The following is a 60,948-nucleotide window of genomic DNA, read 5'->3' on the forward strand; positions in this document are numbered from 1 at the left end:
TCGATAACGCGCTGGACTTCAGGCTAGAAGGTTGAGGGTTCGAGACCTGCTCCCTGCCTGTTTTATTACAGTATCCATTTCACTAAGGTATGTTGTGAAATGTGACGATTTTGTATTTTATGTTTAATGTGCGTAGTTAGCTTTCGTTCATTTTGTTACCTGTCCGTTCATGTCAAAAATGGCGTTGTTGCTTCATTAGAATGCCTCAGGTACAATAGTACACTCTCTAAGAAATATTTAGCACTTATTAGCAAATTATTAGTGTATTGGTGTACAACATTTATAAAAAGAAATGTGAGTCTTTTGAAAATATGAACATGTACATTTTGTACAATGTATTTTTTTGTTGATGCTTTTACTACTCAGTTTGCTCAGAGTGTGATGAGGAGAGGCAAATGTACTTGTATGTGTCCAGAACAGCAGCATGAACTTTTGCCTTGTATTTGTATCCATTCCATTCAGTCATTAAAAGAGAGACAACTGGCAGAACTGTGTCCAGAGCCTTGTCTTCCACCTACACCTTACCAGAACATAAAGCAGAGAGGTACCGGTACAGAGCCTTGTCTTCCACCTACACCTTACCATAACATAACGCAGAGAGGTACCAGTACAGAGCCTTGTCTTCCACCTACACCTTACCAGAACATAACGCAGAGAGATACCGGTACAGAGCCTTGTCTTCCACCTACACCTTACCAGAACATAACGCAGAGAGGTACCGGTACAGAGCCTTGTCTTCCACCTACACCTTACCAGAACATAACGCAGAGAGGTACCAGTACAGAGCCTTGTCTTCCACCTACACCTTACCATAACATAACGCAGAGAGGTACCAGTACAGAGCCTTGTCTTCCACCTACACCTCACCAGAACATAACGCAGAAAGGTACCGGTACAGAGCCTTGTCTTCCACCTACACCTTACCAGAACATAACGCAGAGAGGTACCGGTACAGAGCCTTGTCTTCCACCTACACCTTACCATAACATAACGCAGAGAGGTACCAGTACAGAGCCTTGTCTTCCACCTACACCTCACCAGAACATAACGCAGAGAGGTACCGGTACAGAGCCTTGTCTTCCACCTACACCTCACCAGAACATAACGCAGAGAGGTACCAGTACAGAGCCTTGTCTTCCACCTACACCTCACCAGAACATAACGCAGAGAGATACCGGTACAGAGCCTTGTCTTCCACCTACACCTTACCAGAACATAACGCAGAAAGGTACCGGTACAGAGCCTTGTCTTCCACCTACACCTTACCAGAACATAACGCAGAGAGGTACCAGTACAGAGCCTTGTCTTCCACCTACACCTCACCAGAACATAACGCAGAAAGGTACCGGTACAGAGCCTTGTCTTCCACCTACACCTCACCAGAACATAACGCAGAGAGGTACCGGTACAGAGCCTTGTCTTCCACCTACACCTCACCAGAACATAACGCAGAGAGATACCGGTACAGAGCCTTGTCTTCCACCTACACCTTACCAGAACATAACGCAGAGAGGTACCGGTACAGAGCCTTGTCTTCCACCTACACCTCACCAGAACATAACGCAGAGAGGTACCGGTACAGAGCCAGTTACACTAACACAAGGCCATTGTGTTCTGGAACTCTTACTGGTATATAGAACTGTTGTGTAATAATATGATTGTATTCTCACCTCTCACGATATAAGGGACATGGAACCATTTACTCTTTGAGTTCTTCCCTGTGAAATCAGAGATAGATATCCCCAGCAGCTGCTTGATTAAAGATGTTTCTATTATATCATTAAATAGTGTCTGCGTTAATCTTTTGATCTAGTTTTCCACAAGAGTAGGCTCAGTATTGGATGTGGTTAGGCTTAGTATTGTATGTGGGTAGGCTATGTAATCTTTTCCTATACTGAATCGTAGAAAACAGTTTGGTCCCACTGGAGGATGATGTTATTTTTAAGAATCACCACCAAAACATCTTAAAACCATATCCCCTACAACCAGGGTCTATCCACATTTGTAATTTCTGTAATTTAGCGCCAGAGCTTATCTATGTCAGTAATGGGGATTTGTGTCATGCTAGAAATTGCTGCTCAGGAGATTAAAGTGTCAGACTATGGAACATTGGCTCTTTCTCCTCCGACTCAACTTAAAGAGGTTTCAAATCCTGACACATACTGTAACGCGTCCACAAACTGTAGGCTTTCTAAGGGGAGAAAGTTCAGCACTGTTGAAAGGATTCCCAGGTCAAATATGCAGGACAAGACTGTTCATTATTTGTGAACCAAATACACCACCTTGGCACTTTTGGTCCTATAAAACTCATACTAACATTTTCCAACAAGACCAAAGAAAGCTGACTTGAATGTAAATACCGTTTGTAATCACAAACTGTATTTTGTATCACCCAAAACCTTATTTCCACCATATTTCCCAACCTTTGTTTATCGTCTGTATTTGACCAGGTAAGGTCAAACATAATCACCATGTCGCCCGAGAGTGTGATTACAGGGACTGGACAAATTGAGAACCAGGCTTGTTTAAACTCAGCTTGTCCTTTAAAGCCCTTCAATCCAACCGTTCCACTCCAGGAATGGTCATTGGTGTGCCGAGCACATGTTCCAGGTCTCAGGAGGACGCGGTGCACATAGCATGAAATCCGAAGGGTCGTCTTTGTGGCCCCAACCTTTTTGGGATTCCACATCAGCACTGGCTCTCATGGTGTAGTGGCAACATGAACAGCAGAGTAGGCAGCAGGCCAATGTCCTCTCAGCAGCAGCCGGTACAGGAGAGCCACGGGAGGGCTTGGGTGGAATTCTAAAACAAGCACTGTGCTCTTTCACCCACGAGGAGTGGACAGATAGCATGCTGAGGATCCTTTACTATGAATCAACCTGCAGGGTTGGGATCGAATAGTATGCTCTCAACACTTTGATCGGCTCATTTCTACCATCCATTAACTATTAATGCTCTGTACTGTTAATATGCCTTTGGCTTTTTGTTTTAAAGTTTGGCTTTAGAAACACGACGACTCATTGCTTAGAGTACTGCCATGCTGGTCTACTTGGCCCTTCTCTCAAGCCTCCATCTGCTTCAGAAGCCCCAGCAATTGTGTAGCCTCTTGCAATGCCTTAGACAAGGATATACTACAAATGTATGCATTCAATACAGTAACCTTCATATTTGTACAATACAAAAAGTGCCTTTAGGTTTTAATTGTGACATCCAATTCCAAAAGACGTTGAAAACCAAAGAAAAAGTATGTTCAAACTGTGCAGCCATAGAACAGATAACATTTCCATATGAATAAATGTTATCCTTACGTACAGTACATTTTAGTCGTTGGGTAATATACAGTAACAACATGCTATTTTTGAAACATCCAATGAATGGTTCTGGTATGAAACATCACACAAATTGTCAACCTAGTACTAACACATTCTCGAGACACTTCCTTATGGGTATACACTGCCATAAATCAAGTCAAGTTCAAATAAAAGTATATTGGTCACACACACATACTTAGCAGATGTTATTGCGGGTTTAGATAAATGTTTGTAAAACAAATACAGTAGAATAGAATACAGCAGTATGTAAACATTATTAAAGTGACCAGTGATTCCATGTCTATGTATATCGAGGTGCAGGGTTGAAGGTGCAGGGTTGAGTAACTGGGTGGTAGCCGGCTGGTGATGGCTATTTAACAGTCTGATGGCCTTGAGATAGAAGCTGTTTTTCAGTCTCTCGGCCCCAGCTTTGATGCACCTGTACTGATCTAGCATTCTGGATGATCGGGGGATGAACAGGCCGTGGCTCGGGTGGTTGATGTCCTTAATGATCTTTTTGGCCTTCCTGTGACATTGGTGCTGTAGGTTTCCTGGAGGGCAGGCAGTGTGCCCCCGGTGATGCGTTGTGCAGACCGCACCACCCTGCGGTTTAGGTTGGTGCAGTTGCCATACCAGGCGGTGATACAGCCAGACAAGATTCTCTCAATTGTGCATCTGTAAAAGTTTGTGAGGGTGTTAGGGGCCAAGCCAAATTTCTTCAGCCTCCTGAGGTTAAAGAGGCGCTGTTGGTAATCAGGCCTACTATGGTTGTGTCGTCTGAAAACTTGATGATTGAGTTAGAGACGTGTGCAACCACGCAGTCATGGTTGAACAGGGAGTACAGGAGGGGCTGAGTACGCACCCTTGTGGGGCCCCAGTGTTGAGGATCAGTGAAGTGGAGGTGTTGTTTCCTACCTTCACCACCTGGGGGAGGCCTGTCAGGAAGTCCAGGACCCAGTTGCACAGGGGGTTCAGACCCAGGTCCCAAGCTTGATGAGCTTGGGGGTACTATGGTGTTGAAGGCTGAGCAATAGACAATGAACAGCATTCTTACACAGGTACTCCTCTTGTTCAGGTGGGATAGGGAAGTGTGCAGTGCAATGGCTATGCGATCATCTGTGGATCTATTGGGGCGGCAAGCCAATTGAAGTGGATCTAGGGTGTCAGGTAAGGTAGAGGTTATATGATCCTTAACTAGCCTCTCAAAGCACTTCATGATGACAGAAGTGAGTGCTATGAGGCGATAGTCATTTAGTTCAGTTACCTTTGCTTTCTTGGGTACAGGAACAATGGTGGACATCTTGAGCAAGTAGGGACAACAGACTGGGATAGGGAGAGATTGAATATGTCCGTAAACACTCCATCCAGCTGGTCTGTGCATGCTCTGAGGACGTGGCTAGGGTTAACACTCTTAAATGTCTTATTCATGCCGGCCACGGAGAATGAGAACCCACAGTCCTTGGGAGCGGGACACGTCGATGGCACTGTGTTATTCGCATAGCAGGCGAAGAAGGTGTTTATCTTGTCTTGAAGAAAGACATCGGTGTCCGCGATGTGACTGGTTGTAATTCCCTTTGTAATCCGTGATTGCCTTGAGATCCTGCCACATACGTCTCATGTCTGTTCCATTGAATTACGACTCCACTTTGTCTATGTACCTATGTTTTGCTTGTTTGATTGCCTTACGGAGGGACTAACTACACTGTTTGTATTCGACCATATTCCCAGTCACCTTCCCATGGTTAAATGCGGTGGTTCATGCTTTCAGTTTAGCACGAATGCTACCATCTATCCACGATTTTTGGTTTGACTAGGTTTTAATAGTCACAGTGGGAACAACATCCCCTATGCCCTACCTGATGAACTCAGTCACCGTGTCCGTGCATACATCAATGATATTACCAGAGGCTACCCGGAACATATCCCAGTCTGCGTGATCAAAACAACCTTGAAGCATGGATTCTGATTGGTCAGTCCAGGGTTGAAAGGACATGAGCATGGGTACCTCCTGTTTGAGTTTCTGCCTATAGGAAGGGAGCAGCAAAATGGAGTCATGATCTAATTTGCCAAAGGAAGAGCGGGGGAGGGCCTTGTAGGCATCCCGGAAGAGAAAATAGCAGTGGTTGAGTGTTTTCCCAGAGCGAGCACTACAGTCAATGTGTTGATAGAACTACAGTAGCGTTTTCCTGAAATGTGCTTTGTTAAAATCCCCAGCTACAATAAATGCAGCCTCAGGATATGTGGTTTCGAGTTTGCATGAAGTCCAGTGTAGTTCCTTGAGGGCCGTTGTAGTATCGGCTTGAGGGGGAATATACACGGCTGTGACTATAACCGAAGAGAATCCTCTTGGGAGGTAATATGGTCGGCATTTGATTGTGAGGTATCCTAGGTCAGGTGAACAAAAGGACTTGAGTTTCTGTATGTTATCACAATCACACAATGAGTAGTTAATCATGAAACATACTCCACTGCCCTTCTTCTTCCCAGAGAGTTCTTTATTTCTGTCTGCGCAATGTACTGAGAACCGAGCTGGGTCTATGGACGGGGACAGTATATCCAGAGAGAGACACGATTCCGTATAACAGAGTATGTTACAGTCTCAGATGTCTCTCTTTAAGGAGATCCTTGCCCTGATCTGGTCTACTTTATTGTCCAGAGACTGAACATAAGCAAGTAATATACTCAGAAGAAGTGGATGGTGTGCCCGCCTCCTGAGTCGGACTAGAAATCCACTCCGAATACGTCTTCTCCACCGGTGGCGTCTTGGTGCAGCCTCTGGGATATGTTAAATTGTAGTGGGAGGGTGCAAACAAAGGATTACATTTGGGAAAGTCGTATTCCTGGTCGTATTGCTGGTGAGTTACCGCCGCTCTAATATCCAAAAGTTATTTCCGGCTGTATGTAATAACACAAAAAACATTCTGGGCTAATAGTGTAAGAAATAACACACAAAAAAACGAAATACTGCAAAGTTGCTTAGGAGCCAGAAGCAGAGCTGCCATGTCTGTTGGCTTCATCTTACTTGCAGCTACCCACTTCTTAAGAAAGCAGCTACCCACTTCCTTGAAGTCTACTTATCCAGCAGCAGCTTGTACCATTCCACTTCTTCCAGAGTCTCCCATATGGAACACAGGGAGAGGATGGGGAAAATCAGAGTGTTAGAGTCCAAACACACAGCCATGTCTTCCCCAGTGCCTGGGCAGTGTCGATTTTAGCATGTACATCTTGGTTGGGCAAACGTTTTTGATGCATGCTAGCAAAGCCACAACACAACACTAAACAATGCATTAATTGCAATATAATGGTTACAAACGGTGCCCACAAACTGTTTGGGCCTACATAAAGCTGTCCCAACAGCAGAGTCCCAACACCTTACCACTGCTACACCTGGCTATCAACAGAGCCTTGTTTGGCAGCAAAATAGTTAATTCAGCTTCATTTACTGCCTTTTAAAAAAACATAGCAGATATGGCTGATTTGCTTAAACAAATGTGGTTTCTACTGACAATTGAGATGTACAAACTATGGCATAAGGGGACAACAAGCGGATAAGAGGCAATCCGTAATTTAGGTTAAGACATTAATGAGGGAGCTAGGATGGACGTAGTCAATATAACTATTTGTTCAGCACTTTGAAATGAACAGCGACAAAATTTAGAACATGGGCCGTTCTTACAATATTCTGCCTGTACTCCAAGTCAGAACCATAGGATAAATAAAGGGGGCATATAAGCAGGCAATGAAAGCTTTTACAATATTCAATGATTACATTTCTCTAAAACAGGCTATAGGCTACATGTGCACCACCAAGTCAGAACAGAAGGCTAAATATGGGGGGAAAAGTGACCAAATTATTAGGTTGAGGCACATGGATTACTAACAGTTTATTACACAACATACACTTAGTATTACTTTCTTAGCTACAGTATACATATCTCCCTGGCATATTACATAATTTACGCAGCAGCATACAATACATTTTTGGACTCACCTTGTTGTGCTATGCTCACTTGGGCAAATTTGGCCATCAAACTTTGTCATCAAAGTCTGGCATTCTCTGGATTTATGGTGCTTTCAAGACAACTGGGAAATCTGAAGAAAAAAAACAAGGTTGAATCATGATGACGTCAGTGATCTTCAGGTCAGAGCTCTAGAAAGTTCCAAGTCGGATGACCGTTCAAAACTGGAGCTTGTTTTTTCCCCGAGTTCCCAGTTGTCTTGAACTCACTGAAGTCTGAGATTTCCCAGTTCTGAGTTTCCAGCTGTTTTAATCATGGCAGAAGTCATGCTGGATTGACAGGATAGCCAATGTTGAATGTTTATAATTTTAAGCTTGGAAAAGAGACCCTTAAACCCAGACTTGGACCACACACCCACTCCACGGAATAGCAGGCTAGTGATTACTTTGCAATGCTTGCAGTTAGCCACAGATTCCTTCCAAACAACTCATTGTTGAATTTGCAATTTCCAACGTGTGTATAATGTTTATGGCCAATGAGCACAGATACATTGTATCTATAATTTCTCTTCATTATTTCTCTTCAATAGACAAGGATAGAAAAGGATTTGCCAGTAGATTGTCGACTTGATTCATGATGATGACTGCTAGCTTGCTAGCTAAGATTTTGAAAGTATGATGTAGACATGATCAGTCTAATCAAAGCTACTGTAGATGTAACATGATTTGACGTCATTTTTTCTGTGACCAATGACTTTGAGCCTTCTTAGATGGGCACTTCTAATGTAACTCTATGGCAGCACCCAAGGGGCTTGAATTCTTTAGCTCTACCTGTAGATGATTTTGTGGTGACGTAGTGTCCCCATGAGTGACAGAACACTGAGCCAATCACGGTGCAACTAGAGAACATTACCAACCCCTATGCTCTGTATTTTCCACTGGCTGCCCCACCACCAGAGAAAGCACAAAGCTAGTCTGAAACACCTGAATTTTGGATCTACCTTACTCAAGAAAGCAAAAAAGAGAGTTTGTATGCAGCTTTATTAACTCAACGATTTTTTTATATATTTTTTTACATTGTTTACAAACTGATTGATGTGTGACACGTATTAATGCCAAAATAACATGCAAAACAGGGAAAACTATTTTTTTAAATCCTTTTTTTGCTAAACAGGTGGGGCTCAAAACAGGTGGGGCTCTTCCCCACCTGCCCTGAATGACGGGTCGCCACGGGTCCTGTGGACCTTTCTGTCTGTCAGTCTGACTGTCTGGTATCAGGAGACAGCTGGAGCAGGTGTGTGTGAGCTGCTTCTATTGAGAGTGGAGGATGGGCTCCAGTCTGGCTGGTAGAAGTGGATGTCATACTTCTGGGCCCAGTTGGCGAACACTGTTTTCTCCGTGATGAAGCGGTGGTGGCCGCCGCTCTGGTTGTGCTCGTGGGAGAGATACAGGGAGCATTCGTCTGGGCCAGAGGGCTCATAGTAATGATACGGCACTGAGAGATGAGAGGGAGTACTGTGAAAAGAGGATGAGAAGAGAGAAGGAGAAAGGGGAATACGAAGGGAGAAAACAGAAGAGGTTGTAGACAGAGAGTGAGAATGGAAAGGGAGTGATGGAGAGATAGATTAACAGAGAGAAAAAGGGAAAGCTAGTCCCATGATCCCTGTGATGATCCTGAAAGTACTACACTCAGTAGACTCGGGCCTCGAGGGGCGTTTGAGCCAGCAGACAGAGGGGCGTTTGAGCCAGCATGAATCATTCAAACAGCAAAGGCATTTGATATGGTCCCATGGACCTGCCTATGGGTATCAGCTTAATGTCTGAAGCTACTGTAGTCCTTCATCAATCTACAGGCGGCAGACAGCCTAGCAGCATTGGGCCAGTAACCAAAGGTCACTGGTTCGAATCCCCAAGCCGATAAGGTGATAAATCTGTCTGTACCCTTGAGCAAGGCACTTAAACCTAATTTGCTCCAGGGGTGCGGTACTACTACAGCTGACCCTGTAAAACAACACATTTCTAGTCAGGATATTCAGGACACAAGCAGGTACATTGTACTTGCCAGAACATAAACATTTATAAAAAATAGTAATAGTAGTAAAAGTTACCTATGGAATGTTCCATAACTTTTGTAATTAATGCTCAAATAACAAAAAATTATAATAATTAATATACAATACCAGTCAAAATTTGGAGACACCTACTCATTCAAGGGTTTTCCTTTATTTTTACTGTTTTCTACATTGTAGAATAATAGTGAAGACAGCAAAACTATGAAATAACACATATGGAATCACGAAGTAACCAAAAAAGTGTTAAACTATTCTAAATATATTTTATATTTGAGATTCTTCAAAGTAGCCACACGTTGCCTTGATGACAGCTTTGCACACTCTTGGAATTCTAACAACAAGCTTCATGAGGTAGTCACCTGGAATGCTTGTCCAACAGTCTTGAAGGAGTACCCACATATGCTGAGCACTTGTTGGCTGCGTTTCCTTCACTCTGTGGTCCCACTCATCCCAAACCATCTCAATTTGGTAGAGTTCGGGTGATTGTGGAGGCCAGGTCATCTGATGCAGCAATCCATCACTCTCCTTCTTGGTCAAACAGCCCCTACACAGCCTGAAGGTGTGTTTTGGGTCATTGTCCCATTGAAAAACAAATGATAGTCCCACTAAGCGCAAACCAGCTGTGATGGCGTATCGCTGTAGAATGCTGTGGTAGCCATGCTGGTTAAGTGTGCCTTGAATTCTAAATAAATCACTGACAGTGTCACCAGCAAAGAACCCCCACACCATCACACGTCCTCCTCCATGCTTCACGGTGGGAACAACACACGTGGAGATAATCCGTTCATCTACTCGGTGTCTCACAAAGACACGGCAGTTGGAAATGAAAATCAGAAATTTGGACTCATCAGACCAAAGGACAGATTTCCACCAGTCTAATGTCCATTGCTCGTGTTTCTTGGCCCCATCAAGTATTTTCTTATTATTGGTGTCCTTCGATAGTGGTTTCCTTGCAGCAATTCACCATGAAGGCTTGATTTACACAGTCTCCTTTGAACAGTTGATGTTGAGATGTATCTGTTACTTGAACTCCGTGAAGCATTCATTTGTCCTGCAATCTGAGGTGCAGTTAACTCTAATGAACTTATCCTCTGCAAAAGAGGTAACTCTGGGTCTTCCTTTCCTGTGTCGGTCCTCATGAGAGCCAGTTTCATCATAGCGCTTGATGGTTTTTGCTACTGCGGTTGAAGGAACTTCTTGAAAAGTTCTTGAAATGTTCCGTATAGACTGACCTTCATGTCTTAAAGTGATGATGGACTGTCATTTCTCTTTTCTTATTTGAGCTGTTCTTGCCATAATATGAACTTTGTATTTGACCAAATCTTCTGTATACCTTGTCACAACACAACCGATTGGCTCAAACGCATTAAGAAGGAAAGAAGTTCCACAAATTTACTTTTAACAAGGCACACCTGTTAATTGAAATGCATTCCAGGTGACTACCTCATGAAGCTGGTTGAGAGAATGCCAAAAGTGTGCAAAGCTGTCATCAAGGCAAAGGGTGGCTACTTTGAATGTAGAAAATTGTTAAAAAATATATAGAAAAACCCTTGAATGTGTAGGTGTGTCCAAACCATTGACTGATACTGTATATAGTATTCATTTTTTATATCTGTGTCCATATTGTCCATGAGTTTCTAGTGGATAGACCATATTGTTCAAGAGAAAATAGCCTAATTAATGAAAAAAGTACTCTATCTAATCAACAATGTCATTATTTTCAATAAACTCTGCAACTCTTCCAATTAATTACTTTATTTCACAACTGCTAGCAGTTTGGAACCAAAACATTAATACCAAAGACATATTTACATAGAAAAATAAGTAACCCAAATATTAAGGATATTTAATGCTGAAACGCTTATATTAAACATCAATGGTATTTAATTAGTTAAAATTATATTTTTTATTTCACCTTTATTTAACCAGGTAGACTAGTTGAGAACAAGTTCTCATTTACAACTGCGACCTGGCCAAGATAAAGCAAAGCAGTGTGACACAGACAACAACACAGAGTTACACATGGAATAACATGGAATAAACAATAAACAAGCCAATAACACAATAAACAAGTCAATGACACAGTAGAAAAAAAGTCTATATATAGTGTGTGCAAAAGGCATGAGGATGTAGGCAATAAATAGGCCATAGTAGAGAAGAATTACAATTTAGCAGATTAACAATGGAGTGATAAATGAGCAGATGATGATGTGCAAGTAAAGATACTGGTGTGCAAAAGAGCAGAGAAGTAAATAAAAACAGTATGGGGATGAGGCAGGTAGATTGGGTGGGCAATTTACAGATGGACTATGTACAGCTGCAGCAATCGGTTAGCTGCTCAGATAGCTGATGTTTAAAGTTGATGAGGGAAATATAAGTCTCCAGCTTCAGCGATTTTTGTAATTCGTTGCAGTCACTGGCAGCAGAGAACTGGAAGGAAAGGCGGCAAATCAGGTGTTGGCTTTGGGGATGATCAGTGAGATATACCTGCTGGAACGTGTGCTACGGGTGGGTGTTGTTATCGTGACCAGTGAACTGAGAAAAGGGCGGAGCTTTACCTAGCATAGATTTATAGATGACCTGGAGCCAGTGGGTCTGGCGACAAATATGTAGCGAGGGCCAGCCGACTAGAGCATACAGGTCACAGTGGCGGGTGGTATAAGGTGATTTGGTAACAAAACAGATAGCACTGTGATAGACTGCATCCAATTTGCTGAGTAGAGTGTTGGAGGCTATTTTGTAGATGACATCGCCGAAGTCGAGGATCGGTAGGGTAGTCAGTTTTACTCGGGTAAGTTTTGCGGCGTGAGTGAAGGAGGCTTTTTTGCAAAAATGAAGGCCAATTCTAGATTTGATTTTGGATTGGAGATGTTTAATATCAGTCTGGAAGGAGTTTACAGTCTAGCCAGACACCTAGGTATTTATAGTTGTCCACATATTCTAGGTCAGAACCGTCTGGGGTGGTGATGCTAGTCGGGCGGGCGGGTGTGGGCAGCGAACGGTTGAAAAGCATGCAAGTTGATGGTTTATTTTTAGGATAAGGCCACACAGAGGGCCAAAGATAATAACAGACACCTGTGATAGTCTTAAGTACCCAAAAAGAGCAATAGAAAATGTTAAGTTTCCAAAAGTCTGGTAGTTTGCTGGTAAACTTAGAAAGTTTCCAGTAATATACCCCACCTTTGCAAATTTATATGCCAATTAATAATCTATTAGTACAATTGGAGTAATAATCTCTGTCGGACAGCACTTCACAGAACCCAACCCACCTGCAGAAGTCCGGAGCCACCATGCCATAGACATTGACCCTGTCACAGAGTTCCAGGGCAATGGCCATGGTGAACCAGCCAGTGGTCAGCCACGAGTTCGAGGTCTTCCTGGATGAGAAGGTGCATGGAGAAAAGACATGTTCAACAAAATGTGCAAAAACTGCATGATTCAATAGAATTTAATGTTAATCATGACAAAACCTCCCTATGTAGTGCTCGCAGTGACATCCGTTCTGGCCAAGACCTCAATTTATTTGGTCATTTTTAATACCATACGTTTTGACACTGCCATATTCCTAATTTACATGATTTGACATGAAATGACGGTTTCAAGGCCGATAAACAGCCATCAAACCGGTGCCCCCTGTAATATGGAGCCCTCTCATCTACTGAGCCATCAAGGCTAGTTTGTCGGGGTTGGACCTGCCACACCTGCCAGCCATACCAGCCCCTCGCTGGGGGATATCCCAGATGACAGCGGAGCCAATCCTGTCTGGGCTCATCCTGTGTGCTGTTGGCAACGTCTGCCAGTTAGAGTGCCAGGGAGAGTGCAAGCCAGTGAGAGTCTGGTAGGACCTGTAATCGGTTTCTGCTTCCAACTCTGACTCAGTGACATCATATTGTGAGGCAGTATAGTGCTTCTGTAACTTCCTGTCAACAGTTAATGAAGACACCAATTATCTTGTAGCATCGTAGCATATGTATCTGTCATGTAGCTGCTGGAGCTAATTTGGATTGCTAGAGCTAATCTGTCAGCATTTATTAATGACTAGTACGTTGGGTTGGCTCCCCATGACATAAATGTTTAAGCGCGTCACTTACTGTAAGCTAGCTACCAAGCTTATGATGCTGTATCTGACTGACTGACTGACTGAGCTAACTACAGTTTGCAAGAGGAGAGTTGAGCAGACATTGAAATAGCACATGCCCAACATACATAGAAACATTGTGTATTCATACCAATTGGATGTACAGTTGAAGTCAGAAGTTTGCATACACTAAGGTTGGAGTCATTAAAACTAGTTTTTCAACCACTCCACAAATTTCTTGTTAACAAACTATAGTTTTGGCAAGTCGGTTAGGACATCTACTTTGTGCATGACACAAGTCATTTTTCCAACAATTGTTTACACACAGATTATTTCACTTATAATTCACTATACCACAGTTCCAGTGGGTCAGAAGTTTACATACACTAAGTTGACTGTGCCTTTAAACAGCTTGGAAAAGTCCAGAAAAATATGTCTTGGCTTTAGAAGCTTCTGATAGGCTAATTGACATAATTTGAGTCAATTGGAGGTGCACCTGTGGATGTAGTTCAAGGCCTACCTTCAAACTCAGTGACTCCTTGCTTGGCATCATGGGAAAATCTAAAGAAATCAGCCAAGACCTCAGAAAATAAAGTGTAGACCTCCAAAAGTCTGGTTCATCCATGGGAGCAATTTCCAAATGCCTGAAGGTACCACATTCATCTGTACAAATAATAGTATGCAAGTATAAACACCATGGGACCACGCAGCCATCATACCGCTCAGGAAGGAGACACGTTCTGTCTCCTAGAGATTAAAGTCCTTTGTGCGAAAAGTGCAGATCAATCCTAGAACAAAAGCAAAGGAGATGCTGTAGGAAACAGGTACAAAAGTATCTATATCCTGTAAAGGCAGTCAATGTTGTTCTCCCCCTTTAACGAGGAGGAGCATGGATAGGACCAAGATGCGGATTGAGGGAAATAAGCCATCTTTTAATGAACAAACAGCAAACAAGACACTACAAACTACAAAACAACAAACGTGACTAACCTTCAACTGTCCTGTGAGGACACAGGAACAAACACCCACAAAACACCAGTGAAACCCTGGCTGCCTTTGTATGACTCTCAATTAGAGACAAACAATACACACCTGTCTCTAATTGAGAATCATACCAGGCCGAACACAAAACCCCACATAGAAATACAAACATAGACAAACCCACCCAACTCACGCCCTGACCAACTAAAATGAATACAAAACAAAGGAAAACAGGTCAGGAACGTGACAGAACCCCCCCCTTAAGGTGCGAACTCCGGGCGCACCAGCACAAAGTCTAGGGGAGGGTCTGGGTGGGCGTCTGTCCACGGTGGCGGCTCTGGCGGTGGACGAGGTCCCCACCCCACCATAATCAATCCCCGCTTCTTTATCCCCCTCCCAATGACCACCCTCCCACTAACCCCACCTAAATGAAGGGGCAGCACCGGGATAAGGGGCAGCACCGGGATAAGGGGCAGCACCGGGATAAGGGGCAGCACCGGGATAAGGGGCAGCACCGGGACAAGGGGCAGCACCGGGACAAGGGGCAGCACCGGGACAAGGGGCAGCACCGGGACAAGGGGCGGCACCGGGATAAGGGGCGGCAGGTCCTGGCTGAGGGACTCCAGGTCCTGGCTGAGGGACTCCGGCAGGTCCTGGCTGAGGGACTCCGGCAGGTCCGGGCTGAGGGACTCCGGCAGGTCCGGGCTGAGGGACTCCGGCAGGTCCGGGCTGAGGGACTCCGGCAGGTCCGGGCTGAGGGACTCCGGCAGGTCCGGGCTGAGGGACTCCGGCAGGTCCGGGCTGAGTGGCAGCTCCGGACTATAGGGCAGCTCCGGACTGTAGGGCAGCTCCGGACTGTAGGGCAGCTCCGGACTGTAGGGCAGCTCCGGACTGTAGGGCAGCTCCTGACTGGCGGGCAGCTCCTGACTGGCGGGCGTCTCTGGCAGCTCCTGACTGGCGGGCGTCTCTGGCAGCTCCTGACTGGCGGGCGTCTCTGGCAGCTCCTGACTGGCGGGCGTCTCTGGCAGCTCCTGACTGGCGGGCGTCTCTGGCAGCTCCTGACTGGCGGGCGTCTCTGGCAGCTCCTGACTGGCGGGCGTCTCTGGCAGCTCCTGACTGGCGGGCGTCTCTGGCAGCTCCTGACTGGCGGGCGTCTCTGGCAGCTCCTGACTGGCGGGCGTCTCTGGCAGCTCCTGACTGACGGACGGCTCTAGCGGCTCGGGACAGACGGGCGGCTCTAATGGCTCGTGGCAGACGGCTGACTCAGATGGCGCTGGGCAGACAGATGGCTCAGACGGCGCTGGGCAGACAGATGGCTCAGACGGCGCTGGGCAGACAGATGGCTCAGACGGCGCTGGGCAGACAGATGGCTCAGACGGCGCTGGGCAGACAGATGGCTCAGACGGCGCTGGGCAGACAGATGGCTCAGACGGCGCTGGGCAGACAGATGGCTCAGACGGCGCTGGGCAGACAGATGGCTCAGACGGAGCTGGGCAGACGGGCCGTTCAGGCACCGCTGGGCAGACGGCAGACTCTGGCCGGCTGAGACGCACTGTAGGCCTGGTGCGTGGTACCGGAACTGGAGGTACCGGGCTGAGGGCACGCACCTCAGGGCGAGTGCGGGGAACAGGAACAGGGCACACTGGACTCTCGTGGCGCACTCTAGGCCTGGTGCGTGGTACCGGAACTGGAGGTACCGGGCTGAGGGCACGCACCTCAGGGCGAGTGCGGGGAGAAGGAACAGTGCGTCCAGGGCTCTGGAGGCGCACAGGAGGCTTGGTGCGTGGTGCCGGAACTGGAGGCACTGGGCTGGAGACACGCACCATAGGGAGAGTACGTGGAGGAGGAACAGGGCTCTGGAGATGGACTGGAAGCCTGGTGCGTGGTGTAGGCACTGGTGGTATTGAGCTGGGGTGGGAAGGTGGCGCCGGATATACCGGACCGTGAAGGAGGACACGTGCTCTTGAGCACCGAGCCTCCCCAAACCTACCAGGTTGAATGATCCCCGTAGCCCTGCCAGTGCGGCGAGGTGGAATAGCCCGCACTGGGCTATGCAGGCGAACTGGGGACACCACCTGTAAGGCTGGTGCCATGTACGCCGGCCCGAGGAGACGTACTGGAGGCCAGATACGTTGGGCCGGCTTCATGGCATCCGGCTCGATGCCCAACCTAGCCCTCCCAGTGCGGCAAGGTGGAATAGCCCGCACTGGGCTAAGCACGCGTACTGGGGACACCGTGCGCTTCACCGCATAACACGGTGTCTGACCAGTACGACGCCCTCTTACTCCACGGCAAGCCCGGGGAGTTGGCTCAGGTATCCAACCCGGCTTCGCCACACTGCCCTTTAGCCCCCCCCCAAGAAATTTTTGGGTGAGCCTCTCGGGCTTCCGTGCTAGCCGCGTACCCTCATACCTTCGGCTCCTCTCTCCGGTTGCCTCTGCTCTCCTCGCTGCCTCCAGCTGTTCCCATGGGAGGCGATCCTTTCCAGCCAGGATCTCCTCCCATGTGTAGCAACCCTTGCCGTTCAAGACGTCTTCCCATGTCCATTCCTCTGTCTGTCTCTGCTGCTGTCGCTGCCCTTCTCCACTCCGCTTGGTCCTCTTGTGGTGGGTGTTTCTGTAAAGGCAGTCAATGTTGTTCTCCCCCTTTAACGAGGAGGAGCATGGATAGGACCAAGATGCGGATTGAGGGAAATAAGCCATCTTTTAATGAACAAACAGCAAACAAGACACTACAAACTACAAAACAACAAACGTGACTAACCTTCAACTGTCCTGTGAGGACACAGGAACAAACACCCACAAAACACCAGTGAAACCCTGGCTGCCTTTGTATGACTCTCAATTAGAGACAAACAATACACACCTGTCTCTAATTGAGAATCATACCAGGCCGAACACAAAAGCCCACATAGAAATACAAACATAGACAAACCCACCCAACTCACGCCCTGACCAACTAAAATGAATACAAAACAAAGGAAAACAGGTCAGGAACGTGACATATCCACAGTAAAACGAGTCCTATATCAACATAACCTGAAAGGCCGCTCAGCAAGGATGAAGCCACTTCTCCAAAACCGCCGTAAAAAAAACAGACTATGGTTTGCAACTGCACATGGGGACAAAGATCGTACTTTTGGAGAAGTGTCCTCTGGTCTGATGAAACAAAAATAGAACTGTTTGGCCATAATGACCATCGTTATGTTTGGAGGAAAAAGGGGGCGGCTTGCAAGCCGAAGAACACCATCCCAACTGTGAAGCACGGGGGTGGCAGCATCATGTTGTGGGGGTGCTTTGCTGCAGGAGGGACTGGTGCACTTCACAAAATAGACGGCATCATGAGGGAGGAAAATGATGTGTATATATTGAAGCAACATCTCAAGACATCCGTCAGGAAGTTAAAGCTTGGTCGCAAATGGGTCTTCCAAATGGACAATGACCCCAAGCATACTTCCAAAGTTGTGGCAAAATACCTTAAGGACAACAAAGTCAAAGTATTGGAGTGGCCATCACAAAGCCCTGACCTCAAGCCTATAGGAAATTTGTGGGCAGAACTGAAAAAGCTTGTGCGAGCAAGGAGGCCTACAAACCTGACTCAGTTACACAAGCTCTGTCAGGAGGAATGGGCCAAAATTCACCCAACTTATTGTGGGAAGCTTGTGGAAGGCTACCCAAAACGTTTGACCCATGTTAAACAATTTAAAGGCAATGCTACCAAATACTAATTGAGTGTATGTAAACTTCTGACCCACTGGGAAAGTGATGAAAGAAATAAAAGCTGAAAGACATAATGCTCTCTACTATTATTCTGACTTAAAATAAAGTGGTGATCCTAACTGACTTAAGACAGGGAAAATTTACGAGGATTAAATGTCAGGAATTGTGAAAAACTGAGTTTAAATGTATTTGGCTAAGGTGTATGTAAACTTCCGACTTCAACTGTATCCAAATTGTATTGTGCTGCAAAGTGGGATTTAAATGTACTATTATATTGTTTTTAAAAATTAATAGAAATGAAATAACTAAAATATAGTCGTTACACAAGTATTTAGCTCCCTGAGTGAATACATGTTAGAAACACCTTTGGCAGCGATTACAGCAGTGAGTGTTCTTGGATAAGTCTCTAAGCTCTTTACACACCTGGACTGTGCAGTATCAGCCCTTTACTCTTTTCATAATTCTTCAAGCTCCTTCAAGATGTTTGGGATCATGGATAGACAGCAATTTTTAAATCTTGCCATAGATTTTCAAGCAGATTTAAGTCAAAACTGTAACTTCCCCACTCAGAAACATGCACCGTCTGCTTGGTAAGCACCTCCAGGATTTATTTGGCCTTGTGTGTAGGTTATTGTCCTGCTGAAAGGGGAATTCATCTCCCAGTGTGTGTTGGAAAGCAGATGAAGCAGGTTTTTCTCTAAGATTTCCACTGTGCTTAGCTCCATCCTATTTAATTTTATCCTGAAAAACTCCCCAGTTTTTGCCGATGTCAAGCAAACCCATACCATGATGCATCCACTTGAAAATAAGGAGACCGTTACTCAGTGATGTGTTGCATAGGATTTGCCACAAACATAAGGCTTTGCATTTAGGCCAAAATGTGATTTTCTTTTCTTATTTTTTTTCAGTATTACTTTGGTGCCTTGTTACACACAGGATGCTTGTTTTGTAATATTTCTATTCAGTATATTTGTCCTCTTCTTTTCACGCTGTCCTTTAAGTCATTATTGTGGAGTCGCTACAATGTTGTTGATCCATTCTCAGTTTTCTCCCATCAAAGCCATTGAACTCTGTAGCTGTGGCCAATGGCCTCATGGAGCAGTTCAGTCCTGTCCTGCAGATCAACTCCGGAGGACGACTGTATCTTTGACGTGTCTGGGTGGTTTAATACATAAGCCACAGCATAGTTATTAACTTGACCAGGATTAAAGAGATATTCAATGTCTGATTTGATATTGTTACCCATCTAACAATCACTGCTCTTCTATATTGGCTTTTATGAATCTGTCAACCCCTATTATTTTACACAGAGTGAGTCCATGTAACTTATTACATGATTTGTTAAGCCACATTTTACTCCTGAACTAATTTAGGCTTGACTAAACAACCACTATATTTTAGATATCAAATTTGTTTTAAAAACAATAAAAAATAAACTTCCACTTTGACATTGCAGCGTATTTAGAGGAGAACGATCCCATTTGTAATACAATTTTTTTTAAAGAAATCCAAGGGTATGAATACTTTTGCAATGCACTGTAGCTGTTAACTTTTCGCAACATTGTGTGCAACGTTGTGCTGAGATAAAAACAGCACTTGCATTTCAGGTTGTCTCAATGTTGTTCTTGTTTCTTCTTCTACCTTTTCCAACGTGATTCAGCCATTGTTTTTTTATTCGGGACAGTGTTATTGTACTTTCAGATAGTCTTAGAATCCCTCTCTAGCTGCATCGTACACTTCATTTGGACTGTCATATCCCATTGGTTCTACAGTAAGTAGAGTATTAACATATATTAACATATATTCAGAGTGCTTTGAACTAAATCCTATTTAATGATACTGTGATATGTTTGGTGGTTGTTGGGATTTCTTAATTAGTCTTTTGTTAAGAGCGTCAACAATGCTTAACGGCAGCTTTAAAATTAGAACGTGTACAGTTGAAGTCGGAAGTTTACATACACCTTAGCCAAAAACATTTAAACTCCGTTTTTCACAATTCCTGACATTTAATCCTCGTAAAAATTCCCTGTCTTAGGTCAGTTAGGATCACCACTTTATTTTAAGAATGTGAAATGTCAGAATAATAGTAGAGAGAATTATTTATTTCAGCTTTTATTTCTTTCATCACATTCCCAGTGGGTCAGAAGTGTACATACGCTCAATTAGCATTTGGTAGCATTGCCTTTAATTTGTTCAACTTGGGTCAAACGTTTCAGGTAGCCTTGCTCGCACACGCTTTTTCAGTTCTGCCCACAAAATTTCCTAAAGTATGCTTGGGGTCATTGTCCATTTGGAAGACCCATTTGCGTCCAAGCTTTAACTTCCTGACTGATGTCTTGAGATGTTGCTTCAATATATCCACATAATGTTCAATCCTGATGATGCCATCTATTTTGGAAGTGCACCAGTCCCTCCTGTAGCAAAGCACCCCCACAACATGATGCTTCCACCCCCGTGCTTCATGGTTGGGATGGTGTTCTTCGGCTTACAAGCCTCCCCATTTTTCCTCCAAACATAACAATGGTCTTTATGGCCGAACAGTTCTATTTTTGTTTCATCAGACCAGAGTACATTTCTCCAAAAAGTACGATATTTTTCCCCATGTGCAGTTGCAAACCATAGACTGGCTTTTTTTAATGGCGGTTTTGGAGCAGTGGCTTCTTCCTTGCTGAGTGGCCTTTCAGGTTATGTCGATATAGGACTCATTTTACTGTGGATATAGATACTTTTGTACCTGTTTCCACCAGCATCTTAACAAGGTCCTTTGCTGTTGTTCTGAGATTGATTTGCACTTTTTGCACCAAAGTACGTTCATCTCTAGGAGACAGAACGCGTCTCCTTCCTGAGCGGTATGACGGCTGCATGGTCCCGTGGTGTTTATACTTACGTACTATTGTTTTTACAGAAACGTGGTACCTTCAGGCATTTGGAAATTGCTCCCAAGGATGAACCAGACTTGTGGAGGTCTACAATTTTTTTTCTGAGGTCTTGGCTGATTTCTTTAGATTTTCCCATGATGCCAAGCAAGGAGTCACTGAGTTTGAAGGTAGGCCTTGAACTACATCCACAGGTGCACCTCCAATTGACTCAAATGATGTCAATTAGCCTATCAGAAGCTTCTAAGCCATGACATTTTCTGGACTTTTCCAAGCTGTTTAAAGGCACAGTTAACTTAGTGTATGTAAACTTCTGACCCACTGGAATTGTGATACAGTGAATTATAAGTGAAATAATCTGTGTGTAAACAATTGTTGGAAAAATTACTTGTGTCATGCACAAAGTAGATGTCCTAACCGACTTGCCAAAACTATAGTTTGTTAACTTCTTGAGAATACAGGGGGTGCTGTTTTTGCATTAGCATAATTTCCTCTACAGATTAAACTGCCTCTTATTCAATTATTGCTCTTACTATATGCATATAATTAATACCATCTGATAGAAAACCATCTATAGTTTCTAAAACCGTTTCAATTTTGTCTCTGAGTGAAACAGAAGTCATTTGACAGCACTTTCCCTGACCAAGAAGAAGAATGCAAGATGTGTATGCTCGCTTCAACGCTCTGCCTATATATGGTCACGCCACCTATGACCCGAAACACACTTCATTCGTCTTCCTCTGGGTGTCAAGAGGACGTCAGAGGAGAATTCTTTTGTTTATCTTGTACTGACGTGAAATAAGACCTATTTCTTTGGCGTGACCGACAACTTCCGGTTCTCTGAATCGCGCGATTTGGAGGTGCGATTGTCTACTGTTTTGCTGCAGTTCCGTCTCGAAGTTTGTTTGATACATGTGACCATATCATCGTAATGTATGTTTTTTCAATATAGTTTAATCAGATTATTTGAATTTTTTCGGGAGTTTTGCCGTGTTCCGTTCTGTGACTTTTTTTACTTTGGACAGATCCGTGCCAGTCGACCAGTACATATGCTAAATGAAGAGGGAAAGTTGCCATTATGAATGGATTGAACGACTCATCAGGACTAAGGACACCTTGATCAACATTCTGATGAAAGATCAGCAATAGTAAGACCCAATTTACGATGTTATTTCATATATCTGTCGTGCATGTGAACTGGTCGTGGGCGCCCAGCTGGTTCTGGCTGGCGTGGCTATGCTAATTTAGCGCTACATTTTGTTTTCGCTATAAAACATTTAATAAATCAGAAATATTGTTTGGATTCACCAGATGTTGGGCTTTCAATATCTGTACGCTGTGTATTTTTTCTGAAATGTTTTAAGATAAGTAATTAGTTATATGACGTTGGTCTCTGTAATTGTTCTGGCTGCGTCGGCACTATTTCAGATTGCAGCTGCAATGTAGAACTGTGATTTATACCTGAAAAATGCACATTTTTCAAAAAAAAACTATGCTATACCATAAATATGTTATCAGACTGTCATCTTATGAAGTTGTTTCTTGGTTAGTGGCTATATATATTTTTATTTAGTCGAATTAGTGATAGCTACTGACGCAGGAAAAAACTGTTGGAGTAAAAAATTGTGTCTTTTGCTAACGTGTTTAGCTAATAGATTTACATATTGTGTCTTCCCTGTAAAACATTTTAAAAATCTGAAATGGTGGCTTTATTCACAAGATCTGTATCTTTCATTAGGTGTCTTGGACTTGTGATTTAATGATATTTAGATGCTACTATTTAATTGTGACGCTATGCTAGCGATGCTAATCAGTGTGGGGGGGGTGGGGGGTGCTCCCGGATCCGGGGTAGAGGCTCGTTTTAACAAGACATTTGTGGAGTGGTTGAAAAATTAGTTTTAATGACTCCAACCTAACTGTATATTTCTCTAATGTGAGGGAATATTTTGGAACTGATTTCCAATATTAAAATCAATTGGAGCTAATTTGCTGGTGTTTTTACAGTCTTATATGAATTATAACTATATCAATGAATAGACATGCATGTATGTTCATGTATGACACGCATAAGACCAACACGCAAGGAATGAAATAATAATAATAATTATATTACCTCTACTTCTGCATGCTTATTAAATCAAATAACAGTTTATTGGTCTCTTACACAGTTTAGCAGATATTATAGCGGGAGAATCAACATGCTTATGTTACTAGCTCCTAACAATCCAGTAAAATGTCCAACAAGTAGACAAATATTTGACATTTTACTGCATTGTTAGGAGCTAGTAACATAAGCATGTTGCTTCTCCCGCTATAATATCTGCTAAACTGTGTAAGCGCCCAATAAACAGTTATTTGATTCTAACCAACTTGCGAAAACTATAGTTTGTTAACAAGACATTTGTGGAGTGTTTGAAAAAAGAGTTTTAATGACTACAACCTAAGTGTATGTAAACTTCCGACTTCAACTGTATGTGTATTAGAATATGTATGTGTATTAAAATGTGCATGAAAATATGTGTGTGTATTAAAATGTGTATTATATGTATGTGTATTAAAATGTGAATTATACTCTATGTGTGTTAATATGTGTATTAGAGTATGTATGTGTATTAAAATATGTATTAGAATATGCATGTGTATAAAAATGTGCATTATATATGTGTATTAATATGTGTATGTGTATTAAAATGTATATTATACCATATATACATGTATTAAAATGTGTATGTGTATTAAAATGTGTATTATTTTATATATATATATATGTGTGTATTAAACCATGTATGTGTATTGGAATGTGTATTAGAATATGCATGTGTATTAAAATGTAGATTATAATATATATATATATATATGTATTAAAATGTGTATTATAATATATGTGTATTAAAATGTGTATTAGAATATGTATACTCAAGAGCTCTGAAAACAATACATTCGGCTTCCCTGGCAAATCCTGATTCAAGTTGTCAAACACAGTGACTGTATTCTTTAGATGTCATCCTCGGCCAGAATTGGACTGCCAGACTCACAAAGTTAAAACCCAATGACGTTATTGACCCAATGGTCAAAATGTCAAAATCCTACCTGTCTTTTCCCGTTTCATTTTTGAAGAGCTCGTCAAACTCCAGCATCTTGAGGGGGGAGATGACGTAGACCTTGAGCTTGGGAAGCAGCTGGTTGATCAGACGCAGGTTGTTGAAGACCCTGCCCTTGCCGTCGCGTCGCATGGCGCTGGTGGGTCCCCAGAAGAGGAAGACAGAGTCCTGGTTGGCGTTGAGCAGCTCCTGCCGTCTCTGCAGCACCCTCTGCACGCTGGAGTGGGCGATGACGCGCAGGCTAGTGCGCCGGCCCACATCCTGTTTGAAATTGTTTCCGTTTGGGGCATTGTTCATGCGGATGACGCACTCGGTGCGGTCAATTTCGTCCCCTCGGTTACTGCCAGTAAGGTGGCCCGAGCTGGACACCAGGGCACAGCAGTTACAGTGCATCCTCAGAGGCTGGGGGGGGGGGGGGGGGGGGGGGGCAATAGGTCAAAGACGGTATAGTACAGTGATTTTTAAACAAAGTAAAAAATGCATGCTTCCTTCTTTCCTTGCCCTGAAATTTTGTGGCTAACAGCATCGGACAAGTGAATGCACGGTACCCACCACATTGCTTAAACTTATCACAAGGCAGATGAAAAAGAAGGATGCATGTTTGAAGTTTTCAAACAGAATCTGCACTCTCTGGGGCCGAGCAAAGCACAAAGGGTCTTCTACAGGAATCACACAATCCATTATCATTCAAAAGAATGTGAGACCATATTCACCAAGGACATTTTGCCTGAGTATCTTCCTATAACAAAATAACTACAAGTGTTTAAAAGTGAATGCAATCCTCCCTCTCTGTCATCGAGGTCAATGGACACATGGAGGTGTGAGATCCATGGCATTAGATTCAAATCTCCCTGCCAAGAGGAAAACTGTACTTCCCAAAATCCAATAGCACAATCAATACCCTCTACAGCCCAGAGTAGAAGGCTAGGCAAAAGGGCATCCATCTCTAATAGTAAAAACCCTGAGACCCTCTCATGAATTATTCTAAGGCTTAATGCAGAGGTCCATTGGCATTCAGAGCTGTACTCTGAGCTTCATGCTTGAGTGGGGCCTGTGCATACATTCATATACTGTATACATACAGGTGAGATTACCTACTTCACTGCCTCACTGCCTCCTGATCCCATTCTACTGTTTACACATCTCTTCCTTTAATCTCTGTGATTCCACACATATTAATTACCAAGGGAAACTTAGAGGAAATGGAGATGGCCCTGAGCACAATGTGGGAAGTGTGTGTGAAGACACAGAAGATAATAAAGACAGACTATAATGAAGACAGAAGATAACGAAGACAGAAGATAATGAAGACAGAAGATAATGAAGACAGAAAGATAACGAAGACAGAAGATAACGAAGACAGACTATAATGAAGACAGAAGATAACAAAGACGGAAGATAATGAAGACAGAAGATAATGAAGACAGACTATAATGAAGACAGAAGATAATGAAGACAGAAAGATAACGAAGACAGACTATAATGAAGACAGAAGATAACGAAGACAGAAGATAATGAAGACAGAAGATAATGAAGACAGACTATAACGAAGACAGAAGATAACGAAGAAGAAAAAAAGTCAGGAAGTTTTTGGCGGAGCCATAAAGTTGGCTTTCAGAAATATTATAATGTAAACTTACTTTTAATCCATCTGTCTGCATATTTCAAGACATGGCATATGGAGGTTTAGTGAGATACCAAATGGGCTGGATGATTCTCTTCATCACCCATCTTGAAAAAACGTGTACTAAAAAAGTGGAAATCAATCAATCCGCTATCATCAACACAATGGAAAAATCTAATTATTTATTATTAAAATATTTTAAAAGCATGGACGACGACGAAATAAAAACAAATGGATAACATTTAAGGCCAAATGGCAAATAATAATGCAGGCATTAGGGATGGGGGTATGAGCATGTGGGTCTGGGCAGATGAGATTTAGTGATTGTTTGTGTTCGTCTGTAAGTTGTTGTTCGTATGTATAAGTTTGTATATCGATATTTTTTTAAAAATAATAATAATACAAAATAATAATGTTAAAAAATATATAATAATAATGAAATCGCTGCAGCCTGAGGTTGTCTTTTCTGTCCCGATGTGTCCGGATGAGCGATTAGGGTACTCCTATCATGGTAAGATTTCAAACTTCAAACTATAGCCTTTTTCCTAGCAATAGTGTGGATGTATCGTTCCTTTGTGCTAGCCAAACATCCTACAAGTAGGCAAGAAAGAATTACATGCCCAGCCACACGATTATAGCCTACCCAATCTCTTGCCATGCTATGAAAATAACTAGGAAGACATCTTCTTTCCTCTTAATGTTTGCAGATATGGAACACACACTGCCCATGGCAAGACAAACCACTCTTCTTACTAATTCCTACTTAATGCAATACAAGAAAATGATGGCAGACGTGCAATTCATGTTGATTTAGTTCCATTATTCTCCCTGTCGGTAGGTCTTCATGCGTGTCACTTCTGATGAAGCGGAACAGTTTTCTCCTGGTAGCTTATTCGCATCTCTGAGGCTGTGCTGCTTTCTTTGTCTGAACTGACTGTGTTTATCTGGGAACATTTCCCAGCACATTCATTTCTCCTCTGACGAGTCAAGAAATAAGATTGATATTTGGATTTTACATGATGGAATTGTTTTTATATATTTTTTTAAACGTTAAGGAATATCAGGGCAGCAAATGCAGATATTGCCCAAGCAATAACGTTCAACTCTATTAATGTATCGTACTTGTGGCCTGGAGCATCAGGGAAATTCTCCCAGTAATAAAAGTGTTTTTGCAAGGAAGACTAAATTGTCTTTGACAGTCTATGCCCAGAGCTTCTGTCAGCTCAATGATTCTATGCGGAAATAGCAATGACTTATCAATCTTCATTCTGAGGAAAAGGTTGAAACTGAGAATCTTTAAGAGGGGAAATCTCATCAAAAAGGATTCTCAAACAACACTGTTGAGAATCCGTGTGAGCTAAGGCCTTTTCCCAGTACAACTAGCTTATCAGTAGTGGTCATCTTGTGATGGGCTAGGATGAACTTATGTGTTACAAATAGACAAATGGGACAATACAGAAGGATGGTCTCTGTCGTGCAAGTATGTCCGCAAGGGTTGTATAAACATGTTTTGCACAAGTGGATGGAATGTGTCTGTCTGGTTTAGGACAAAGTCGCAGTTGAGTTACTGTTCAGCAAGTTCTAGTTTCTGTACGAAATGGGGAGAATGCAGTCAACGTCGAAGTGAAAATATCACGATGCAGAGGAAGAGCCAGCCCTTCCTGGGCATTTTCCCTTTATATATGAAGAACTGTGTGACTTTGCTATTCAGCTGAAGCATCCAGGTGGGTGAATAAATCAGGTTCTTAGTTTTGTCTGTCTCCACCTGTATCTGATTATATTTTCATCATTTAGCTGACACTCTTATCAAGAGAGACTTACAGTAGCGAGTGCATATATTTTCTTCATACAGGTCCCCCGTGGAAATTGAACCTACAACCCTGCCATTGCAAGCACCATGCTCTACCAACTGAGCCACACGGGACCATAATAGATAAAAACCTAACATCACATTATTGAATCAAATGTTATTACGTAGATTCATCATTATGGAGGTTTCCTGATTGAAGCCTTGAAATGAAACAAAAAGTAATAAGAATTGTGCAGATCGATGCATTTTCAACATGTTAGATTCAGATGTGCAACATTATGAACCAATTTCAATCACAGGATCTTCTGAGGGGAGAACGGCTCACAATAATGGCCGAAATGGAACAAATGGAATGGCATCAAATACCTGGAAACTATGTGTTTTGATGTATTTGATACCATTCCATCTATTTCGCTCCAGTCATTCGAACAAGCCCATTCTCCCCAAATTAAGGTGCCACCAACCTCCTGGGATTTTCAATAAGAGCACACCTACCTACAGTATGCAGTAGGAACTTGACTAATACGACCGTCTGTCTCATTCGTAAAAGGTAACGATTCGTATTCCACTCAAACTGTCAGTCCCAAATGGCACCCTATTCCCTCTATAGTGCACTACTTTTGACCAGGTCCCCATAGGAAATAGGGAGCCATTTTGGATGCAGTCCCAGAGTTAGCATGGTAGTGGGACGTTGGCAGGTTCAGACTTCATATAACTCTAATGTGGAGTATATTAGATTAGCTGAGCTACAATACATAGATCACAGAGCTCACAGCCCACAGTTACGAGTACAGCTCCAACTCAGTCAGTTACCACTCACAAAGCAACTGGTCTCTACCCAGGAAACCAGGGTCATAATTGCTTTGAGAAAGACGCCATCCATTTACTGTAGCTTCTCTCATTCTTTCTGTCTAGGTAGCTACCTCCAAGAATACTCATACACAGCACCCGAGGTAGACAGTAGCCTCAATTTACAGTCTTGCAGTTCTGGTACATGTAATATTTCAGAAACAATGGTCTGACTTGTGAGACTAAGAGCACAGAGCCCTTCCTTTATGATTTGTTTGATCTATGATGCTTATATGTTTCTGTAATTGAAATGTATGTGTGTCTACATCAAATAATTTTTTTGGGGGGGTGTGTCTTTGTCAGTAAATTGTTACAGTATGTCTGATATTTGTCTTAAACATTGTTCCCCGCTATGCTGCTGTCTTGGTTGGACCAGGCTTCTCTTGACAAATAGATGTTATCTCAATGACACTAACCTGGATAAATAAAGGTTCAATAAAATAATTAAAACGCATGTTTTAGATCAGATGAAGAAAAATAGTGAACAAAGAATCATAAAACACGGGACGAGATGTTAAAACTGTCCATTGTGCCAATAGATGGTATGCACTCACATGAGATTTGCCGTGATGTTGACAGAGTGGCATGGGAGGTTTATTTCTTAGACTGGGTTAAGATGTCAATTTTGGGACACATCCTCAGTAGTGTGCCTTCGAATCAGTGGGTGTTTCGGCCTTTAATCACTAAACACCCTCATCAAAGGTGGCCAGCTAAAGGGTGATCAAGCCTTAGCTTGTGTCCCATGCCCAATTAAGATTTCCCACGGGACTATGCAAGGCAGGGGCGTCCTCTTCCCTGAGCCAGCCCTACAGCTGACCGCATACCTCATATGCCCTCATCAAGTTGGAGGGATCTGAATTGGGTTCTCAGGTGGGGGTGGGGGGGGTCATGAAGTTATAGCCCAGCAAGGGTCCTTCCGTTTGATCCAGATCCACTGGCTGCCTCTTTCAGCTGCTTGAGAAACTGCTCTGACGGTCTGCCGCAGAGCCTGTCCATGGATTCCAAGTTCTTTCAGCAACCTGATGGTGGAAGAAGCCACGAAAACCTCTGCATCCCACTTCAACTGGCCAGACTTTTGCATTCCAGCCACGCTGAGTTGCGTCTGCTGCCAACTCTGTGTAACGCAGTTTCTTACGCTCGTAGGCCTCTTCAACAGAGTTTTCCCACGGGACTGTGAGCTCTATGATGTACACAGCCTTTCGTGAAGGGGACCAGAGTACCATGTCTGGCCTAAGGTTGGTAGAAGCAATCTCAGGTGGAAAAATGAGTTGCTGGCCAATATCGACAAGCATCTTCCAGTCCCGGGCCATGCCTAGGTGTCCAGTTTCTGGCTTTGTAGGAGGATGCTTGGGCCTTTTCTGTCCCTCCCGGATGAATGTTGTTGTTTTGACGGGATTGCTTGTTTTTGGAGGTAATGAATTGGTTGCACTCCTCTTGGTCTCAAGTGCTGCAGCCAGGCTCTTGAGGACCTGATTGTGCCTCCAGGTGTAGCGGCCTTGTGAGAGGCTGGTCTTGCAACCTGTCATTATATGCCTGAGAGTCGCTGGAGCTGGGCAGAGGGGGCAGGTCGGGTCCTCGCCATACCATTGATGTAGGTTCTTTGGTGATGGAAGCACATCATAAATAGCTCTTATGATGAAGCTGATGTTGCTTGCCTCCATTTGCCAAAGCTCACTCCAGTTGATCTTTCTCCTCTCCAGGCCTTCTCACCGCGTCCATTGCCCTTGTTTAGCAAGAGAGACAGCCTTTGCACTTCTTGCAGTCTCCTCCTGTCTGCGCACCTCCTTGACCACCAGCTTCCTGCGTTCAGATGTTGTTGCCTTATGGAACGTTGGTTTGCTTGCTGCCAGGCCAAAGCCTCCTCTTCCATGCTGGATATTCCCCACAATGTCTTGGTGTCTCAGGGCTGATGTTGCTTGCTGCACAGCCTTGGATGATGTCCATTTCCGTCCAGTTTGTAGGGGAGGTGCAGCCTTGCTAACGGTCTGGTCTTTGGAGTCCTTCAATGTCATCTGAAGTCTTACTTTAGAGCACTTGTACTCCTCCGTTAGACTTGTAAGAGGTAGTTCAAGGACCCCTTTGTCATAGAGGCCGATGTTAGGCATCGTGGCATCGTGGGACACCCAGCCATTTCTTCACGTATGAGGTAATGGTTCGCTCCATCTTCTCCACTGTTGTTATTGGGACCTCATAGACGGTGAGTGGCCACATTACCCGGGGGAGAAGTCCAAACTGTAGACACCAAAGCTTGAGCTTCCCAGGCAGTAGGGTCTTGTTGATGTTCTCAAGTCCGTCGGCAATGTCCTGTCTTACTTGCTGCACTTGATCTTTATCTCGGAGGCTTTCGTTGTACCATCTACCCAGGCTCTTGACGGGTTGCTCAGACACCGTTGGTATCGGGTCATCTCCAATGCAGAACCTCACATCTTTAAGCTGTCCCTTGACTATGGAGATGCTTCGAGATTTGCTTGGCTTGATTTTCATCCGGGCCCACTTGATGTTATCCTGCAGTTTTGCAAGTTGTCGCCTGGTGCATGCTGCAGTGGTGGTCAGTGTAGTCATGTCATCCATGTATGCTCGGATAGGTGGGAGACGGAGCCCTTCCTTAGTTCTCTCACCGCCGACCACCCATCTCGATGCCCTGATGATGACTTCCACGGCCATAGTGAAGGCCAGAGGTGAAATTGTACAGCCTGCCATTATGCCCACTTCCAAGCGCTGCCATGTTGTTGTGAAGTCAGGTGTTGTGAAACACAATTGCAGGTCTTGGAAATAGGCCTTTACCAGTGTAGTGATGGGTTCTGGTACGTGGAAAAAGTTGAACGATTCCCAGAGGAGTTCATGGGGAACTGAGCCAAAGGCATTGGCCAGGTCGAGGAAGATGACATAGAGGTCTCTCTTGTCTTTCTTAGCCGTTTGGATCTGGTGCCAAATCATACTAGTATGTTCCAGGCAACCAGAGAAACCAGGAATGCCTGCTTTCTGTACAGATGTATCAATGTACTTGTTCCTTTCCAGGTAAGTGGACAGCCTCTGTGCTATTATACTGAAAAAGATCTTCCCTTCGACGTTGAGAAGGGAGATTGGTCGGAATTGACTGATGTCTGTCGCATCCTTCTCTTTCGGGATTAGCACACCACCAGCCCTTCGCCATGCCTTTGGTATTATTTCCTTCTGCCACACTATCCTCAAGAGCCTCCAAAGAAAGCGTAGAACATCCGGGGCGCTCTTGTAGAGCTTATATGGTACTCCATTAGGCCCAGGAGCCGAGGCCGCTCTTGCTCGTCGGACAACGTTCTCTACTTCCTTCCATTTTGGAGGGTCAGTGTCCAGATTGAATTCTGGTGGTTGAATAGGTGGGATGTCATGTGGGATGATTATCTGCTCATGCCTTTTCGTGTCCTGGTGGACCTTTTCCAGATGTTCTTCCAGTTCCGGCTTTGGAGTTTTTAGGATTCCGCACTTTTCCTTTGCGAAGAGGTCTTTGACAAACTTAAAGGTTTTTTTATAGAACCGTGTTCTTGAGTGTTCCTTCTTCCTACGAAGTTTCCTTAAGTTTTCCGCTCTTCGCAAGGTTGCCAGCCGACATTTGATGTCTGCTTGGAGTAGCATGAGACCTTCTCTCTCTGCATCAGAGGCCTTCTTCCACTGCTTTCTCAGCTGCCTTCTCTCTCTGACAAGTATCTCGATCTCTTGCTGCCTCCTAGATTTTGCTGGCGCGGGTGGTGTCTTGCCACTTCTCCTTTCGTTTACTCCAAAGCGCTCTTCTCCGTAGTGGTAGATAATGTCTCCCATCCTTTCAAGCTTTTTCTCTGCTGTTCCTACCTGTTGTTCCAAGATTTTTGTCAGGTCGTTGTTGATTGTTTCCCACTCTCTCTTTTCAACAGCTTTGGGCCACTTCACACTCGGTCTGTGCCCTTTGACCTTTTCCTCTTTTAGAGGTCTCTGTGGTTGGGTGAGTTCATCCACCGGCATTTCTGCGCTTGTGTTATCCTCCTCCGTTACAGGGGTGCTGATGCTCTGCGAACTTTGGTTTGCGTCCCGTCGCTGTGCTTCATTCGACTGATTTGACTGGCTGCTTTGTAAGAAGTACTGGTCAATGCGATGTCCCTGTCTCTGCTCTACCAAGCACCTTTTCCTCCCTTGATGGATCCTTAACCCCCTTGCCGATGTTACTCTCTCCCAACCACAGCTGCACACCTGAAGTGTGTGTCCTGCTGCTGTTATGGTTGTCTCATGTGCTGTGGTCCTACTCGTAGTCGTTTCCATTCCTGGGTCCGTAGCCGTGTGATCAGTCGTTGAGCCATCTTGCGCCCCAGCTCTCGCAGACTCTAGGGGTATGTTCCTTTGTTGACTTTCAGTAGCACTTAGCGGGTGTCTCCAACATACTGAAGCAGCGTCGGAGACTGCCAACATGGGTAGCTAGCCCATTATAGCCCCATTGGGGTCTATTCCCTCCGGTCAGCTGTCTCTCCAAGCTGTCACACAGACTTTCCTATGTTGTCAGCTGTCCTTTCACAGCAGTCACTGGACAAGTCCAGATAATCAGAATCATAAAACACGGGACGAGATGTTAAAACTGTTCATTGTGCCAATAGATGGTATGCACTCATATGAGATTTGCCGTGATGTTGACAGAGTGGCATGGGAGGTTTATTTCTTAGACTGGGTTAAGATGTCAATTTTGGGACACATCCTCAGTAGTGTGCCTTCGAATCAGTGGGTGTTTCGGCCTTAATAGCAATATTCAGAACTTGTGTAACAGAGGAGGCCGTTTGACTTTGAAGACAATGCACTGAGGGGGGAAATTTAATTGGAAATCAAACGGTACTTATCTTTTCCATTAATTTGCTATTGTGAAATATTGCTTGATCTACAAAACAGATGGCCTGGGATGTGGACTTCTCTCAACATAAAACCACTTTTGAGTGGAAACGCAGAGGCAGTCATTTTGACTGCATATGAATTTAAAATTCACATTTTTAAATCACACCCCCTTCTGTCCTTGACTTTTTATAAATAAGTATCTTCACCACATGTATGTTGTTAGAATGTAACATGTTACAAACAGAATTTGTGTTTTAAGCAGTTTTAAGAGGACAAGTCATTTTTCCCCCCAGAGTCAAATGCAGGTAAAGACATTTCGATTTCTGTACTGAACAAAAATATGAACGCAACATGCAACAATGTCAGTGTCACATCTTCCCCTGCTCCTCCCCTCCGGCATACGACTTCGCTGGAATACTAACCACTGGTCCTGGGATTCATCTTACGCACACCTGGCACTCTTCATTACGCACAGCTGTTGGAAGGAGAGGACCAAGGTGCAACGTGGTACGTGTCCATATTTATTAAATGAACACTGAAATAACAAAAATAACAAAGATAACGACCGAAACAGTTCTGGCTGGTGCACACACAACACAGGAAACAACTACCGACAAAACACAGGTGGGATGAGGCTACCTAAGTATGGTTCTCAATCAGAGACAACGATAGACAGCTGCCTCTGATTGAGAACAACACTCGGCCAAACACAATGAAATATAAAACATAGAACAAAAACATAGAATGCCCACCCCAACTCACACCCTGACCAAACCAAAATAGAGACATAACAAAGGAACAAAGTATGATCACCAATCAGAGACAACAATAGACAGCTGCCTCTGATTGGGAACCATACCAGGCCAACATAGAAATACAACATAGATTGCCCACCCTAGTCACACCCTGACCTAACCAAATAGAGAATAAAAAGGCTCTCTAAGGTCAGGGTGTGACAAATTGTCTCGTTTCTGGTTTTGTTGTTTATTAAACGTTTCACCTGCACTTGCTTCCTGACTCACAGCTCCATTATTACACAAAGATTTTATAGAGAATAAAAAGCCTCTCTAAAGTCAGGGTGTGACAAATCGTCTCGTTTCTGGTTTTGTTGTTTATTAAACGTTTCACCTGCACTTGCTTCCTGACTCACAGCTCCATTATTACACAAAGATTTTACTGAGTTACAGTTCATATAAGGAAATCAGTCAATTTAAATAAATTCACAAGGCCCTAATGTATGGCTTTCACATGACTGGGAATACAGATATGCATCTATTGCTCCCAGATACCTTTAACAAAAAGGTAGGGGCGTTGATCAGAAAACCAGTCAGTATCTGGTGTGACCACCATTTGCTTCATGCAGCGCAACACATCTCCTTCACATAGAGTTGATCTTCAATGGCTGTGTGAAGTTTATAATGGCGGGAACTGGAACACGTTTTCGTCCACATCGATCCAAAGCATCCCAAACATGCTCAATGGGTGACATGTCTGGTCAGTACGCAGGCCATGAAAGAACTGGGACATTTTCAGCTTTCAGGAATTGTGTACAGATTTGTGTACAGGCCGTGCATTATCATACTGAAACATGAGGTGATGGCAGCGGATGAATGGCATGACAATGGGCCTCAGGATCTCGTCACGGTATCTCTGTGCATTCAAATTGCCATCACAAACTGTGACAAGGAGATGGAGGAAATTACTGTGAATATGCCTGCCAGCTGATCTACACATGGTCTGAAAACGCGGCCTTGAATACCGTCCAGCCTCACGGCCTTGCAAGTGTTGACTTGATCACGTCGACCTCGGAGAGCGAGAACACCCAGTCCTCTGGGTCGGGGGGGGGGGGGGGGGGGGGGGGGGGGGGGCCCTCACATATGGTACAGTGTTGTTATTGTCGAAGCGTGCATAAAATGCATTAAGTTCGCTTGGAACAAAGACATCGTTGGGCAGATCACGGCTGGGTCTTCCCTAGTCCCCTGCTGTACTCCCTGGCTGCATCACTGGCTGCATCACTGCTTGGTATGGCAACAGCACTGCCCTTGTTTGCATGGCGCTACAGAGGGTGGTTGGGAAATCCCAGTACATCACTGGGGCCACCTCTATATCAGGCGGTAGAAAAGAAGGCCCGGAAAACTGTGAAGGGCTCCAGCCACCCAAGCCATAGACTGTTCTCTCTGCTTCCGCATTGCAAGCGGTACCGGTACATCAAGTCTGACACCAAAAGGCTCCTGAACAGCTTCCATCCCCAAGTGATAACACTGATAAATAGCTAACAGAATGGCTACACAGACTATCTTGTATTATTTATTTTAATGCACACTCACAGGACTCTACAGACGCACACTGACACTCCAACACACTAATTTCATGCACACACATTTATACTGAGTCTACACACTCACTCACATTCAATCATCATATACAGTGCTGCTACTCTGTTTATCATATATCCTGATGCCTAGTCACCTTAGCGCTATACATATCTGCCTCTATCACTCCAGTATCCCTACACATTATAAATATGGTATTGGAACAGACCCTGTATATAGCTTCTTACTTTCCCGACTCAAGTAAAAGTGAAAGTCACCCAGTAAAATACTATTTGAGTAAAAGTCTAAAAGTATTTGGTTTTAAATATACTTAAGTATCGAAAGTAAATGCAATTGCAAAAATATACTGAACTATCAAAAGTAAAAGTATAAATTACTTATATTAAGAAAAACAGACGGCACAATTGTCTTGTTTTTGATTTATTTACGGATAGCCGGGGGCACTCTCCAACACTCAGACATAAACAAAGCATTTGTGTTTAGTGAGTCCACCAGATCAGATGACCAGGGATGTTCTTTTGATAAGTGCGTGAATTGGACCATTTTCCTGTCCTGCTAAGCATTCATCATGCAAAAAGTACTTTTGGGTGTCAGGGAAAATGTACGGAGTAAAAAGTGCATCATTTTCTTTAGTAATGTAGTGGAGTAAAAGTGAAAGTTGTCAACAATATAAATACTCAAGTAAAGAACAGATACACAAAAAACGACTTAAGTACTTTACACCACTGCTTGTGCACATGATATTAAAATTTGAAACAAAAACTGCAGGTTTCCACTTAGATCCAAGATAGAGAACACAGTTGCCTCTCATAAATTGATGATATTCATTGCTTCCTGTCAGCTTCCTGTCAGCCCCGTCTATCTATCAGTTCATGAAGAAGTGGTGCTCTTGGATTAATGAGGACTGGGATCCTTTGAAAAATGTATATCAGTGAGGAGGAAGTACAGCAGCAGCACAGCCAATGGGTTACGTGTGTTAATGACATTGTAACGGTTGTCATTGGTGGAAGGAGAAGAGGAACAAAGTGCAGCGTGGGACGTATTCATAATAATTTAATAAAGAATGAATACTGAACAAAAACAACAAACCGACAAACGAACAGTTCTGTAAGGTGCAAACAAAAACACTAAACAGAAAATAACTACCCACAACCCATAGTGGGAAAACAGGCTACCTAAGTATGATTCTCAATCAGAGACAACGATCGACACCTGCCTCTGATTGAGAACCATACTAGGCCAAACACATAGAAACGATTAGAACAAAACATAGAAAAACAACAGAATGCCCACCCCAACTCACGCCCTGACCAAACAAACATAAAGACATAAAAAAGGAACTAAGGTCAGAACGTGACAGACATCCAGAGGATAATGTTCAATAAGGTTAGCCGTGGTTCGGTTGAGCATTGATCTAGCTAGTCTCTGTCTAGGCCTTTAGGTTATGTGGTTAACCTTTTCCTGCAGTGGGCTGTATCACGGTCACAAAGAGTGATTCTTGGTAGTCTTAAACAAATCTACGTTTATATACCTCACACACATGGTTAAGGGCTTAAAAAAATAAGACATCTGTACCATGTCAGATATTGAATTGAAATGTATTACATGTTGAGCTTGCATTCTAATATTACACTTTATATACATCACAGACTGAAATATAACAAAACTGTTTGACAAAGAAACACCAGGTTTTCGTTTGGTTAAAAAAAAAAAAATCTTTACTAATAATCTTTACTAATTTACTAATAATCTTTCAAATCTTTAATTAAGAAATAAGGAAAAATATGAATAACATTCCACCCATGAGGCCAAAGAGGGCGCTTTTGGTCATTGACTGCAGGAAAGGGCTACGATATCAGATTGATATCTTAGGCAGGAATACACTGATTCTCTTTGTTAGGAATTCTACATTTACTGGTTTTTGTCTGGTGTTCTATAAAACTGGTAAAGGGCATCATTGACAGGGAGTCTCAAAAATAAGTCAGTTCTACACTTCTGGTTTTCTTTGGTTATCTACATGTTTCTGTCAAGTTCTTATAATTACAGCATCAAAAAGGCTGGAATAATGAGTCATGAACCCACACACACATGTGCAAAAATACACACACACACACACACACACACACACACACACACACACACACACACACACACACACACACACACACACACACACACACACACACACACACACACACACACACACACACACACACACACACACACACACACACACACACACACACACACACACACACACACACACGTGTTAGCAGGGAGATTTACAGAAAAGACAGGTTTTGTGATTACCATGTGTAAAGGCCAGTGCAGATGGATGCTGCTCACTACTGTTTAAAGGTCAACATCTCTTTAACAGGAACAGGCAAGGCAACAGAGGAGTGGTGGACGGAGAGGGGGGTGAGAGGGGTAGTGGAGGAGAGGGAGAGAGGGAGGATAGGAGAGAGAAGAGGTGAGTCAGAGGATGGAACTGTGATGTTGTCACTAAATGTATCTAGTCTACCATGTGTGTGTGCGTGCGTGCGTGCGTGCGTGCATGCGTGCGTGTATGTTCGTGCTTGTTTGTGTGTGATACTCTGCAGCTATAATCAGACTGTCAATGCTGAGAAAGCAAGAGGGAGGGATATTCTCAGAAAAGAAGGCACTGTGGCAGTGGAGGAGAATGACAGACACAAACAGAGAGAACGAGGAGAAAATAACAATGGGAGGAGCGTCAATGAATTATAAAATCTGATTAAGTAGATCAGAGATCAAACACTAAATTAATAACTGTGTTACTATATTTATTTGTATGCTAACTTTATCGGCACAGTTTAAACTACTGGGATAAATTAGTCTTACTAAAATACTAAAAACAACGCCAACATCTACAGCTTGGTATCGGGTGCACCAGTATTTGTCCATTAGAGATTTTGACGATGAGTAAGGAAAACTCTACAAGTTCTAAAATGCCACCTGAATTCGCTACAATTATTAATTATTGGTTGGGCAACCTTCACTGATAAGCAATATCCTCGTACTTACAGTATCAGTCAAAAGTTTGGACACACCTACTCATTCAAGTGTTCTTCTTTATTTTTTTACTATTTTCTACATTGTAGATTAATAGTGAAGACATCAACACTATGTAATAACACATATGGAATCATGTAGTAACTAAAAAAAGTGTTAAATCAAAATATATTTTATATTTGAGATTCTTCAAAGTAGCCAACCTTTGCCTTGATGACAGCTTTGCACACACATGTCATTCTCTCAACAAGCTTCATGAGGTAGTCACCTGGAATGCATTTCAAATAACAGGAGTGTCTTGTTAAAAGTGAACTTGTGGAATTTCTATCCTTCTTAATGAGTTTGAGCCAATCAGTTGTGTTGTGACAAGGTATACAGAAGATAACCTTAAATATGGACTTGTAAAAGAACAAGTCAATATTTATTTTTGTAATTTGTTTTTAAAAATTGAACCTTTCTTTAACTAGACAAGTCAGTAAAGAACAAATTCTTATTTACAATGACGGCCTACACCGGCCAAACCCGGACTACACTGGGCAAATTGTGCGCCGCCCTATGGGATTCCCAATCACGGCTGGATGTGATACAGCATGCCATATCTTGCCATATTATGGTCAGATCAGCTGAAATAAGCAAAGAGAAACGACAGTCCATCATTACTTTTATTAACATTTTACGGCTAGGGGTTCCGCTAGCAGAACGTTTCGACAACATCCGGTGAAATTGCAGAGCGCGAAATTCATAAAAAATTATTTGAAATATTTAACTTTCATACAATCACAAGTGCAGTACACCAAAATACAGCTTAATTTCTTGTTAATCTAGCCACCGTGTCAGATTTCAAAAAGGCTTTACGGCGAAAGCAAACCATGCTATTATCTGAGGACAGCACCCCATCAAACAAACACATGACAATCATATTTCAACCCGCCAGGCGTGACACAAAACTCAGAAATAACGATATAATTCATGCCTTACCTTTGAAGATCTTCTTCTGTTGGCACTCCAATATGTCCCATAAACATCATACATGGTCCTTTTGTTTGATTAATTCCGTCGTTATATCTCCAAAATGTCCATTTATTTGTGCGCTTTTGATTCAGAAAAACACCGGTTCCAACTCGCGCAACATGACTACAAAAAATCTAATAAATGACCTGTAATCTTGGTCCAAACATTTCAAACAACTTTCCTAATACAACTTTAGGTATTTTTTAATGTAAATAATCGATAAAATTTAAGACGGGATAAACTGTGTTCAATAACGGATAAAAACAAAGTCGAGCGAGCTTTCAGATCGCGCGCCCCAACCACAACAGTACACTTCACTCGACCCTCGTTCTGAACAGGGCTACTTCTTCATTACTCAAAAAAAAAACATCAACCAATTTCTAAAGACTGTTGACATCCAGTAGAAGCGATAGAAACTGCAAGCAAGTGCTTTAGAAATCTAGATCCACATAGAAACCCCAATGAAAACACTGTCACCTCAACAACAACTAAAATTCCTGGGTGGTTTGTCCTCGGGGATTTGCCTGCCAAATAAGTTATGTTATACTCACAGACATAATTGTAACAGTTTTAGAAACTTTAGAGTGTTTTCCATCCAAATCTATCAATTATATGCATATCCTAGCTTCTGGGCCTGAGTAGCAGGCCGTTTACTTTGGGCACGCTTTTCATCCGGACGTGAAAATACCGCCCCCTGGCCCGAAGAGGGTTTAATTTCAAGAAAGTTTCTTCAAGTGCAGTCACAAAAACCATCAAGTGCTATAATGAAACTGGTTCTCATGAGGACCACCACAGCAAAGGAAGACCCAGACTTACCTCTGCTGCAGAGGATAAATTCAGTTACCAGCCTCAGAAATTGAAGCCCAAATAAATGCTTCACAGAGTTCAAGTATGAGACACATCTTAACATCAACTGTTCAGAGGAGACTGCGTAAATCAGGCCTTCATGGTCGAATTTCTGCAAAGAAATCACTACTGAAGAACACCAATAATAAGAAGGGACTTGCTTGGGCCAAGACACACGAGCAATGGACATTAGACCGGTGGAAATCTGTCCTTTGGTCTGATCAGTCCAAATCTGAGATTTTTGTTTCCAACCGCTGTGTCTTTGTGAGATGCAGAGTAGGTGACCAGATGATCTCTGCATGTGTGGTTCCCAGCGTGAAGCATGGAGGAGGAGGTGTGTGGGTGCTTTGCTGGTGACATTGTCTGTGATTTATTTAGAATTCAAGGCACACTTAACCAGCATGGGGCTACCACAGCACTCTGCAGCGATACGGCATCCGATCTGGTTTGCACTTAGTGGGACTATCATTTGTTTTTCAACAAGACAATGACCCAAAACGCACCTCCAGGCTGTGTAAGGGCTATTTGACCAAGAAGGAGAGTGATGGAGTGCTGCATCAGATGACCTGGCCTCCACAATCATCCGACCTCAACCCAATTAAGATGGTTTGGGATGAGTTGGACCGCAGAGTGAAGGAAAAGTAGCCAACAAGTGCTCAGCATATGTGGGAACTCCTTCAAGACTGTTGGAAAAGCATTCCAGGTGAAGCTAGTTGAGAGAATTCCAAGAGTGTGCAAAGCTGTCATCAAGGCAAAAGGTGGCTACTTTGCAGAATATAAAATATATTTTGATTTGTTTGTCACTTTTTTGATTACTACATGATTTCATATGTGCTATTTTTTTGATGTCTTCATTATTATTCTACAATGTAGAAAATAGTAAAAAAAAAATAAAAAAAAGAACTTGAATGAGTAGGTGGGTCCAAACTTTTGACTGGTACTGTATGTAGCGGACATGAGTCGGTAATTTTTGTATATTTGGATGTTTCAGTAATAGGACTAGGCCTAGCATTTGAGCGAGCGAGAGAGAAAATTATTTTGTTAGCTAGCACTGATCCCAATGACTCGACTGCTCCGAGATGGAGAGAAAGAGAACTGCTCATTTTCAGGGATTCACAAGGCTCATTTGAATTTCCTGAAGCAGCAGGAAAATTTGCTGCAACAAAAGAGTGATCAAGTTAAGATCCAACCTTTGTATTGAGATTTGATGAGCAACTATCTTCATTTACTCCCGTTACAGCCAGTTGAAACTTCCAAAAAAAGGTTTAAATAAAAATGTACAAGCAACTGAAAAGATGCCTATTCCTGCACCTCCAATGTAAATCATTCATTACTGCCACACACAGGTCGGAAGTCTACAACAGCTCAATACATTGGGGGTGCTGAATAGGCATTTTTGTTCGGTAGCTTGTAAATGTGTACTTAGAACTTTTTGGGATGTACATACCGGCCGAAACGGGAGTAAATGAAGATAGTTGCTCATCGAAACTGCATCTGTATTTGGTGAGTAACGAACGTATTTTGACATTATAACGCTTGCAGAGCTGTCTATTGGAAGTTTGAATCGGAGCTTCCTGGGCGTTAGAGAGGAAACACGTCATATTCATCGTCTTAAGCACAGATAGTGGGGCAGGAACTGTGTGGTACATGGTACGTAGGAGGTAAAAAGGAATAACCTCTCCTGTTATTCATCATGATTAAAGGAAAACTCAACCCAAAAACAATCTTTTGGTATTTGTTTCAATAGTCCATTGTTGACATAGTCCCAAAATGTTTTTCTTATCATCAATCGAGTTTTGAAGATATATAACTTTGTAACTACAGAAATCATACCCGTCTGATACATTTTGCATCATATGACGCAAAAGGCAGCATCATATGGAGCAAAATTAAAACATGTTGGAACTATGTTATGGACTAACGAAACAAATACCAAAATATGTGTGGCCTTTATCAGCCTCCAGGATCAGACATAAAGAAGCTAGAGCTCACATATCCAGCATCACCACCACCACCCCCACCACTACCACAACCCCCACCACCACCACCTAGCTCACATATCCACCACCACCACTACCACAACCACCACCTAGCTCACATATCCACCACCACCACCACCACCACCACCACCACCACCACTACCACCTAGCTCACAGATCCACCACCATCACCACTACCACCACAATCACAACCACCACCTAGCTCACATATCGAACACCACCACCACCACCACCACCACCCCCACCACAACCCCCACCACCACCACCTAGCTCACATATCCACCACCACCACTACCACAACCACCACCTAGCTCACAGATCCACCACCACCACCACTACCACCACCACCACCACCACCACCACCACCTAGCTCACAGATCCACCACCATCACCAGCACCACCACCACCTAGCTCACAGATCCACCACCACCACCACTACCACCACAACCACAACCACCACCACCTAGCTCACAGATCCACCACCACCACCTAGCTCACAGATCCACCACCACCACCACCACTACCACCACCACCACCTAGCTCAGTAGAATGAAAGAAGGTATGCACATAAGTTAAGGAGTCATAAATAGACTCCTTCAGTAAATACTGTATAACTCTGTCCTCAGGTTGAAAGAGATCTCTCACGCAGCTGGGGCTGTATTGGGGTTAGTTGTGGGGTTGTGCACACCACACGCGTGTGTATGTGTGTGATCAAGAAGCCCTGCAGCATAGGCCGATTCCAACCGTCTCTGGGTGGGTCTGTAGATTTATACCAGGCTCAAAGGCTCTGAGTGCAGAGAGTGATTGATGCCAGGCTCAAAGACTCTGAGTCCAGATAGTGATTGATAGCAGGCTCAAAGGCTCAGAGTCCAGATAGTAATTTTCTGGATCCAATGGAAGCTACAGTACAGAGCTAAAGTTGAGAGTCCCCACGGGGAGAGCAGACTCTGAGATAAGGCAGTCCGCGATTGATGAAGTACAGTATACATCATGCAGCTATACTGCCAGCTGTCAATAGGATGGCAGAGGACAACAAAAGGGAAGATTTTTCAATACATAATGAATACAGATGTTGCATCTTAATTTGATCACCCTGTTGCAGGAGAACTTTCATTTAATGCAGGAAATATAAAACCTGTAGGGTATTTGAGGTATAAAAAAGGCTTCGGAAGTTTGTAATTTCCACTTTGAAATTTCCAACTTGATTTTCCCTTATGAAAAATGTATCAACCCCTACAAAAATATCCATAAAATATAATCCACATAATAATTCACATTTCATGTTGCTCCGGGATTCTTTTCCTGCTGTAGCAAACTGGCTCAAATGAAGATCCTACATGTGTGTCAGACACAATATCATGAGAACAACAACTAGATGTGCTCACTGTGCTGTCCTTTCTTGGATTTAGACCAAATATAACACAAAGTAAAAACGTATTTCTATCCTGTTTAGTCCAAGTTACTCAATTCTTTCATCATCACATTCTAGCTCTTGGCTGGGAGTGGACTTTTAATTGCTTCTGATTTTCTGGAAAAGTTTGGGAAGCTGGAAGAACAGAGCACTTATTTGTGCTGCACATGTACAGTACAATAGCATCCAAAACTCTCTGAAGCTTGTAACCATTCAACCGTGAACAGAACAGCTCCAGACACAGCTCCTGATTTTATCCTGTTCTCAACTCCTGTACTTTGTAGCCTCTCCTTGTCCGTCGCCACCTGAGAGACGCAGTGTCCTTTCACGGTGCCGTGGCTCACTACTCCTGTATCACTCACACCCAGAGGGAGCCAGGAAGACAGGCAGAGGAGTCCTATCTTTTCTGCATTCTGATACACTATACAGTATCTACAAAAGTATATCGACAACCCTTCAAATTAGTGGATTCGGCTATTTCAACCAAACCCGTTGCTGACAGATTTATAAAATCGAGCACACGGCCATGCAATCTCCATAGACAAACATTAGCAGTAGAATGGCCTTACTGAAGAGCTCAGTTACTTTCAATGTGGCACCGTCATAGGATGCCACCTTTCCAACAAGTCAGTTTCATCAAATTCCTGCCCTACTAGAACTGCCCCGGTCAACTGTAAGTGCTGTTATTGTGAAGTGGAAACGTCTAGGAGAAACAACTGCTCAAAGTGGTAGGAAGTGGCCACGAAGTGGTAGAACACACAAGCTCACAGAACTGGACCGCCAACTTCTGAAGCGCGTAGCAACAAAACAAATTCTTTACTCGGTTGCAACACTCACTACCAAGTTCCAAACTGCCTCTAGAAGCAACTTCAGCACAATAACTGTTCATCAGGAGCTTCATGAAATGGGTTTCCATGGCCGAGCAGCCGCATACAAGTCTAAGATCACCATGCGCAATGCCAAGCGTCGGCTGGAGTGGTGTACTTGTATTTTTATTTATTATGGATCCCCAAGACAGCAGCTACTCTTCCTGGGGTCCGGAAAAATTAAGGCAGCTATACAATTGTAAAAACATTACAATATATTCATAACAGATTTCACAACACACTAAGTGTGTGCCCTCAGGCCCCTCATCCACTACCACATATCTACAACACAAAATCCATGTGTATATGTGTGTATAGTGCGTATGTTATTATGTGTGTGTGTGCATGTTTGTGTTGCTTCACAGTCCCCGCTGTTCCATTAGGTGTATTTTTATCTGTTTTTTAAATCTGATTCTACTGCTTGCATCAGTTACCTGATGTGGAATAGAGTTCCATGTAATCATGGCTCTATGTAGTACTGTGCGCCTCCCATAGTCTTTTCTGGACTTGGGGACTGTGAAGAGACCTCTGGTACATGTCTTGTGGGGTATGCATTAGTGTCTGAGCTGTATGCTAGTCGTTTAAACAGACGGCTCGGTGCTTTCAACATGTCAAATACAAGTAGTGATGAAGTCAATCTCTCCACTTTGAGCCAGGAGAGATTAACATGCATATTATTAATGTTAGCTGTCTGTGTACATCCAAGGGCCAGCCGTGCTGCTCTGTTCTGAGCCAATTGCAATTTTCCTAAGTTCCTCTTTGTGGCACCTGACCACACGACTGAACAGTGGTCCAGGTGCGACAAAACTAGGGCCTTGTTGATAGTGCTATTAAGAAGGTACAGTAGACAACACTTTATTATAGACAGACTTCTCCCAATCTTAGCTGCTGTTGTATCACTATGTTTTGACCATGTTTACAATCCAGGATTACTCCAAGCAGTTTAGTCACCTCAACTTGCTCAATTTCCACATTATTTATTACAATATTTAGTTGAGGTTAGGGTTTAGTAAATGATTTGTACCAAATACAATGCTTTTAGTTTTTGAAATATTTAGGACAAATGTATTCCTTGCCACCCATTCTGAAACGAACTGCAGCTCTTTGTTAAGTGTTGCAGTCATTTCAGTCGCTGTAGTAGCTGACGTGCATAGTGTTGAGTCATCCGCATACATAGACACTCTGGCTTTACTCAAAGCCAGTGCCATGTCGTTATTAAAGATTGAAAAAAGTAAGGGGCCTAGACAGCTACCCTGGGGAATTCCAGATTCTACCTGGATTATGTTGGAGAGGCTTCCATTAAAAAAAGCCTCTGTGTTATGTTATCCAGAATATAGCAGGGGATGTAAAGCCATAACACTTACGTTTTTCCCACAACAAACTATGATCGATAATGTCAAAAGTCACACTGAAGTCTAACAAAACAGCCCCCACAATCTTTTATCATAATTTTATCTCAGCCACTCATCAGTCATTTGTGTAAGTGCTGTGCTTGTTGAATGTCCTTCTCTATAAGAGTGATGAAAGTCTGTTGTCAATTTGTTTACTGTAAATTATCCTTGTATCTGGTAAAACACATTTTTTCCCTAAATGTTACTAAGGGTTGGTAACAGGCTGATTGGTCGGCTATTTAAGCCATTACTATTCTTTGGTAGTGGAATGACTTTCGCTACCCTCCAGGCCTGAAGGCGCACACTTTCTAGTAGGCTTACATTGAAATGATAGGAAATAGGAGTGGCAATTTCATAAATGTGTCAAGTGCAACGTCTGTTTGCTCCTCATTACACACCACAGACCAAGAAATATTATTTACATCAACAACATAGGAATCACTACAAAACTTATTGTATGACCTCTTACTGTCACACCCTGGCCTTAATTATATTTGTTTTCTTTATTATTTTAGTTAGGTCAGGGTGTGACATGGGGGATGTATGTGTTTTGTATTGTCTAGGTTTTTTTGTATGTTTATGGGGCAGTGTTCAGTCTAGGTGTATGTATGTCTATGGTTGCCTAGATTGGTTCTCAATTAGAGACAGCTGTCTATCGTTGTCTCTGATTGGGAACCATATTTAGGCAGCCATATTCATTAGGTAGTTGGTGGGTGATTGTCTATGTGTAGTGTTTAGTGTCAGCACTATTTGTTATAAATCTTCACGTTCGTTTGTTGTTTTTGTATAGTTTGTCAATTGTTCTTCGTCTTCGTTTATTAAATATGTATTCATTTCACGCTGCGCCTTGGTCCTCCTCTCTTCAATGTTACGACGAACGTGACAGAATCACCCACCAAGATCAGACCAAGCAGCGTGAAAGAGAGGAACAGCGCGTTGTGAAACCGGACTTGGGAGAAGGATCTGGGCTATACAACCTGGGAGGCGATAGAGCACTGGTCGATCGATCCAGAGGGAGTGCCGGAGCCCGCCTTGGATTCAATGGAACAGTGCGAGGAGGGATACAGGAGAATGGAGGAACGGAGACGTTATAAAGGTACGCGGCTAGCACAGAAGCCCGAGAGGCAGCACCAATAATTTTTGGGGAGGGGGCACACGAGGAGATTGGCTGAGTCAGGTAGGAGACCTAAGCCAACTCCTCGTGCTTACCGTGGGGAGCGTATAACTGGTCAGGCACCGTGCCATGCAGAGATGCGAACGATGTCTCCAGTGCGCTATTCTAGCCCGGAGCGCTCTATTCCAGCTCCTCGCATTGGCCGGGCTAGAATGGGCATCCAGCCAGGTAGGAGAGTGCCGGCTCAGCGCTCCTGGTCTCCAGTGTACCTCCTTGGGCCAGGATATCCTGCGCCGGATCTGCGTACTGTCTGCACAGCCCGGTGCGTCCTGTGCCAGCTCCCTGCATTTGCAGGGTAAGTAGAAACATCCAGCCAGGACGGGTTGTGTCAGCTCTACACTCCAGACCTCCAGTACGCATTCATAGCCCAGTACGTCCTGTGCCTGCTCCCCGCACTCGCCCTGAGGTGCGTGTCCCCAGCCCAGTACCACCAGTGCCTACACCACGCACCAGGCTTCCAGTGCGTCTCCAGAGCCCTGTTCCTCCTCCCCGCACTAGCCTTGAGGTGCGTGTCCCCAGCCCGGTACCACCAGTTCCGGCACCACGCACCAGGCCCACTGTGCGCCTCCAGGGTCCAGTATGCCCTGTTCCTCCTCCCCGCACTAGCCTTGAGGTGCGTGTCCCCAGCCCGGTACCACCAGTTCTGGCACCACGCACCAGGCCTACTGTGCGCCTCAGCAGGCCAGAATCTGCTGTCTGCCCAGCGCCGCCTGCGCTGCACGTCTGCCCAGCGCTGTCTGAGCTGCCCGTCTGCCCAGCGCCGCCTGAGCTGCCCGTCTGCCCAGCGCCATCTGAGCTGCCCGTCTGTCCTGAGCCTTCAAAGCCGCCCGTCTGTCCTGAGCCTTCAGAGCCGTCCGTCAGTCAGGAGCCGCTAGAGCCGTCCGTCAGTCCGGAGCCGCCCGTCAGTCAGGAGTTGCCAGAGCCGCCCGCCAGTCAGGAGTTGCCAGAGCCGCCCGTCAGTCAGGACCTGCCCGCCAGTCCAGAGCTGCCCCTCAGTCCGGAGCTGCCCCTCAGTCCGGAGCTGCCCCTCAGTCTGGAGCTGCCCCTCAGTCTGGAGCTGCCCCTCAGTCCAGAGGCGCCCATCAGTCCAGTGGGGTTAATTTGGAGGGTCGCCGTTAAGAGGTGGCAATGAAAGCGGGGATTGACTATGGTGGGGTGGGGTCCACGTCCCGCACCCGAGCCGCCGCCGTGAGAAGGCCCACCCGGACCCTCCCTTCTGTGTCAGGTTTTGCGGCCAGAGTCCGCACCTTTGGGGTACTGTCACACCCTGGCCTTAGTTATCTTTGTTTTCTTTATTATTTTAGTTAGGTCAGGGTGTGACATGGGGGATGTATGTGTTTTGTATTGTCTAGGGTTTTTTGTATGTTTATGGGGCAGTGTTCAGTCTAGGTGTATGTATGTCTATGGATGCCTAGATTGGTTCTCAATTAGAGACAGCTGTCTATCGTTGTCTCTGATTGGGAACCATATTTAGGCAGCCATATTCATTAGGTAGTTGGTGGGTGATTGTCTATGTGTAGTGTTTAGTGTCAGCACTATTTGTTATATTTGTTATATAGCTTCACGTTCGTTTGTTGTTTTTGTATAGTTTGTCAAGTGTTCTTCGTCTTCGTTTATTAAATATGTATTAATTTCACGCTGCGCCTTGGTCCTCCTCTCTTCAATGTTACGACGAACGTGACACTTACACACTATATTAGGCCCAGCCTTTAGAACGTTGGTTTTCCTACTATATTGCCATCACTACAGCCAATGGATCTGTATACTGCTTTCAAGCACATTTCTACAGCATTAGTAAAGATGTGATCAATGCATGTTAATGATTTCATTCCTGTGCTGTTTGTAACTACCCTGGTAGGTTGACTGATAACCTGAACCAGGTTGCAGGCACTGGTTACAGTTTGAAGCTTTTTCTTAGGTGGGCAGCTTGATGAAAGCCAGTCAATATTTAAATCACTAAGAAATTATACCTCTCTGTTGATATCACATACATAATCAAGCATTTCACACATATTATCCAGATACGGTCTGTTAGCACTTAGAGGTTTATAGCAGCTTCCCACAATAATGGGATTTAGGTGAGGCAGATGAACCTGTAGCCATATTACTTCAAGAGTATTTAACATGAGATCCTCTCTAACCTTTACAGGAAAGTGGGTCTGAATATAAACAGCAACACCTCCACCACTGGCATTCTGTTATAACCTTGTATTGCTACCACTGTATCATCAAAGGTATTGTCTAAGTGAGTTTCAGAGATAGTCAGAATATGAAGGTCATATGTTACTAGCATGTTATTAATTTCATGAATCTTGTCTCTTAAGCTACATATGTTAACGTGGGCTATTTTGAGCACTTTTTTGGGATGCTTGCTTGCTTGTAAAGCTCGCCGACAGTGGACTCTGGAGCAGTGGAAACGCGTTCTCTGGCAGTCCGACGGACGAACCGGGTTTGGTGGATGCCAGGAGAACACTACCTGACCCAATTCATAGTTGCCAACTGTAAAGTTTGGTGGAGGAGAAATAATGGTCTGGGGCTGTTTTACATGGGTTCGGTCTAGGCCCATTAGTTCCAGTGCAGGGAAATCTTAAAACTACGGCATAAAATGACATTCTAGACAATTCTGTGCTTCCAACTTTGTGGCAACAGTTTGGGGAAGGCCCTTCCTGTTTCAGCATGACAATGCCCACGTGCACAAAGCGATGTCCATACAGAAATGGTTTGTCGGACTTGACTGGCCTGCACAGAGCCCTGACCTCAACTCCTTTGAACACCTTTGGGATGAATTGGAATACTCTTGTGGCTGAATGGAATGGAAGCAAGTCCCTGCAGTAATGCTCCAACATCTAGTGGAAAGCCTTCTCAGAAGAGTGGAGGCCATTATAGCGACAAAGGGGGGACCAACTCAATATTAATGCCCATGATTTTGTAGATGTTCGACTAGAAGGTGTCCACATACTTTTGGTCATGTAATGTAAGTTAGTCCCTGGCTACAGAACCAACATGCACAATACTATGAGTATACTATGCATCTTCATTCAGGAACAACAACAACCCATGCGGCACCCCATTTTGTCTGACTGGAGAACTTTTACTGGGGTTGAGGAATGGGGTTGGTAGGGTTTGTCTGTCTGATGTGTGTGTGTGTGTGTGTGTGTCCGTGTGTGTGTCCGTGTGTCTGTGTGTGCCTGTGTGTGTGTCTGCTGGTGTGTGTGTGTTTGTTTGTTCAAAGGGCAGATGCCATCTTAATCAGACAGCGTTATGAAAGGCACTATCAATGGCTTCATTTGATATTTTGGAACAATACACAGCTTGATTTTTACACAGCCTGAAGTGAAAGGAGCAATAGCTTTTTCCTACAGGAGATGGTTACCGAAACACATCATGAGCCTTTTGATCCACTTTCAGGTCAACACAGTGTTATCCGCCATAGCTCTGTGAGTATGAGAAATGAAAAGTAGGCTAGTATATGAATAAAGCTACTGTATATGATATACAGGTTAGGTTAGCTCTTGTATGAGACTACTTGGGAAGCTTTTGAAGCTTTATGCACAGGATGCTTCTCCTTAAAACACGTTTTCTCATTAAATATTTTATGTCAGGCACACGCATAAATTATGAATTTGGAGAAAGCGTATTAAACTACAGAAAGAATTTAAAGATGGGGCTTCCCTGTCGAGACCTATACGGCCAAGCTCGAAGAGACTACTGCAGTAATATAGGAGACAACATTGTCTAGACTACACTCAAGTACTTATCATAAAGAAAGAAAACAATATATTCAGTTCTGTCATGCATCTGTTTCCCAATTCAAATAACAACTACTAAAAGTAAGTCATTCACATCTGAAAGGAAGAAAAAGTGCATAGCTGAAATATATTCTGATGGTCAAAATAGTGCACAGTACAGATGTAGGATCTTAATTTGACCAGTTTCGTTTTTGATTATAAAAAAGTAATTATTCTAACGTGAAATGAGTTGTGATAGGCTACAATAGGCTATAGTTTAGGTGTACACTTGTATGTCGTAATGGAGATCAATATCTATCTTGTGTTATAAAGCTATATAAAACAATGGTTGTTGATGTGTACGGCTGCATTTCAAATACGTTTTAATGTCAAAGTAGGATCTACAGTAATAGGACAGTTATTCTCTCTTGTGATTTAGCGTTTAAGCGAGAGAGAAAGAGCACTGCAGCTTTTCAGTGACTTTATGTAAATCACAAGGCTCATTTGAATTTCCTGCAGTGCAGAAAAATTCTCAGCGACAACACATTAACCAAATTTAGATACTCCACCTGTACATCAAAAAGGGAAATAGTTGAAGAAATGACACATAGTATATTGGACAGATAAACCTAAAGTACACTATGATCTTAATACAGCAAAGTACACTGACTGCCACTAAACTGGCCATAAACCAAACCCTGTATAATCTACAACCTGTTATAATTGCATTGCTTTCAAGACAAATTAATAAAATTAATCTGACTACCAATCATCCTAATTGACTGCTTTGGAAACAAACTCAAACACACTGCAAACGGTTACCATTATCAAAGGCCTATACCCAGTCAGTCTGGCTCAAGGGAAATCCCCATAGCTTTAGCAATAAGCCATTTCAAGTGTAGCCTACAGTACCTGGGCTATTCATATTCATGTGAGCTGACCTGCCAGCATTACCTGAACGACAACTGAATACATATCAGGAGGAGCAGCATGAATTATAAATGCACATCACTAGAGCAATCAATGTGCCTCTCAGGTACTTGATGCCCAACATATCGGGTAAGGCCACAGATTACAACTGTACTCAAAAGCCACGGAATCAATTAGCCCTCACCTTAGTTTGCTTTAAATGTATGTAGTTCAGTCCTTGAGCTGTTCTTGTCTATTAATGTTCTGTATTCATGTTTCATGTTTTGTGTGAACCCCAGGAAGAGTAGATGCTGCTATTGCAATAGCTAATCGGAATCCTAATCTAATACCAAAATACCAATACCAAATGATTGAACCTTAAACAGACTGTATGAAGATGTGTGTGGCAACGAAGGGCATCAGGGAATTGAAAAGTCTAGTGAGCGTGTTGTAAACAGTGCTTTGGAAGATAGGATTTACTGAATACCAAAAATGTTGAAATATCTAGGCTACAAAGCCTTTGGAATAAATTATACATGCAACAACCTCTGTCTGTTGACAGCATTGGTTGTCCATACATTCTTTCTACAGAACCACATTATTATAGTCAGTAGGGCTGGGCAGTATACCTTATTTTACTATATACCGCTATTGATGCAGGAACCTGTTTGGGTTTTTACTTTACATTGTATATCAGTATTTCCATGTTTGTTTTGTTAAATGTGATATGCAAATCAGGCGTATGTAATGGACGTTTTTATGGTTTACTCCGTGTGTTACTTGAGTCTTCTTTCTCCCTCTCCTCCTGCTGCATGCTTGCATCCCACACCAAGCCCCGGCCCTTGTCACTCAAGGAGAGAGCACTCTCTTGCCATTCATTCTGCCGTCTGCATGGTCAGATGCAGAAAGATGTTGGTGACAACGATGCTGCTTTCTACAAGCGTTCTATAATGACACTATTAGTTCTGTCTAGAATACATTGTTAGCTTGCTAAATGTACTAAGTCAGACCAAACATATGTAGCTAATACAGCCTGGTACCAGTGCTGGTGTAGGCCTAGATACGCATGTTTTTTGCGCGATGGTATCTTCCAAATCAGAGAGGAGTAGTCGAAGCATGATTATGTTAACTAACTACATGAGGTAAGAAAACATGTAATATAACATCTAATTAGGTTCCCCTGGAAACACTGAGCAACACTTTAGCTCCGACACTGTCAATAATTCCTTCCTGGTTTATTCATTCGTTGTCATGTCAAACATTGTATTTTAGGTGCTTCCCACTATATTCCAACTATAGAATTAGATTAAACATTCTATTTCCATGATTCCAATAGTTCACCAATTAACTATGCCTAGATTGTTTTGCCCATATTATGCATCTCTGTGGGGTACAGTGTGGAAATGATAACAAAAGTGCAGGAAATGCAGAAATGTATTGAAATGCTGAAAGTTTTTTTTGTTTGAAGTTGGATGGAACAATATAAAACATTCAGAATGGAGAAAGCCCTATTGAAATCACTTATAATTTCCACCCTAGGGTCATGAACTACTCATAAAGAATATTTAGAACTTTATTATTCAAAAACATAAAATACTGTCAAATTTAAAATTTGTAATTTAAAAAAAAATATATAGTGATATGATATTTTGGCCATATCACCCAGTACTAATAGTCAGTGTAGCCTACCTGTTGATTGATGAGTCCAGTGTAGTCTACTGCTTACCTGTTGATTGATGAGTCCAGTGTAGCCTACTGCTTACCTGTTGATTGATGAGTCCAATGTAGCCTACTGCTTACCTGTTGATTGATGAGTCCAGTGTAGTCTACTGCTTACCTGTTGATTGATGAGTCCAGTGTAGTCTACTGCTTACTTGTTGATTGATGAACCCAGTGGAGTCTACTGCTTACCTGTTGATTGATGAGTCCAGTGTAGTCTACTGCTTACCTGTTGATTGATGAGTCCAGTGTATTCTACTGCTTACCTATTGATTGATGAGTCCAGTGTAGTCTACTGCTTACCTGTTGATTGATGAGTCCAGTGTATTCTACTGCTTACCTGTTGATTGATGAGTCCAGTGTATTATACTGCTTACCTGTTGATTGATGAGTCCAGTGTAGTCTACTGCTTACCTGTTGATTGATGAGTCCAGTGTATTCTACTGCTTACCTGTTGATTGATGAGTCCAGTGTAGTCTACTGCTTACCTGTTGATTGATGAGTCCAGTGTAGCCTACTGCTTACCTGTTGATTGATGAGTCCAGTGTAGTCTACAGTGTAGCCTACTGCTTACCTGTTGATTGATGAGTCCAGTGTATTCTACTGCTTACCTGTTGATTGATGAGTCCAGTGTATTCTACTGCTTACCTATTGATTGATGAGTCCAGTGTAGTCTACTGCTTACCTATTGATTGATGAGTCCAGTGTAGTCTACTGCTTACCTGTTGATTGATGAGTCCAGTGTAGCCTACTGCTTACCTGTTGATTGATGAGTCCAGTGTATTCTACTACTTACCTGTTGATTGATGAGTCCAGTGTAGCCTACTGCTTACCTGTTGATTGATGAGTCCAGTGTAGTCTACTGCTTACCTGTTGATTGATGAGTCCAGTGTATTATACTGCTTACCTGTTGATTGATGAGTCCAGTGTAGTCTACTGCTTACCTGTTGATTGATGAGTCCAGTGTATTCTACTGCTTACCTGTTGATTGATGAGTCCAGTGTATTCTACTGCTTACCTGTTGATTGATGAGTCCAGTGTAGTCTACTGCTTACCTGTTGATTGATGAGTCCAGTGTAGCCTACTGCTTACCTGTTGATTGATGAGTCCAGTGTAGTCTACTGCTTACCTGTTGATTGATGAGTCCAGTGTATTATACTGCTTACCTGTTGATTGATGAGTCCAGTGTAGTCTACTGCTTACCTGTTGATTGATGAGTCCAGTGTATTCTACTGCTTACCTGTTGATTGATGAGTCCAGTGTATTCTACTGCTTACCTGTTGATTGATGAGTCCAGTGTAGTCTACTGCTTACCTGTTGATTGATGAGTCCAGTGTATTCTACTGCTTACCTGTTGATTGATGAGTCCAGTGTATTCTACTGCTTACCTGTTGATTGATGAGTCCAGTGTAGTCTACTGCTTACCTGTTGATTGATGAGTCCAGTGTAGCCTACTGCTTACCTGTTGATTGATGAGTCCAGTGTAGTCTACTGCTTACCTGTTGATTGATGAGTCCAGTGTAGTCTACTGCTTACCTGTTGATTGATGAGTCCAGTGTAGTCTACTGCTTACCTGTTGATTGATGAGTCCAGTGTAGTCTACTGCTTACCTGTTGATTGATGAGTCCAGTGAAGCCTACTGCTTGCCTATTGATTGATGAGTCCAGTGTAGCCTACTGCTTACCTGTTGATTGATGAGTCCAGTGTATTCTACTGCTTACCTGTTGATTGATGAGTCCAGTGTATTCTACTGCTTACCTGTTGATTGATGAGTCCAGTGTATTCTACTGCTTACCTGTTGATTGATGAGTCCAGTGTATTCTACTGCTTACCTGTTGATTGATGAGTCCAGTGTAGCCCTCTAGAGTTGATGATAGGGCTCTTAGTGGTTTTGGCTGCGCTTTCCCGGGCTTCTCTGAGTGAAACTCTGACGTGTCGGTGAAGCTGTTGTTGTACACAACCATAAGAATGGTACCCATGGTAATAACGATAATGCCGATAACCCCATGGCACTATAATATGGAGGGAATTGGTAAAATAGGCTATATCATGAGGTACTCAACCAGTTTGCAAGAAGAAAAAAAAGCAGATTACTATTAGTTCGCCTAATTTCAGTTTATGTGACAAAACAAGTCAATGTATAGTGTAGAGAGTCATTGGACCATCTAAACAGCTGTGAAATATATTTTCAATAACCAAAAATATTGTACTTTCAGCTGTTTGAAACTGTTTGGCCTAAACACAACTGAAAAATAACCCAATTTAAGAACGGGATGCATATAAATAGTGCACACAGAACAGTTCTACCATTTCTTAGACTTGCTTTGAAAGAGAATGACAGATTCATCTCATATATCTATGTTTATTTTGTTGGGTGCCCAAAAAGCTACATATTGCAGCTTTAGTGACTTATTTATAGCATTTCTATTGTACAATATAATGACAAATGAGACATTTTAAACTCTTTTAACAGCTTAGAAAAAATGGTTGTGTGATGACAAATAATAGCATATATCTTCTTTCTGTGATTACATTTTATTTTTCTCATCTCATCCACTAGGCCTACTCAAAACAACAGATGCGCTCTATGGTTTAAAAACAATGACAGCTGTACGCTCTGGAACTCTTTAAATTATAATCTTTAAATCCATCATCCAACCCATTGTTATAGAGAGAGAGAAACATGTTTAAACAGGAGAGTACAGTAGACAAGACTAGCAGCACGATACTGTAGAAGTAGGCTAGATGTCTATTTTCCCCTTAACTTCGTTCTTTCAAAGAGTTTAAAAAAAAACATACCACTAGTGTCTTCATTTTGTGGATGTCCTCCGTAAATTGTCCACTTTACATCACGGTTTAAAAGCCCGAGCATCCACGTTTCTGAAAACGTTGCAGCCCGTCCACGATTGCGCCAAATAATACCTGACTTTCTCCCAGTGACAACGAGCGCATGCCTCAATGTAGCGGATTAGCGCTCGCGCTGATACAATACATCAGTTCTCTTCCCTCTCGCAGAATCCAGAGCGCCCTGTAGGTAACTCCGCATGGTCATAATGAACGCAGGGTTCAAGTATGGCACAATTTCATATAGTTCAAATTATTGATTGGGGACCTCTTTACTGAGGAATGTGATTGTTTCTCTTGAGTGTGTTTGAAATCTTGTATATTTGTAATATGTTGTATTTGGAAATTGTGTATGCAGTGCTCCCTTATAAAATATACATTGATCTCAATGGGACTCCCTGCTAAAATAAAGGTAAACTAAAAATTTCAGTATTAACAAATACCACCTGAGTGTCCACTACCACCTGTGTGTCCACTACCACCTGTGTGTCCACTACCACCTGGGTGTCCACTACCACCTGGGTGTCCACTACCACCTGTGTGTCCACTACCACCTGTGTGTCCACTACCACCTGTGTGTCCACTACCACCTGGGTGTCCACTACCACCTGGGCGTCCACTACCACCTGGGTGTCCACTACCACCTGGGTGTCCACTACCACCTGGGTGTCCACTACCACCTGGGTGTCCACTACCACCTGTGTGTCCACTACCACCTGTGTGTCCACTACCACCTGTGTGTCCACTACCACCTGGGTGTCCACTACCACCTGTGTGTCCACTACCACCTGGGTGTCCACTACCACCTGGGTGTCCACTACCACCTGTGTGTCCACTACCACCTGGGTGTCCACTACCACCTGGGTGTCCACTACCACCTGTGTGTCCACTACCACCTGGGTGTCCACTACCACCTGGGTGTCCACTACCACCTGTGTGTCCACTACCACCTGGGTGTCCACTACCACCTGTGTGTCCACTACCACCTGGGTGTCCACTACCACCTGGGTGTCCACTACCACCTGGGTGTCCACTACCGCCTGGGTGTCCACTACCACCTGGGTGTCCACTACCACCTGTGCCATAAATGTCTTGACCCCTTGTCTGTGAATAGCCTCAACAAGAGTACACATTACCAATCACCTGCCAAGTGTTGCCATGCAAAATACATTGGGAGCCCCCATGTGAATAGATAAATGGTAATACAATAATAATGATAATACATTTCATTTGTATAGCCTCATACCGTCTTACCATCTCCTCATCTAAATGTGGTAACCAAAGAAGAGTAACCAGAGCTCCCCATGGGAGAGCAGATTTTCTGGAAGCTGAATTCTAGTCTGAAGCTGCTCACCTAAGTTTGAAGATACAGTGTCCTTCAGCTTGAGGGAGGTGGCACTGGCAAACAAAGTAATTTTAAAAATCAATAGAAAACAATGCAAGTAGCCTAAGTTAAAGTAATAAAAGTGTGTGGAATAATTCAAGTCATTGTTTGGTCTCTTTTCACTCTGGCCTATAGATGTACATTTTAATAACATCATTGCCCTAATTAGTGTAATCGGCATGGGGTTAGGGTAATTAGTACTAATCAAAGTCTTATATTCACATGCACGCATTCATTTTATTTAATATCTTTTGATATGTCTAAGGACATTTGGTCTGGAAGGGATATGGCTCCAGTGTGTTGTACGCATAGCTAATTCAAACTGGTTTAACACTGCACTCATTCCACTATGACTAATGATGAAAGGGCGTATAAGGGCACATGAAAATTACCCAAAACTAAACTCATGAATAGGACCTGAGAGAGACTGGTAGAGGATAATGGAGAAGATGTCACTGCAGGAAGTGAAAAATACTGTTCATTCTTCCTGTGACAAAGCTGTGGTCCTGGCTAACTGTTGGCAAGCCACAGGGACACTGTCACATCAGAAAACAATTCAACAATTGACCCACTGGGCACAGACGTCAATTCAACGTCTATTCCACGTTGGTTCAACGTCATTTAATTGAAATGTTCAACGTTGATTCAACCAGTGTGTGCCCAGTGGGGACTTACAGTGCCTTGCAAAAGTATTCATACTCCTTGGATTTGTTTACATTTTATTGTGTTACAAAGTGGATTTAAAATTGATTTAATCAGATTTTTTTTGTCAACAATTTACACGAAATACTCTGTAATGTCAAAGCGGAAGAAAAAGTATTATTATAATTTATTTGTTAAAATTTGATAACTAAAATATAGTCATTGCATATGTATTCAGCCCCTTTGCTCAGGCAAGCCTAAATTAGTTCAGGGGTAAAATTACATTGACTCACTCTGTGTGAAATAATAGGGGCTGACATGATTTTTGAATGACTAACCTTTCCTCTGTCTCCCATACCATCAGTTAAGTATTGGAATTTAAGCACAGATTCAACTACAAAGACTAAGGAGATTTTCAAAAGCCTCATAAAGAAGGATAGTGATTAGTAGTTGGGTAACAATAACCAATCAGACATTGACTATGTCTTTAAGCATGGTTAAGTTAATAATTATGCTGTAGATTATATATTAAACCATCCAGACACAAAGATAGTCATCCTTCTGACTGAGCTGCAGGACAGGAATGAAACGGCTCAGGGATGTTACCATGAGGCCATTGGGGATTTATAAACAATTACAGAGCAATGGCAGTGATGGGAGAAAACTCAGGATGGATCAACAACATTGTAGTGACTCCACAATAATGACTTGATTGACATGCATCTTGCATGCAACAAGGCACTAAAGTAATACTATAAAAAAAGATTGCAAAGGAGTTCACTTTTTGGACTAAATGCAAAGCCTTATGTTTGGGGCAAATCTAACGCAACGTAACACATCACTGAGTAATTGCCTTCTTATTGTCCAGCATGGTGGTGGCTGCATCATGGTATGGGTATGCTTGACGTCGGCAAATACTGGGAGTTTTTCAGGATAAAAAGAAACAGGATGGAGCTAAGCACAGACAAAATCCTAAAGGAAACCTTCTTCATCCTGCTTCCAACAGACACAGGGAGATTAATTCATCTTTCAGCAGGACAATAACCTACAATCCTGGCTTAGGAAGGCCACCAAAAACTCTGAGATTTCCATACCCAACTATAACACTTTCCGTCAAGATAGAACTGCCAAAGGGGGAGGAGTTGCAATCTACTGCAGAGATAGCCTGCAAAGTTCTGTCATACTTTCCAGGTCTATGCCCAAACAGTTCGAACTTCTAATTTTAAAAATGAATCTCTCCAGAAATAAGTCTCTCACTGTTGCCGCCTGCTACCGACCCCCCTCAGCTCCCAGCTGTGCCCTGGACACCATCTGTGAATTGATCGCTCCCCATCTAGCTTCAGAGTTTGTTCTGTTAGGTGACCTAAACTGGGATATGCTTAACACCCCGGCAGTCCTACAATCTAAGCTTGATGCCCTCAATCTCACACAAATTATCAAGGAACCCACCAGGTACAACCCTAAATCCGTAAACATGGGCACCCTAATAGACATTATCCTGACCAACTTGCCCTCCAAATACACCTCTGCTGTCTTCAATCAAGATCTCAGCGATCACTGCCTCATTGCCTGTATCCGCCACGGGTCCACGGTCAAACGACCACCCCTCATCACTGTCAAACGCTCCCTAAAACACTTCTGCGAGCAGGCCTTTCTAATCGACCTGGCCCGGATACCCTGGAAGGATATTGACCTCATCCCGTCAGTTGAGGATGCCTGGTCATTCTTTAAAAGTTACTTCCTCACCATATTAGACAAGCATGCTCCGTTCAAAAAATGCAGAACCAAGAACAGATATAGCCCTTGGTTCACTCCAGACCTGACTGCCCTCGACCAGCACAAAAACATCCTGTGGCGAACTGCAATAGCATCGAAGAGCACCCGCGATATGCAACTGTTCAGGGAAGTCAGGAACCAATACACGCAGTCAGTCAGGAAAGCAAAGGCCAGCAAATTTGCATCCTGTAGCTCTAACTCCAAAAAGTTCTGGGATACTGTAAAGTCCATGGAAAACAAGAGCACCTCCTCCCAGCTGCCCACTGCACTGAGGCTAGATAACACGGTCACCACTGATAAGTCCGTGATAATCGAAAACTTCAACAAACATTTCTCAATGGCTGGCCATGCCTTCCTCCTGGCGACTCCAACCTTGGCCAACAGCCCCGCCCCCCCCGCTGCTACTCGCCCAAGCCCCCCCAGCTTCTCCTTTACCCATATCCAGATAGCAGATGTTCTGAAAGAGCTGGAAAACCTGGACCCATACAAATCAGCTGGACTTGACAATCTGGACCCCCTATTTCTGAAACTGTCCGCCGCCATTGTCGCACCCCCTATTACCAGCCTGTTCAACCTCTCCTTCGTATCATCTGAGATCCCCAAGGATTGGAAAGCTGCCGCTGTCATCCCCCTCTTCAAAGGGGGAGACACCCTGGACCCAAACTGTTACAGACCTAT

General features: G+C 43.3%; 1 protein-coding gene across 2 annotated transcripts; it reads right to left on the minus strand.

Annotated features, from left to right (window-relative positions):
- Positions 1–8,307: 8,307 nt before the first annotated feature.
- LOC129867402 (alpha-N-acetylgalactosaminide alpha-2,6-sialyltransferase 5-like) lies at positions 8,308–56,617 on the minus strand. Of its 2 annotated transcripts, XM_055940776.1 has the most exons (5): positions 56,424–56,617; positions 55,457–55,636; positions 24,086–24,498; positions 12,611–12,718; positions 8,308–8,784 (listed from the first exon to the last, which is right to left on the minus strand). In XM_055940776.1, exons 1-5 carry the CDS (start codon positions 56,436–56,438, stop codon positions 8,544–8,546), a joined length of 957 nt encoding a protein of 318 aa, XP_055796751.1. In that variant the 5' UTR covers positions 56,439–56,617; the 3' UTR covers positions 8,308–8,543. The 2 variants fall into 2 exon arrangements, with proteins under 2 accessions (XP_055796751.1, XP_055796752.1); XM_055940777.1 differs by lacking the exon at positions 55,457–55,636.
- Between the last annotated feature and the right edge of the window lie 4,331 nt (positions 56,618–60,948).

The sequence above is a fragment of the Salvelinus fontinalis genome, chromosome 12, assembly GCF_029448725.1.
Source record: "Salvelinus fontinalis isolate EN_2023a chromosome 12, ASM2944872v1, whole genome shotgun sequence".
NCBI lineage: Eukaryota > Metazoa > Chordata > Actinopteri > Salmoniformes > Salmonidae > Salvelinus > Salvelinus fontinalis.

Coding starts and splice junctions, on each gene's coding strand:
- LOC129867402 (XM_055940776.1), bottom strand. Junction 12,719..24,085: donor AATGAAACGGGAAAAGACAG/GTAGGATTTTGA, acceptor CTTCTCATCCAG/GAAGACCTCGAACTCGTGGC. Junction 8,785..12,610: donor GTGGCTCCGGACTTCTGCAG/GTGGGTTGGGTT, acceptor CTCTTTTCACAG/TACTCCCTCTCATCTCTCAG.